The sequence below is a fragment of the Ambystoma mexicanum genome, chromosome 8 (genome assembly GCF_040938575.1).
Source record: "Ambystoma mexicanum isolate Mex_15411 chromosome 8, UKY_AmexF1_1, whole genome shotgun sequence".
Classification (NCBI taxonomy): domain Eukaryota; kingdom Metazoa; phylum Chordata; class Amphibia; order Caudata; family Ambystomatidae; genus Ambystoma; species Ambystoma mexicanum.
Genome location: NC_090929.1, coordinates 587344725 through 587416813, shown reverse-complemented (window position 1 = coordinate 587416813; position 72089 = coordinate 587344725).

Below are 72089 nucleotides of genomic sequence, written 5' to 3'. Positions count from 1 at the left end.
TGGTTTAAGGGCACCTGATTGGAAGGGACATTCCTTAGTGCAGACAGAAGCCTATGGCACTGGGATAGTTGGAAAACTTTCACAGCTTAATGACACAGGTGAGGAACACCCTATATGTCTAGTCAACTACCAGTTTAGGAGTGGAGAACTCAGTTGGCCCCAGGTGGAGAAGAGTTGTTTTTCCATTGTATGGTGCCTCAGGAAGTTGAGGTCCTACTTCTATGGGACTCACTTCACTGTGTATGCTCCCCCCTCAAACCATGAAGTGGTTGACAGATATTAAGGGAGAGAACCCAAAGTGGCTCAGGTGGTTCGTGAGTCTGCAGGCCTTGAAAATCAATATTGGGCGTAGGCCAGATCACAAATGTAGCAATGTTGATTGGCTGTCCAACAGGGGTAACAGACTGGAACAGAAGACCCATCCAGGGGTGGATTAGTTCCCCCTGTACCTTAGTCTGGGGGGTGTATGTTAGGAAAGATTATCTATGCTGCACCTTTCCTTCCATCTTTATGGAACCCCTTAACTTGTTGCTTTTATTTTTTTAATCTGACCTGTACTTTTTGCAGTACAGTGAATCATTAAGCTCCACTGCACTGGCCTTTGCTCATTTGTTATGGGGAAACTGATATGTCCTTCAGGGTATCAGTACTGGGAAACAGTGTTTCCCTTAGTTGTGTTACTATGTTGCTACTTGTGCTTACTTTTGTATCACTTGTGGTAACTTTTTATCATTGCACAAAGCAGCTTACACTGCAGTGCAATTGGGTGCATTTTTGTTTTGCCCTAGACTAACATTCAAAGGATGTGTGGTTACTCTAGATGTCCTTAAAAGAGGGGCTGGTGGCAGCAGTGACTTTTCCCCACTTTTTGGGAAATTTCATTTTAGCTTTACTGCGTTTACCGCATTTGGCTACTGACTGTGGCTACTGGTCAAACATGGCCGTGCCACGAGATTTTTTGCCTGTTCTTTTTCCATCTTGTTTTTTAGCCTTCTCAGAAGGACTTCCAGTGCCCGGGAAAGCAGCAGCTTTTGGCAGGCTACTGGAGGACTATGTGTGTTTGCAGGCAGGATGTGGGCTGGGTCAGTCTGACACTAATCCACATCCTGGTTTCTGTATGTCTGAGTGGTATGCATGAGTGTTCCCGCCAGTGGTCCTGATTGGACCACTGTGGGTTGTGTGTGTGTGGGCTAGTCCTGCTATTGGCTAGTGGAGTTTTAGCTCTTACTGGGCTTTTAGGATAAGAAGGGGACCCCTGCATGCATTCTTCAGAGATCCCGGAGAAACCTGAAGGAGCCAAGTATCCTGTCCAGAGTGAGACCCGTGAAGAAACCTGAAAACTGACTGAAGGAGGCCTGGCCAACCAACTTCTGCTGCAACCCAGGTGGAGCCCTTTCTTGCTTGTGATCTTCAGTAGGCTTGCGAAGGTGCTACGACCCTTGGAGTGGAGGGTTCATCCTTTCCCGATGTTTGCTCGGTGCCCAGCACAAAAAACGCCTTCGGAAGTGCCCTGGAGCCGTCCTGTGGCTGACCAGCTTTGTTTTTGGGCTACTGTGCTAACTTTGTCGCCGTTCCGCAAGTCTAACCGCGGCTACTGAGTCCTGTTGCATCGCTGTGCGCAGTGTACACCATACGAAACCTGATTACCTGACAAAAGTAAAGGTCTGACAGGGGTGCTGCATCGTTTGTTTTTGCATTCCTTGACCGAGAGTCTGTGCACCAGCAAAAGACACCAACGGAAGTGAAGCTCAAACCTGCAACCCCTGAAAATCGAGAACCGCGGATTTCAGTGGGAAAAGCAACCTAGGACACCCTTCCTTTGTTCTACCAAGACTGGGGAAGATTTGGAATAAGAGGGGTAGGTTATTGGAGCTCATTATAAATCAATGGGCTTATAATAATCCAATTTCCAACACTATGGGCTTTGCCAATGCTTGCCTTTGCAAGACTTCTGACTGTTGGGGATAATTTTGGGCATTAGTCTACATTGAACCCTAACTCTAAGAACCCCCACTGGACCCCAGAGACCCTACCTGCATTTTTCCCTGCATACTAGGGTCTGTGGAACCGTATCCTGAACAATAGGGCACAAGGCCCCTGGCAAATTAGGGCTGGACAATTTTAGCTAGGGATCATCTCTGTGGACCTTTTTGTGTATATTACTTCTCTATTCATTCCTCTGCAGGAGTATTTGATTTGTAGTGTGCATTTGAACCAAGTGAATGTATATATGTATTTAGTTTGATAGTATTGGGCCTCATTACGACCCTGGCGCTAAGTGAAAAACGATGGCGGTAAATGGTTACCGCCATCGTTTTCCGCCAGGTCCGATCATGACCCGTGACCGTTAACTACAATGCCATTAGCGGCATCGTAGTTAACGCTGCCGCTAACTGCGCTAAGGGTGCACGCACGCGACCGCCCACACCGTACTTAGCGCCATGGCGGAAAGGTACGCAAATGCCGACCCAAGCGGACATGCACCTAACGCCATCACCCAGCCCGTTAAGTACCTTACCGCCATGGTGCTAATAACGCCATTGCGAACCAACCGTAAAGGGCCATGTTAAGTGAATGCAGCTGCCACAGGTGCACAGAAACAGCACAGGTGAAGGCAATACAGACTCAGGAAGTACAAAAAGAGCACACCCCACCCCTTCCCACACCCAGTCGCACTCCACAATGATACCAATACGACTAGCAATGTTGGGGCTGGAGGACCTGATAGCAATGCATGTGCTACAACAGCAACAACAACAACAGACAGCACAGAGGAGACGCAGGAGGAGAAGGAGGGCAAGGCAGGCCCAGCAAGCCCCACCAGCACAGCCAGTGCCACCACGCAGGCAGCCCCCAATCCCACGCATCAGAGCCAATCCATTCAACCTCACTGCTGAGCAGATCCACACCCTGTACCGTTTGGACCGGGACACCATCACCGCCATCGTAGACATGACACACAACGACATCGTCAGCATGATAGAAACTCCAACTGCCACCCCCCCCCTACTGAAGGTAGTGTCTGTACTCCACTTCCTGGCCACAGGCACCTACCAGCACACAGTGGGGCACCTGCATGGCATTTCACAACCATTATTCTCACGAACACTCATCCAAGTGCTCGATGCCCTCCTCAAGCACACAGACGACCACATCTCATTACCACGGACTGGCCAGGAGATTGCAAACACCAAAGTGGGTTTCCATGCACTAGCCAGCATACCCGGTTGCATTGGTGCCATCGACTGCACCCATGTGGACGTGCCATGGAGGTACCGTACCGCAACCGGAAACAGTTCCACTCAATCAACGTGCAAATGGTCTGTGACTCCAACAAGATCATCACACATTGTTGTGCCTGATTCCCCGGATCAACCCATGATTCTATGGTCCTGAGGAACTCCACAATACCACGCTACATGGAGCGACATGCAGGGCCAAGATCCTGGCTACTCGGTGAGTCCAATGTCATGGAAGTGGGCAGGTGAATGACGTACCGATGCATACTCCACCTGGCTGAAAGGGGGGGGGATGATGCATACTCCACCTGGCTGAAAGGGGGGGGGGATGATGCATACTCCACCTGGCTGAAAGGCGGGGGATGATGCATACTCCACCTGGCTGAAAGGGGGGGGGGGATGATGCATACTCCATCTGGCTGAAAGGGGGGGGGGATGCATACGCCACCTGGCTGTGAGTAACACAGAGAACGGAGACAGAGGATGGGCACTCACAATGCACACAACCCCTCTGCATACATTGGGTGATGGCATGCAAAACAGGCCATGGGAGCCATGAGCATATACTGGTTGCATTGTGTGAATCAATTAGTGCATGTAGAAGTGAGCCAAAGTAACAGTTGGATGCAAGCCATGGTGGAACATCATGTTCTTGATCAGACAACATGACTGACACATACATTCTCGCCTACATACAGGTGATGCAGGCTATCCCCTGAAGAGGTGGCTCCTTACACCAGTCCGGAACCCACAGAACCAGCACGAGGAGGACTTCAACCGTGCACATACACGTACTCGTGTGGTCATAGAGCAGACATTCGGCCTATTGAAGGCACGGTTCCGAAGCCTCAGCAGGTCTGGTGGGGCACTCCTGTATGGCCATGAGAAGGTGGCAAAGATCGTCATGGCATGTGTCATGCTACACAATATGTGCGTCAGACGGAATGTGCCCCTGCCCCCTGACGCAGAACTGCAACCACCTGACGATGAGGATGAGGAGGGTGCAGATGGGGCGGCACCCCATTGAGGAGGCGATGCACAGGAGGGGCGTGCAATGCACCAAAGTATCATCGACCACTGCTTCTAGCACACACGGCTGGTGTGTATCACATGGTGACTGCACTTGGGGCACTGTGTGGCTCTGGGACATGCACACTGTGGACTGTACACCAATAAAGCACACATACGCAATGAAAATGTCCACACATTTCTTTTTCGGAAAGAAAAAAGTGTATTCAAACTATGAAACGTCGTGACACACCCCCTCCCACCTCCCCCCTGCACACCCCAACACACCCCCTCCTACCTCCCCCCTGCACACCCCAACACACCCCCTCCCACCTCCCCCCTGCACACCCCAACACACCCCCTCCCACCTCCCCCCTGCACACCCCAACACACCCCATGTAGGTGTCAACAGATGCCTGTGACAGTGGCCACAGGCTGTTACAAGCCCCCTCTCCCGGCCCCCGGGGCACCCCTGGCTGTGGAGCGAAGGTTACGTCCGGAACGTCGCACGGGGCTGCTCTGTGCAGAACTGGCAGTGGAGGATGTCCCTGCCTGCCCCCGTGCATGCACGTCCTGTAGGGTGTGGGTGAGCTCAGTGAGCGCACGACGCAAGCCGGCAAGTTCAGCACAGATGTCCCTGGACATGGCCTGCATGGCATCCCTCAGGGTGGCAGTGCTCTGCGCTACTTCGGCCCTTAGGGTCTCCGTGGCCTGTTCAATGGTTGCCCTAGCCCCCACACATTCCGCGGCATGCTCAGTCAGCATCGTGGACAGTTGTTGCTGCCGTTCTGTGATGTCCTCGAGGGACTGCTGCCCCTGCTGGCCCATGGCCAGTGCTGGTGGTGTGATGAAGGGGCTGCTCCCCTCCTGTGGAGTGAGGACTGGGCATGGGGTGGAAGGCCACTCCTCTACCTCTGTGTGTGATCCTCATGGGGGCTGGCGTCTGAGAAACAGGGGGAATGTAGTAGGTCAGTGGGGCTTCTGACCTCGTGCTCCATGTCTGAGTCTGAACATGCAGCTATTGCAGCTGTCTCACCGATGTTGCTGCTGGCCGCTGACCCGGTGCCTTCTGTGGCAGGCAATGTCGGTAGAGGTGGAGCAGCTGCTGCTGGCCTGCTGCCTACTGGGGTGCTTGCCGGTGGGACGTCCGGTATGCTCGCAGTGGGTCCTGCTTGTTGTCGGGTCTGCCTCACTGCAGCTGAGGTTGAGGGTGCGGGGACGGTATTGATGGCCTTCTTGGCTCTCTTCGTCGCAGGGGTGTCCTGGTCCTCGGGGTGTGAATCTGTGCCTGTGGTGGAGCAAAGGAGGGAGGGCGTTATTGATGGGTCTGCGGACTTTGGAATGACAATGATTGACATTATTCTGGTCAGTAGATGAGGCAGATTTCAGGCAGGGCCATGCAGGTTGTCTCCTTTTAGTGTGGAATGTGGATGCAGGTATGCGGGTGCCAGCAGTGTATACAGGATGGTGCTCGCATGTGGCTATGGGCAGTGTTAAAATGTGTTGCATTTACACTGTAGGGCAACCTTGTGCTACACATGAATGGACTGCAGTGACTATGGCATGTCTTGTTTGAGGCACCTACCTTCATCGCCTGATGTCGGAGCTCCCCTTTCCATCCCTCCGACGCCTTCAATGGATTCCATGCCAATCGTGGTTGCACAGATCTCCTCCCACGGTTGGAGTTTTAGTGGGGATTCCGACCCTCCACCGGTACCCAGGGCAAGGTTGCGGTTTGCAGAGATGACGGCTCTGACCCGTATGCGTAGGTCATCCCAGCGCTTCCTGCACTGCTGTGGGGTGCGGGGTACGGTCCCCACCGCGCTGACGCGCTCGGCCACCAGGGCCCAGATGGCCTTCTTCTTCGCTATCGCTGTCCTGGTCATTTCCGGGGAGAAAACGACACCTGCGTTGTCTTGCAGGGTCTCCGCAAGCATGCAGAGTTCCTCCCGGCTTAATCTCTCCTGGCGCTGGCGGTCACATGCCTTCTTTACAACTTTAGGCATTTTCGGGTACTTGGATGGGTGGGTGATTGGTTGGGACAGGTGTCAGGGTTGGATCTGGTGTTGTTCGGTAGGATGGCAATGGATTGTGTTTTTAAAGATGGCCGACGTGCTGTTTCCCGTTCCGGCGCGATGACGCTATTTCCGGTCCTGCTTTTTACGGCCACCGCAAATTACGGTGGCCGCTAATTACGGTGGGCGCTAATTACGGTGGCCGCTACTTACGGTGGCGGAAGTGCACCTTGCTCGCTTTACGATGCCGGTAGGGGCCTTTTCCGCCATGGCGTTAATTGCATTACCGCCATGGCGTAATGCTCGTGCGCGATGGGTCGTAATGTGGCGCTCTTTACGCCATCGGCCCACGGCGTAAACGCTCATTACACCATGGCGGTAATGACGGAAGATTACCGCCTGGGTCGTAATGAGGCCCATTGTGTTATACGTCTACCTGCTTGTATTAATTTTCTTATAGTGTGGTTGGCCATAATTAAATAACTGCATTTTTATACATCCTAAGTGCAATTTGTGACTCCCATTATGTGACCTCATTGTGGACCCTTTTCAAGTTCACCACCTCTGAAGAACTTAGCCCAGACCACCTGTCACTGCTACCTAAACTTCTATGGCTACAGCTTCCCACAGTTGTGCCTCTCACAATATAGGTTGGCCTTCTATACATCTGTCCACCGGGCCAGAGTATAGAAAATCAGTCCTAACAGACAGTGTTTCCTGTTTAGCTCAGTGAGCTAAAGAGCAATGTTTTTGCCATTTTCTGAATATTAGGTGGTCTTCTGTTGTTCGTATTTCCTTTGGGGGAATTCGAAAGTTTTGCTGAGATGCAGGAGAATGCTGATCCACCAAAGTTCTGCTTTGGGTATTGTTTTGGTTCAAGTCGAATGTCACTGCTGCACCTTAGTGTTCGGTTTGGTTTGTAGACATTTTTCCCTGTATGAATTCCGCTCATTGGCCGTGGATTGTTCTGTGGGTTATGCACAGTGTTTTGAAGAAGATCATTGTTTTGACTAGTGGCCAATGTAGGGTTCTCAGTGCTGGTGTCATGTGTTCTCTCTTAGTAAATCTGATGAGCAGTCGTGCTGCTGGCTTCTGTATTCATTGTGGTTATTTGGTAAGGTAGTCTGGCATTCCGAGATACATGCTGGTGGCGTAGTCTATTGTTGACAAATGATGTGTTGGTATTTGTGGGTTCTTTTGTTGATGTTTACCTGTGGCTACAAGACTCTCCTGTTCTTTCGGAAAGTAGAGGAGTATTTGTTTTGATGTACAATTATACAGATGGGGCTGGAAGAGAAGGAGTATGCCTGGTCTTCAGGTTATTCAATGATTGATGTTCTGATGGTAATTCCTACTGTATGGAGTCTTATGAATGTAATTTACAGTATCACTGTCACATTTTCGTGTACATTGGTTTTCTCTTTAATCTCTATGCTTTATTCTTATATGCCTCAGTAGATGACCGCATTTTTTAAAAAAAGATTTAAAAATATGAACATTTAAAAAAAAAGAATCCTGTGTGAGTGATCCTTTATTTATCGCTTGGATTTTTGGGTAATGTGATGAATTTGGCAATGTCATCCCTGCTTCCATTGGGGGAGCATCCCCTCATGTGGCCAGGGTGAGCCAGACGCTTCCTGATCCGAACCCTGGGGGTGGCTATTTGGGGGAGGATCACAGAATGGGAGATGACACTCATAGAAATAAGGGTGCCTTGCCAGGTGAGACATGGTATCCCCCTTTCTTTTTTAGGAAACCCCCACCTTAATGGCATATTGTCATACCTTCTCTCGCCCACCTAGTTAAGGTACTGGAAACACTTTCACAGGATATGTATACAAGTCCTTAAAATCTGACTTGTCTTTTAAGATCACTGAGAACCCTTTTTCAGACTTTGCATAAAAGTGATCAGAAACAGACTACCATTGCCCTAAAAACAAAACTACCGTGACTAAGAAGATGAACCGAGTAATAAAGATCACTGGAAGCCAGGAGCGCATGCTGCACTCTAGTTGCTGTATGAACAAGTCGGATGCTGGGAGATTTAAACCTGCAGACCAGCTGACAGATGCTGGCTGGAGAATGCTACTTCTTTCGGTGCTGACCAAGGAACCACAGGGCAGGTGCGGTGTCCATGGAACTAACCGACTCACCGACAAGGAAGAGAGTAGCGAACTGCAAGCAATATTCATTTGCATATCAGTCTTTGTCCTGCCCAGGGGCAGTCCAGCACCGAAATACAATGGCAATTCCAATCTGAACGAGAGTACCTCTCTAAGCATCAGCTTCACCTCACTGATGATCCCCAACAAGGGTGAAACACGTGTATGGGGTTGCTGGTGGTACTCTCGTTCAGATTGGAATTGCCATTGTATTTCGGTGCTGGGCTGCCCCTGGGCAGGACAAAGACTGATATGCAAATGGACATTTCCCATCTGTGAAAGGCACAGTGAGTAAAAGCAGTGGCTGCGAACTCTCAAGTGGTTAATAACCACTGAACAGGTTATCATGTCTGTTCTTGCGAGAGAGGGGCGCCCGCTACCTTTGTAAAACTATTTGTTAAGGAACCTGGGATTGGTAACCCTAGGTCTCCTGGGGGCAACCAGACGTGGTCTCCCTCTCACTGTGCTTAGAGAGGCATCAGCTTCACCTCACTGATGATCCCCAACAAGGGTGAAACACGTGTATGGGGTTGCTGGTGGTACTCTCGTTCAGATTGGAATTGCCATTGTATTTCGGTGCTGGACTGCCCCTGGGCAGGACAAAGACTGATATGCAAATGGACATTTCCCATCTGTGAAAGGCACAGTGAGTAAAAGCAGTGGCTGCGAACTCTCAAGTGGTTAATAACCACTGAACAGGTTATCATGTCTGTTCTTGCGAGAGAGGGGCGCCCGCTACCTTTGTAAAACTATTTGTTAAGGAACCTGGGATTGGTAACCCTAGGTCTCCTGGGGGCAACCAGACGTGGTCTCCCTCTCACTGTGCTTAGAGAGGCATCAGCTTCACCTCACTGATGATCCCCAACAAGGGTGAAACACGTGTATGGGGTTGCTGGTGGTACTCTCGTTCAGATTGGAATTGCCATTGTATTTCGGTGCTGGACTGCCCCTGGGCAGGACAAAGACTGATATGCAAATGGACATTTCCCATCTGTGAAAGGCACAGTGAGTAAAAGCAGTGGCTGCGAACTCTCAAGTGGTTAATAACCACTGAACAGGTTATCATGTCTGTTCTTGCGAGAGAGGGGCGCCCGCTACCTTTGTAAAACTATTTGTTAAGGAACCTGGGATTGGTAACCCTAGGTCTCCTGGGGGCAACCAGACGTGGTCTCCCTCTCACTGTGCTTAGAGAGGCATCAGCTTCACCTCACTGATGATCCCCAACAAGGGTGAAACACGTGTATGGGGTTGCTGGTGGTACTCTCGTTCAGATTGGAATTGCCATTGTATTTCGGTGCTGCACTGCCCCTGGGCAGGACAAAGACTGATATGCAAATGGACATTTCCCATCTGTGAAAGGCACAGTGAGTAAAAGCAGTGGCTGCGAACTCTCAAGTGGTTAATAACCACTGAACAGGTTATCATGTCTGTTCTTGCGAGAGAGGGGCGCCCGCTACCTTTGTAAAACTATTTGTTAAGGAACCTGGGATTGGTAACCCTAGGTCTCCTGGGGGCAACCAGACGTGGTCTCCCTCTCACTGTGCTTAGAGAGGCATCAGCTTCACCTCACTGATGATCCCCAACAAGGGTGAAACACGTGTATGGGGTTGCTGGTGGTACTCTCGTTCAGATTGGAATTGCCATTGTATTTCGGTGCTGGACTGCCCCTGGGCAGGACAAAGACTGATATGCAAATGGACATTTCCCATCTGTGAAAGGCACAGTGAGTAAAAGCAGTGGCTGCGAACTCTCAAGTGGTTAATAACCACTGAACAGGTTATCATGTCTGTTCTTGCGAGAGAGGGGCGCCCGCTACCTTTGTAAAACTATTTGTTAAGGAACCTGGGATTGGTAACCCTAGGTCTCCTGGGGGCAACCAGACGTGGTCTCCCTCTCACTGTGCTTAGAGAGGCATCAGCTTCACCTCACTGATGATCCCCAACAAGGGTGAAACACGTGTATGGGGTTGCTGGTGGTACTCTCGTTCAGATTGGAATTGCCATTGTATTTCGGTGCTGGACTGCCCCTGGGCAGGACAAAGACTGATATGCAAATGGACATTTCCCATCTGTGAAAGGCACAGTGAGTAAAAGCAGTGGCTGCGAACTCTCAAGTGGTTAATAACCACTGAACAGGTTATCATGTCTGTTCTTGCGAGAGAGGGGCGCCCGCTACCTTTGTAAAACTTTTTCTTATATGAACACACTTGCAACTTACATCTGCCTGGTAAACGCGCTTGCCTGGGCTTTTCTCTTGTGACCTGAGCCTGCCTGGTATACTCTCCTACCAGGGTCTTCCTTATATAAATATACATTTGCAGATTTAGCCTGCCTGGTACATTCTCCTGCAGGGCTTTTCTCATAGATATATTCTTGTGACAGAAGTTTGCCCGGTATACTTTCCTGCCAGGCCTTCCTTATATGTACACTGCGCACACTTACAAACTTGATAGTCTCTTAGATTTGTTCTGTCTTGTCTTGGTATACTATCATGCCAGGGCGTCTCTTATAGGTGTATTGAATACACTTACACACTTGACAGTCTCTTATACTCGTTCTGTTCTGCCTCTTTAATACATTTTCACTTGTTCGTTCACTCTTATATATTTCATTCACATTTATTCGGTTTTTGGCAGGGTTACCAATACGCATGGTGTCTTCTCTTCCCTTGGGTGGACTCACCGGTTCTTGCTAGCTCTTGCTGGTTTATGCTGGGTCTCCTGCTGTAAGGCTGTGACGGTCCTTCTGCGTTTCACTCCCTCTCGCTGCTTCTCAGCGGCTCTCCCTCTTGTGCCTCCCTCCTGTCTGTTCCATGTCTTTCTGGGCTTCGGTGGTGTGGAGGGTTCCTTTTTGTACCTGCGAACACCCAGAAGTCTTTTGTTTGCTTCTGGTGTTCTTGCAGTGTACTCCTGCTTGCAGTTCGCTACTCTCTTCCTTGTCGGTGAGTCGGTTAGTTCCATGGACACCGCACCTGCCCTGTGGTTCCTTGGTCAGCACCGAAAGAAGTAGCATTCTCCAGCCAGCATCTGTCAGCTGGTCTGCAGGTTTAAATCTCCCAGCATCCGACTTGTTCATACAGCAACTAGAGTGCAGCATGCGCTCCTGGCTTCCAGTGATCTTCATTACTCGGTTCATCTTCTTAGTCACGGTAGTTTTGTAAAACTATTCATATAAGAAAAGCCCTGCCAGGAGAGTATACCAGGTATCCGAACAAGATACAGACTTGTAGCCAAGGTGCTGTAGCCCGTGGCTCCATGGGGTCCCACAAGTAGGGGCTATGTATTGAATTGTATTGTATTGCAATTTGTAAAGCGCACGGTCGCCCGGAGGCATCATGGCGCTAGAAAAGGGGACTACTCAGCCGAGGGGAAAACCGATGGAAGACCAGGGATTAAAACAGGTAGGTTTTCAAAGCTCTTCTAAAACCGAGATGGTCAGCGGCCCCCTAAGGGGACACCTAGAAATAAAGACGCAGACATCAGGGTAATAAAAGTACTTTATTAAAGGTGTTGGGTATGTTTTATTTATGTGTCTGTGTGTTCAATGTGTTTTGCTTTGGATCAAACCATCCAGCCCACCATGGGGCTGGATGGAATGTTAATAACGAAAAGAAAGGAGAACAAAGGAATAGAACTCCCCTACTCAAGAATGGCCTGTACAGGGGAGAAAAGAATCCTGAGAGGACTGAGTAAAGTGAGAGTTAGAAAAATACAGTTAGAAAAGGACAGGAAGGAAGAGAGAAGCAAAATATAGCAGAGAAGGAGAAAAAAGACCTACCAGGGAGCCACTGCCTTGAGCACCCCGCCCCTGAGGAATCTGGGCATGTGTTGAGCCCCCTGAAGCATGAGCCAAGGGACCTAACTGCTTATGCCAGGAACCCCCTGAAAAGTGAGCCAAGGGTCCGAACTGCGTATGCCAGGGACAGGTCAACTACAAGGGGGGGGTCTGGTGAATGTCAGCCAAGGGGGCCTGCCCAGAAGATTCTAAATGGGTTGCAGGCATGCAGTGATCATTGGTGGCCCCCATTCCAACTGGGCCACCCAGATGAATGAAAGAGGTCATGGAGAGTCGTGGTGATGGAGGGCAGACCACCACTTGGGCACCGGATTGCCCAGAAGACAAGCAGAGCACAGGTGGCCTCATGTGGTGAACTGGGCCACCCTTGAAGAAGGAAGCAGGGCCAAACCCCCATCTATCATCAGTGGACAGGCCCCCAGCCAGCCATTTTTTCCAGCTTGGCAGCCAGCTCTCAAGGTGCCAGGGTCACAAGAGACAGCCCTTCAAGGTACTGTTAAGGGGCTGACTCACTGCAGCAGTCACCCCCACAGAGACATACTGTTCATACAGTGTTATATGTTATATATATGGTGTATGTCAATGTATATATGTATGTGTACTTATTACACGGCCTGCAGTAGCGGCCATGTAGTTATGGTTAAATTGCTCAACTCATAGGAAGAGCACTTTTTGGGCGCCTTATAACTTTGCTCCCCCTGGACGAATCCTTACCAAACTTTGCAAAACAAAAAGTATATGGCCCGCCCTGAATTCTTTTGGCAAGTTTGGTGAGGTTTAGTCAAAGGCAGTCAAAGTTATAGGGAGGTCCCAAAGTTTTCTTTTTTTTCCATAGACACAATGCAAAGAAATGTTGCTCACGCCTACAGCCCAAACCGCTGGATGGATTTTCACCAGATTTGCGGCATCAGCCACAGCTTGGTCCCAAAAGCATGCTTATGTACATTTGGTGTAAATATGTCCAGTATTTTTTTTTTAAATGACCAAAAAGTAGGTACAAAAAAGCTATGATATTTGGGTCCAGTCCATGGCCCCAATTACCTACTCGGTCCGCGGACAGGCATTTGATTGGCCTAAAGGGTGACGTGAATTCAGCGGACATCGGGCATGACCCAAGATTGGATGGTGAAAAGCGTGAAGTGTATCAGATTTTTTGAAATGCCCACCATGTTGGATTCGCTGACAGCGGCCAGTGTTCGTGGACACTGCGGTAAACACATATACAAAAACACAACATTGCACTTGTCAAACTTATCAAACAATCTCTGGGGAGATGAGGGGTGATGAGGATGGGATGGGATATGGCCATAAGAAGCCAAATAATTGGTGTTTTTCACCCCCAAATTCTGCGAAACGTTCCAGATGTTCGGGGATAGTCCTGTGATGTTCGCAGAACTTTCAGATGTTCGGGGCATCTGTGCCTATTTCTGCATTACAGGGTTGGTGGAAAGCAGTTCTTGGATGTCTTATAACTTTGGCGCCACTCAATGAAACTGCATGACATTTTTTAAATTGTATTCCCTTCCAGACTTGATTCTGAATGATTTTGGAGCTGTTTTGTCAAGAGGGAGCAAATGTAGAGGTGGGTCCCAAAATATTGTAAAGGCTCATACATGTGGTGCCATTTGACGAATCTGCAAATTTGCAAATGCAAATCTGAAAATTGCATTTTCTCAAGAGGGGGCTAAATTAGAGGGAGCTCTCAACATTTTAGATAGCTTATAACTTTGTTGCCATTTGACGAATGTGGACATACATTTTCAGAAAGATTATAGACCAAACCTTCAATGTTTGTTTAAAGACTGAATGGATTTTGTCAAGTAGGGGCTAAGTTCTATGACTATTGTATGTACATATATTTTGACACTATTGAAAAAATAAAACATGGGCGGATTTCAAGCAAACTCGTGTAAGGAGCATTGGCAAGGACCTTAAAGCATGGTTTTGCAAATGTGACTGTGTTTAATTTTTTGACAAGTGTCATAATGTAGGTACAAAAAATAGTGATATACCTTTGGTGATTATAGCCTGTGGCCATGTGCAGTGGCCAGATTGTCTGGGTCATGCTGTAAGGTCATGACCTGGACAATCTGGCTACTGTCTGTGACCGTGAGGGAAAATAAATAGTGTTAAAATGGCCATGTCCACCTGGGACAGGCTATGTGGTAAAGTTATTCGAAAGTGGGTTTTGTTTGAAAGGGAAAATAAATGTGCTTGTGGTAATATGGTCATTGGGTTCTGTCTCCGCCTTCTGCAGGCTGCCATGGAAAGGGAAGAGTGGCTCTGTATGGAACCCTGCCTTCCCTTTTCATGGTGGCAATCTTGGAAAAGGATTTTCCTTCCTACAGCGGGACACTGCAGGGGTCCCACTGTAGGATGAAAAATCTATTTTTTAGCCACCCGGGATCCTGCTTTAGGAACCAGGGGTGCTAATAGCCTTTATCTCCCATTGGACAATAACAATAACATCGTTTTTTCATTGAATTTCATAGGTTTTTATTAGTGCAACTTAACCATAACATCCCTTAAACAAGGTTTTTCATTGAATATGTACCTATTTAAATATTGTAAGTAGGATGTTAAGTAGGGAAAAGTAGAATGGGGTTATATAGAAAGGGAATGTTATGTAGATTGTAAAAGTTGATCAGGGGTAGGATGTTAACTATATATATAGAGAGAGAGACATTAAGAAGTAAAAGTGGTATAGGGGATGTACCCTGGTGGAGGTAGAAGGATAGTATGACGGACTGCCTGAGGCCACCTAGCAAGATGGGACCGCCCACGGGGCCCTCCTCTGGCCTCACACTCCATGTGGGTGGTCCCTGAGTGTAGTTAGGAGGGCTGTTGCATCAGACTCACTCTAAGGGTCCCAGAGACCCCTCCTAGGAAAGGTGAGCTGAAGTAGCAGGTCCCCATTTAGTTGGGGCTCATGCTAATGGAACCCTAGGGAATTGGAAAGGGAAGAGTATTTAAAAGCATACGTGTTTATCATAAATAAAGAGGGATCCCCGTGGGGCTCCCTGTAAAAGTTCACACTAGTGTCTGTGTCTGTTAGTCATCAAAGAACTCAGGGTGTAGCCCATCTCCTGTTTTCAGCAATTTTATTTTAGCAGGTGCATCACCCCTCCCTACCTAGTGGGGTGGGGGCTGGGAGGGGTATCCATGGGAACTGTCCCTTCTCCAGGGAAGGGAAGAATACACCTGTGCACGGACCAGGGCCGGAAAACCAGAGGCTACAGTGTTTTGCATACCAGTTGTGTTGTTTTTCAAGGGAAACTTAAGGAACTGATATTCTAGAATATAAAAAAGAGTGAAGAGAAATCCAGGAGAAGGAAACCACCCTGTGTAACAAGGAACTCTATCCTTCTGGTACTTTTTGTGTTGGAGTTACGCATTTCCTTTTTAAACATTTGAACACTAGTAAAGTCCAAAGACATTTTCACTTTTCACCTTAGGATTAAAATTTATAATGTGAGGGCCAGACAGTACTTTGGAAACAGGACATTTTGCTTTGGGCATTCTGACATTGACAGACCCAAAGTTTTGGTTTTAGGTTGGGAGACAGAGAGGCCTTTTCCAACCTCCTATTTATTTATACCAGAGGACTGGGGTTCACACTACACATTCACCGTTCAGAGCACCCAGGGCCCAATGAACCCTCCCCTGGTATACAGACGGAGGACTCATCCAAGGACATGTTAGAACTGTACTTTATTTTCCATAACAGAAATGGATAATACAGAAAATAGGAAAATCTCCATCAATCACAGCTCCTGAGCACTTGTCAGGACCTTTTGTTCTTGAGTGTCATCACAAACTGGGGTTCTTCCCCAAAAACCTACGAGCTTATACAACACTACTGGGGTAGATGGGGTGGTAGTGCTTATAGCTGGAACCTATAGAAGTTAGTTGACTCGCCCTCTCATGTCATGCGGCCTTGCCTGAGCCGTCCCCAGGAACTATTACATTGTTGCAGGGTTGCAGGATTACCATTGGCCATTGCCCTTTGCCATCCACCCCTGGATTTGTGTTTCCTGATTGGCTGGAGCTGGTCTCCTCAGGCCCCAGACCCAGCTCTGTTCTCAGTGCTTTGTGTACCTTCTCAAGGTCATGAGAAAGACTATGTATCCCCATTGTTGCTACTGGTAGAACCATTTTGCCTTAAAGAGTGCCTGCAGGATTGCAACATTGTAAAACAACACATGTATCACTTCGTGTCTGCTTCACTGGAAACTGCTCCTCTGCCCACCGTGGGTGAATGGCCATTGTTCGGCTCAGCCACACCCTGTGGGTGCAGACCACAAAATTGAGCTTTCTCGTCTGAAATTAGTGAGGAATCATTCTGCTATTTTGCAGGTGGATCCCTGTCCCTGGAGTTTATGAATGTTCTGCTCATCTCTGACCTTGGCTGCAAGCAACAGCCCTGGACAGTGTGCTGCAAGATCTGTTTTCCTTCGTCCCATATTGTGAGGCATGTGGCTTCATGCAATTCTACTAAGAGTTATGCTATGATTTTTATATGTCTATATTGTATTATTTTCCTTATGGATTAGTGGTACTTGGTCCTTCCAGGTTCCTAATGCGACCCTGTTAGTTCCATATGGTTAGTTGCAGTAAGCAGCTGGAAGCTTGCTCTGCATCTTTTGCTTTTCTAGCATTTCTGCATTTGGGTAATGAGAGAAAATAATAAAGGCTTTCAATGGTATGTATATGTATCTGTCTTCTATCTACAGAACTGTGTAAGCATGTTCTTCATGTGTGCACGTGTGTGTGTGTGTGTGTGTGTGTGTCTTTGTGCATGGATGCAAGTTTGCTTCATGGCTAACGTCACTATATCGTGGTTTCTTTAATGACATCAGCACAGCTGGATACTTGTCATTAGTCAATCAGGTCCGGTGAGGCACCTGCGTCCATAATTAGTTTTGGGGCACCTGTATCCAGGAAGACGTCAGCTTGATAGAGTTTTTATGGTTGTCTGAGAGAATTACTGTTTGCATATGTAGATGTCACTAGCCTTCCTGGGGGCTGTCCAAACATTAACTGGCATGTTGCATTTCAGGTTCTCCGGGCTGTCATGGTGATGAGGATCAAGAGTAGCATCCCAGGGAAGCTCTCTTCAGTCCCCCTTCTGGGTGACTTGTCAACCAGTCCACCAAACCACGTCACTGTTGCTTTTGGTAGCCATATCTTTGTTATTCCTCCAAGATGTCCATAGTAATTTGCATGGTCATTGCACCTACATGTCATGTAACTGCAGTCTCCTTTGGGGTTACCCATACCTACTTCGACCAGTACCTCTTGTCCACAGGATCATCAAATGTTATAATCTTGGTCAGGAACAATGGGAAATCCTTTATCTGTGTCCTTGTTTTATTTATTTCTTCTACTATCTTATCTTCTTCACCATTTGTATTTACATCTCTTATTATTTTCATTCCTATTGTTATCTCTGTCATCTTGCGTCATTGCGTGATGCAGATCTTAATCACACATAGTGCTACTGGTACCAATATTACTGCTCCTAGTAATACGTTTAGTCCTTCTTCCATCCATCTTGGCATCCATAAAAATATATACGACAGCCAGCTATGATCTTTTCCTGTTCCTTTGACTTCCTCCCCCATCTTGGCATTTTTTTTAACAATCTGGTAACTGCTTCTGTGAGTGGACCATTTGCTTCATCGTTTGTGGGCATGAATACACAGCAAGAAGATCCGATCTTGGTGCAAGCTCCTCCTTCCATTGCTGTGAGAAGGTCTAGAACATATCTGTTCTGTAGGGCCATCAACCTTACTGCTCGGAGCTCTTCTTTTATCGCATTGAAGCCATTGACAGTTGAGTTTATGGTCTGCATCAGCTCCCATTTCATAATCTGGAGCCATTTTGCATTTGTGTATGTCTGTACAGCTGATACTACTGACGCGAAGAACATCTCAGTCCTACTGAACAATCAGCGTTCAGTTGGTACGTTGTCCAGTGATGGTTCCGATGCTGACAAGAAGTAGTTCTCTCTTTTCACTCTACTCACTTCTACTGACCTCTTCTTTCTTCTTGCTTTGCTCAGTCTTCTGTCTTTATGTCTTTTGTGGCATATTGATATGCACTAGTGAGCATACTCTTCACCAGTTGGGTGGCAGCTTTTCATATGCCCTTGATCTGCACGCCCAATAATGATCCATTCATACTGCCGTCCCAACCTTCATGCTTGGATGCTTTTTTGTGAAAAACATGAAGGTGTCTTCCTAGCTAGTCCCCGGGGATCTGTCATCTTGATGGCCAGAAGACGGCCATCACTATTGGATCCAGGGGGTAAACCAGTGAGGGAGGATCACCTGAATGGGGGACCTCGGGAGTGGGAGTGGGACAGTGAAGGGTGGGACATGGTTTTCCCCTTCCTTTGACACCTTCTCCCCATCCTCTCACATAGGACATTCCAAACCATTGCCCCCCCTTTTCCAACATGAACACTTTTTCACAACACAGAGGGCAATGGGCTAACACCAGAGCCATTTACCTGACTTGTCCCAATATAAGGGTCAGGCAAAGTCAGGCAACTGATAGGAATCACACACACCTGACGGCCCTTTCCCTTCCCCACGGGGATACAAGGTGGAGCCAGAGAACACAGTACGAGCACGGCAGACAGCACAATGAGGCAGCTAATCAGGCATGGCAGTTCAATAGAAGGAGAAAGGTAGCAAGAATCGAGAGGGTGTAGAGGAGAGAAGTGACCTTGCACTTTTCGTCCCAGACCCGCTGAACCTTTGTGGAAGAGAGCTTAAGACCGTGAATAATAGCACAAGTGTCTAGGAGCAGATGTCAATGGTACATGGGGCAAGCCTACGCAGATAAGCAGGAGCGAGGGAAGTTCCCGCGACTGTGGTACCGGCCTTGACTTCAATGAAGGAGAAAAGCCATGTTGTTCATCACAGCCGGTGAGTTGAAACGTAAAACGATAAGAACCAGGCTGTGTTGAGTGAGACTCGCAAAGTGGCAAGTTTTAATCAAGGTCTATGAACCGTGAAAGAACTGTAATTAGTGTTAAAAGGGAAATCAGTTGAAGAGGGAAACCAGCACCACGTGGGTGCTAACTCAAAAGACTCTGGTCGAGCCCCATATGAGAGAAACTGCAGATACCAGCAGGCTAAAGGAGAGCCAGCGGAATAGATCAAAGTGGTCATACTGACAGTCAAGCAAAATCCCAGTACAATCGAAAGACTTTGATCTACAAGCTAAGTGAAAGAAAGGGTAGTGAATCCTGCAGTGAGAGGAAACAAGGGAAGTGAATTCCTCCATATGAGAAAGCAAGGGAAGTGAATCCCACAAATACAAGCAAATGTGAAGTTGGTAAGGGTTCGAACCCGATCGAGGGAGATCCAGCGGTGAAGCCGTCACCCAAGTGCTGGCAGTCAAGAGGGGTCCAAGCCCCACCAAGGGAGATCCAGGGGTGAAGCTATCCCCGAAATGTCAATCGAGAAAGGAACTGTCATATCATTTGTGGAATGAGATATGTAAGAAGGGTGTGCACCCAGAAGAGGGGATCCCAGGGGTTAAGTCATCATCCTATGTGAACTGTGGCTGGAAATTAAGAAGGGTCAGCGCCCAGAAGAGGGGGATCGAGGGGTGAACTATTATCACCCTAACAAACTTTCATTTGGTTAAAGAAACTTTTGTTTTGTTATTTGAGCATGTCAGGTCCTCAAAGGTACGAGACTTTCAAGTGAAACGAGACTTGGCCATCGACGGCCCTGATACATAAAAGCCAGAGAGTTGAAAGCTGAACTCTCATCTCATGCTAGGAAAACTCAAGAGTGTGTCCTGAGAGCTGCCATTGGAACTGCTGTCTCATGCTGGAGAAGCCAGAGACTATGCTGTGCTACAAGATCCCAATTTACCGCATGCTCAAAATGTGGGGAAGGGAGACCGAGACTACCGCATCCTGACCTATTATTTGAGAACACATCATTCTTTTCTTGAGGACTGTCCCACACCTTTTTTGTATTAGTTGTAAGGTTTGGCAATAGGTTTTTTAGTATAGGCCCTTTTATTTGACCCAACGGCAGTAAGACATATTTTTCATTTTATGGTCGATGTTTGCTCACATCTTAGATTTAGGTTTAGAATGGGCATTTTTCCAACCTGCATCGGTTCCATTGTTCAATAAACACCCTTGAACTGTGATCACTTGTGTCTATCTTACTTGTTGCCACCATGTGTTCCTCACATTGCACTCTTCGTTTACTCCAACCTTTACTGCACTCAGGTTAGTAACTTTGCACTTGCAGTCCTTTCTTTTGGGCATTTATAATTTTCCCCTTGTACTGTGTTTACTAGAACTTGGAATGTGTGTGCTTTGCTGCCTATTACCCCCTCTGTCCATCCTTCAGCTGTGTAAACTTGGCCATACACAAGCATCTGTGGCCATTCCAAGCATCCTGGTTCTCCTCCTATTAACTTGAGTTCCTTCTTAGGACATGGCACTTCTTTCAGTGTGTTTGTTTTGTCTCTCCTTTCTGTGAGCCGTCATTTATGTATTGTATAGCCTGGTCTTGTTTCCAATAATTGTCCATGTCAAGTGTTTTTATATAACTATCTTCATAGGAGAATGTTGCCTAAAACATCCATCACAACGTTGCTGTTCTCCCTCGGAATCTTCCTCGGGTTGTAAACATGTGCAGGTACATAAGGCATTGTGCTCTTGCTACTGGTATGTCAGTTGCTACAAACGTTCTGGAGGCACTCATGGTATAGGGGATTAGTGAGCAGACATATCAGCTCTCTCCTTTGGTTTGTTTGCCTACTTTAGTCATGTGCTTGTACCACATGTTATTAGATACTCGAGCAGTATCGGTGAGATAGAGATCCACCCCCCATGTCTGCATCAGCACTTCATCTACCTCTCCTTATTGTACTTACAGTGCTTACCTTTCCACCTGACATGGTCGTTCCACATGCTGGAGTTGGGTTTGTGTTAGTAGAGGTCAGAGCAGTATTACTTGCAACATATGACATTTGCTAAAAGATTAGGGCAAAAATACCACATGAAAATAAGACACAGGACATAATAAGCAGTCTTTTAATAATGCCCCCATCACTTACACCTCCTTCAGTTCTTGTGTAGTGTTGAAGATGTTTGTTGCCCGCCTGCAATGAACTAAAAAAGCATTATTGTATTAGTATTTTATTAATTTAAGCACAGCAAACTTGGTGTTGGGTCATTGCACTTTCACGATGAATGCTGTCAGTGTGCAGAAAAAAAATTAATAAACAGTGTGCCCTCACTCTGGATGTGTAGGAAGTACTTTCCCTATCCCTCTTGCTCTGGAGCGAGAATTCATAGGTTGTCCTCTGTTGGGTTATTATGCTTCGAGGTAATTGCTTTCTTCTTCTGCTTGTGGATTGTGGGCCCTTTCATTGTTGGTGCTAGGAGAGGCCACCGCATTGCAATGCTTGATGTCCCCCAGGTAGTTCCAAGTCTTCTTCCCTTCTCGCTTTACTGCTCGCTCAGTGACCTGCTCCACTGTATATGGTCCTGTAAACCGTTGCTTGTACCACCTTCTCGTGAAGTCCCTTAGCAAAACCTTAGCACCAGGATACAACTGTGGTTGCTTTAAAAGTTCCTCATTTGCATTTGGGTTGTTGTTCTCTTCTCTTGCTTCAGGCCTCTCCCGTTGTCTCTGCAGCTGATGAGAAATAAAAGAGGAACTAACCATAAAGGAAGCAGTGTTCTCACACATTTCCTGACCCAATACATCAGAAATGTTTTCAGAATCTCTTAAAGCACAAGTGTGAGGAGCCAGGGGAAGTCTCATGCGCTGTCCTGTCACCACGTCATGTGGGGTTTAATGGTGGCTGGACCCTGGTTTATTTCACAAGGCGAATAATGTTAATGGAAGACAGTGTAGCCAACTTTTATAGAGGGTCTTTTTAATTTTGCCGATGCTTTCTTTGAGCAAGCCATTGAGGCGCTCACACTCTCTATTTGCTAGCGGGTGATATGCACTAGAGAATTAGTGCTGTATTGCCAACAAGGTTGTGATGTGGTGGAACATCTCATTGGCTAAGTGAGGACCATTTTCAGATCACAGGACCTCACACCCCCACACCGTGGGAAGATTTCTCAAACCAGGAATTTTGCTGCTATAAGGGCATCAGGATGGGAACACGGACCTGCTTCGATCCATCGGCAAAATGGGCATACAACCACTTTCATGTGCCGCTACCCCTGGCATACCTGGAGCATGTCAACATAGTCAACATGCAGTTGTTGGAATCGACCCATTGGGAAAGGTATTGCTCCTTTCACTACCCTTAATGTATGACCTGCTGTAAATTGTTTACAAACTAGACAATAAGTCATTGATTCAGCCACTTGTTTTGCCAAATTAGGATGGAACCAATCTTCTACAATGTGAGCAGCATGCACCTCGTTCTCCATATGGGTAGCATAGTTTAACCGTATCAGTGCTGTGTGCAATAATGCAAATGGCATTACCACTTTACTGTGTTATTTTGCCATTATAAGGCATCTGTCAAAGACACTGTATTTCCCCTCTTCATCCATAATTCTTTTTCTTCCCTGGGTGCAGCTCCCTGCAATTCCATAATCTGTGTCACTGGTAATGTATCATATCCTTCTTTTTATATCATTGTTCGCACATAATGGCGCACTGGGCCTGAAGCATCCATTTCTAACATGTCCCCAAAATAGGTGGCACACTTTGCCTCTGCATCTGCTGCCTCTTTGGCCCTTGAGACAGGATCCTCCCTCTGCATGTGTGCTTGGCACGTTGCCACTGCCATGTGCAGTGGAAACTGGAGTGCCTCTATCAGTCTGCCCAACAGCAGTGTGTGCTGTACCAGTGACCCATCAGTACGTCTGAAGCCCCTCCTCAGCCAACATGACAGCTCAGAATGCACTGTGGATGTCACGTAGGCTGAATCCAAATACACTGTCACATACTTTCCTTTGCTGTGCTCCAATATATTAAAGCTACTAATTCTGCTGCTTGTGCTGAAAAATGTGCCGGTAAACGTGTGCTTGTCACCACCTCGCTCGCCCCGTCCTCTCTTAATCTCACTACTGCTGTCCCAGTATATCTGTCTGTAGTCGTTTGGTCAATCGCTGATGACCCGTCAATATAAAGCACATCTCCCCCTCAAGTGCGTTCTTCTGTACTTTTCGAGTGTCGCTGAAGTGTTCTATGTTGGCTGTACAGTTGTGCACATAGTCTCCCTCCTCTATGGGTTTAGCGATGAAAGTCACCTGGTTGACAAGTCGGCATCTCACTATCTTGAGAGCTGAGTTTGACAGTAACACCTTATACGCTGAAGCTCTCTGTGTTGTCAATGTACTTTTCAGTTTTAACAGTATTGCGAAGTTAGTATGTTCCACATAAAGAGGGGTGCTGCATCACATGGTGATAATCATTGATTTGTTTACTGCGAATGCGGCAGCAGCCAATGCCTATTTGCACGCATAGTGTCCTCTCATCACTGGGCCTAATTTCCCACTGTAATATGCTAGCGGCGTGTGCCCCATGCTTGTATTCTGTGTCGGTACTGAGGTCATAACCACTCCATTGGAGTGTAAGAACAAGAAGAATTTGTCTTGATCGTCTGGGATCCCTAACACTGGAGCTGTGCATATTCAAATACCCATGCTCTGCAGTAATTACATAGTCCTAGGAACTTCTGTATTTGTCTTATGGTTGTGGGCTTGGTTGTCTTGCATATTGCTTCTGCTCTTTCTGGAGTCACTTTTCACCTCTCCTGTTATATCAGTTGTCCAATATACAACACCTCTTTCTGGCAATGTTGTAATTTAGCCTTGTCTATCTTGTACCCTTGCTCTGCTAGCACTGTCAACATGTGCAAAGAGTCATCGCTAGACTGTGTCTCTGTCTTGCTGCAAATCACTATGTCGTCTACGTACTGTATAACCGTGCTTTCCAATTGTACATTGCCTAAGTCCTTTTTAAGTACTCTGTTAAATAGAGAAGGTGATTCATAGTACCCTTAAGGAAGTCTTTTATGTTTCCGCGTCTTATTTCTTTATAGAAATGAAGTTAAGTATTGTGAGTCTGGGTGTAATGGTATAGAGAAGAAAGCATTCTTCAAATCTATGACCGTGAAGTAGGTCGCTTCCATGGGAATGCTACACAATATTGTCGCTGGATTGGAACTAAAGGAAACTCTGCTTCTACAATATGGTTCAGAGGGCGCAAGTCCTTTATAAAACACCATGACACCCATGTTTCTTTTTGACAGGGTACACCCTGTTGCATGGTGATTCTAATGGTACTAGGATATCTTGCTTCACTAGTGCTGCAAATGTCTCATAAATAACCTCGCCTGCCTCCCTCAAAAGGGGATATTGCCTAGCTCATGGTAAAATCGCTCCTGGCTTCAATTTTATTTTCACTGCTTCTATCCCTTTCAGAAGCCCAATGTCATAGGGTCTTGTGGTCCATATGATGCTGGGGACCTTTGCCAAATCTTCCTCGAGAAATGTTGGCAGTGCTTGTAGCATCATCAACATTCTCTGTGGTACCTCTCTGAAATGTATCTTCACCCAGTATGTAATGCTAAATTCAAACATGACCTTGTGATCTGAGCTGCTGTCTCTGAATAATTCTTCATCTGTAACAGTAGTTAATCTGTAGCCTTTTTCCACAGCAATCACTGACCGCCATGATCGTCCCCCACTATTACTTCCTCTAGTTCTAGTGGTACCAGTGTTCCTTCCTTCTCATCTAGGTAGTCCTGGCCTGAACATGCACTCATTTGGATGTGCCACATTTTTCCCTGAATTCCTGGGAGCCATGCTATTATTATTTTAGTCCCATATTGGAATAGCTCCTCATCTTCTGGCACCCCCTCTATACCGTGCATCCACAATAAGCTTGAATAATCTCCTTTACATTTAGAAGGTGTATCCATGGTGTGGAACACACTATCCCCTTGTCAGTGAATGAGATGGTCATGTTAGTTTTGCTCATGATGTCCCTCCCTATTATGTTTACTGGTGTCTGTCGTGAATATAGTAAGGGTAGAGCTAGGTTGTGCTCTCCTATGGAAAGTGCAATATCATATGTAAATGGAACCAATTCCATTGCCCCAGAGAATCCCTGAGCATTCATGGCATTGCCTGACATTCTATACTTCGCTTCCTGGATGCAGGATCTAGTCGCCCCTTTGTCTACAAGAAAGGAGAACGTTTTGTCACCTATTGTCACCTTATACATGGTTCCTCTGCCAGGTTGGGTGTAATTGATAAGCTTGAACATATCAGATCTGTCTGTGGGCTGTCCTATTGAGAGTATAAAGACATTCCATTTCCTACAAATCAGTTGCTTCCCACCATAGTGAGCCCCCTAACTTTCTAATGGAAGTATGTGCCATGGAGTCTGTGCGTGCCAAGTATCCCGTCATTTGGCTGTGCCGTGTATGATTGCTGTGTGTTATTCTGTGTCTGTGGTGCCTGGAACGTCTGTCGGAAATGCTGCACTGGTGCCTGGATTTGTGGTGTCTGTGTCATGGGCTGGTGTGTCTGCAGGTATGCGTTTGGTGTCTGTCCTTGTTGTTGTTTCTGGTCCTGGGCATAATACTTGTTCTGTTTCCCTGGATATTCTAGCTGGTATTGCATTCCCCCATTCTGTGGAATCCCTCCTCTGCTTCTACATACCCTTGAGATATGTTCTATCTGCCACACACCCAGAACTGTGGTGGTTCTCTTATTTGCCTCTGATAACCTCCAGAGAACCCTTTTGGAACCTGCTGCATCGGTTGCCCGTTACCTCGATGCTTCCCAAAAATTCCCCTTGTCTTTGTTGCATTTGATGTCCATACCCGCTTCACGTTGGTGGCCCTCCTCTTCCTCAAAACCCATGCTGTGCATCCCCTCACCCCATGAACCCTCCTCCTGCGGGCAGTGGTGCGTACTGTGTCTGCGGAGCACCTTGTCCTCCCGTGCTTATTAATACTTCTCCTTCCATGCCGTATTTGGAGTTTCTTCTGCACTAACTTTGCCTCTTCTTGTTTTTATTCCTCACAATTTTCCTTGCGCTTTCCTGCATCAATCTGCAGCAATGTACTATTGTAAATTGTATTTCTGACCATGGTTTTCCTTTCATCCCCACCAACTTCTTCAGTTGCCTTCGCACTGGCTCCTCTGGTAACCCTTGGCATGATATATTATAGAATAATGCCACTATTTTGTCCCACGGTTCTCATGTTTCAAGGCACCATAACTCTTGAATAGCCTGAATATATTGTAGGGGGTCTTCATCTTACCCCATTCTGCATGCCATTATTGCACTTATATCTGACATTTCTGGGTACTGCATCCGTTGAGCTTGCCATATTGGCTGCTCAGCAGTTGGCAAAGGGTGAACCATCGTGCGCTGTGTTCTGGGTCCTTACTCATGGGTACCCCGCCCTTTTCCATACATCATCGGCAGCCTCTCCAAGGGTTGCCACTAATAAACATTTTATGTCCCCTACTGCTCATTTTTGTCCTGCTGTCATGCTCTCCACTTCGTATATCCATTTCCCTGCACCCGCAGTCAATGAGGGTAGACTACACCTCAAATTTTCCATGTCGATATGTTTTCATTGAATGTGGTGAGGTCGCCTCCATCCCTTTTCCAGTAAGGGGAACTGTGTCAGCACAGTCTCCCGGTGTCTTTGGTTGAGATGAATTCCCTTGCCACTCTTTCATGCTGGAATGTCTCTAAACCTCTGCACATACAGGGTTACATCATCCATGCTGGACCAATGTGGTCTCTCATCCTTGTCAACCCGCAATCCCCCTGTATCTTTGTCTGCTCTCCATGTGGAGCCCTGATCAGTGTGTTTCCCTGTTGATCGATGGACAGATTTCCCTACTCCCTCATCCCCACTCCCTACCAAGTCATCTTCGGACTCTGTGTTTCCCAAGTCACTGTCAAAATCGTCATGGAAGCTCAGTCTCCTCAGTGTCGCACCTCCCTGTGGTTCCCCTTCTAGGTCAAGCAAGTTCTCGCAGTCCCCCCCTCACATAGGACCCTGTGTTCGCTTTGTCTGGCAGCATAACTGCACTGTCATATTTCTTGCTGTGGTCTTGCTTGGCTTGCCTATCCCTTCCCACGTTATCTTCAAATGTGGTTGATCACAATCTTAGTCTTATGTCTCTCACTGCGCGCTCCTCCTCCTTGCGTTTGCGCTCTCTTACGAGACACTCTATTTCCCACTTCCTCCTTTCCATCTTTACCAAAACTTGCTTTTCCTTCTCGTCTTCCCCCTTTTCCTCTCTATCACCTCAAGCTCTCTCTTTCTCATCTATTGCTGCTCCTGCTTTCTCTTCTGCCCTTTGCTTTTCTCTTCACACACTCTCACATTCCTCCTTTTCCTTTTATTCTTGTCTCACCACCTCTTCCATTATCTCTGCCCACTCTTGTGCTTCGCTGTTCTCCTTGCAGCCCACTACTTCCTTACTCACCCCTCCTGTTTCTCCTGCTGTCTTCCCATCTAATTTCAGGAGTATTTGTCCTCCCACCATTTGTTCGATGCTATATTCTCCAGCCCCTCCCTTGTGCTTGCATGGGTCTCAGTGTGCACCCCTTTTCCACCTCCTGTGCTTGCTGCTCTCCCTCCTGATGGCACGACCCCTTTCTGACCCTCCTCCTTGGTATATGGTGGAGGTGCGAATGTTGGATTTGTGTACCCCTCAGCTGCTCTCAGTTCTCATATAGGGTATAGTCCCTGTGCTCCTGCTGCAGCCCCTTAATTCCCATGTTCAGGAGGAGGTGGGAAGGCGGGGGCCGAGGGCTTTTCCCTCGGGGTCTCCTGTTGGCTCGGCATCCATTCAAGCCTCACCACACCACCACTGTCATCTTGAAACATTTTCCAGAGATCAAATATTGCCATACCATTGCTCGAGTTTTTCCCCCAAAAACCTCTTGTATGTGTGTGTGTAATGGTTGCTGCACCTGTTTGGAGAAACTCCTGCCCTTTGGCCATGGCCTAGTCAATGTACTTTCTGTGCTTTTCATCCATTCTGTGCTATATTTACAAATCTTGTCCTTATCTCTCAGAGGTGCCTTACGTGGGTGTTATAGGGGCATGTCCCCTGCACCTTTACCACAATACATTGCTCTTAATACTAACTTGAACTCAAGTCGAGGTTTTTCAACACTTCCGTTGTTATTCAGACATAAAAATGCATTTCATCTTGTTTTTCTTCAACTTTACAGATACCAATTCTTTCCAAAAGATCACGTGCCTCTATGGCTCCCAACCAACTTCTCAGGCGTGCTCGGCACACTGCCCTTCTGCAACTCTCTGCCTCCTCAGGCACGCCCACCAATATTGCGCATTCGCCTTCCAAGCACCTCCACAAAACAGCCTACTCTGTCAATTTTTGATTGTCAAAACCAAATTCTGCACCTCCTCGTGCCCTCCTACTCCTATACACAGACCTCAGTGATGATGTCACCTCTTCAATAAGTAAGGGAATGATAAAAATCATTAACAGAGCTCACAGCGATATTGTCCCATTACACAGACATTTTCACAAAACCCAACCAACATATACCCATAGCCATCGTCCTGCCTCCTAACAGGGGATTGTGATGCTGGATATGCATTGGAGGGACAGTGTCTCCATGTCCTTGTCCTGTATTCCTTTATCATGTGTGTTCTGTGTTGTTTTCTGCAAAGGAGTCCATGCGAGACTCCTGGCAGTGCAGCTCTTCCTCTTTTTGGTTGTGGTGAACAGACCCTTGTGATACACCTATGGCAACCGTGCACCCTAGTGTATGTTTTTGGGCACCTGTGTGTGGCCCAAAGAGCAGGGTATGGGCTGGTGGCAGCTCCATGCTGAATTACACAGGTGTTCTGAGTATCCTCCATTTTGGGATACCCAGGCCTTGCCATTGGAATCAGTTGATTCCAGATAGGAGGCAAGATGGCCCTTGTGGTCTCTTGTTTTCTATCGCCTGCTACCTTGTTTGCCAAAGTCCAGGGAAGCCCTGACTTTGTCCCTTCCCCTGACTGGCTGTTGGGTGGAGGTTCTCTGTATGGTATTGTGGGGAAGTCCAGGCCGGACTGGCTGGAGCCTTCCCAATGACGGTATGTTGTGAATACTCCCTTGGTGGGACATGGGTGAATGGAGTGTGACCAATATACATTTCATGTTATGGGTGGCTGGTTTCTGGTATGTAACACAATGAATGAGACATCCCTGCTCGATACTGGTATGAACGCAGTGTGGTGTGCTGAATGGCTGAGTACTTGTCCCAATCCACATTCCTTGTTGTGAGTGTCTGGATGGAGAAGAATGGCCTAAATGCACTGTGAGCCTGATTAGCTGCCTGGCTCAGCAGTGTGAATGTGAGACAGAGCAGTATACCTGGGGACCTCTCACTTACTGGAATTTTTCAGAAGCTGAAGTCGAAACTTGATGCTTAACCTTGAAGCCCAGCTCGGAGAAGAAGGCTTTTCTGCTGCTTTCCTTCGATGCAATCCTAAAGCTGGTGTGTCTCCAAGAAATGGTCCAAGAGAGGTCTTGGCTAGGAGACCTCTACCCGAGCTACGAGGGAACATCGTTTACCAGCTAACCTTCACCAAGGCTCCCTGGAAGTCAATCCTCAAAAGGCTGCCAACCGGAGACGAGGACCGCTGAGGAATCTGAAGTAAAGCATCAGGATGTCGAGACCGTCGACGACCGCCACCATCGACCGAGGTTCGGCGGACCGCTGTAACCTCATCGACCGGAACCCCAACGCGCCATTGCTTAAGGCACTTTGAAAGGACTCCCTTGCTCATCACTGTCGACCGCTTTGTCCCGCCGGAGAAAGTCGAGGTCGCTGATGAATTGAGGAGAATCCACTGGTGGGTTTCCCACCACCTGAAGTCCACGAAATGCCATCGAAGATCAGAAAAACAGCCATGGTCGAGTCCTGATCGCCGATGCCAAACGCTGATGACCTGACGCCCTTGCCGGGCCTACGTTCTTCATTGATCTGCTTTGCGGCAACAAACTCTCCGTCGAGGTGCACCACACACCTCATCTGCGCAGCATGTCCACGTCTGATCGTCGACGAGCACTGCAAGGACCAAAGCTGCAGCCTCAATGACATTATCCACCTTTTCCTCGAGGAATCTCAACGATCCCTGGCTCCTGCCTTAAAGGGAGTTCCCTCAAGAAGGATCCGTTGATGAGCCATCAAAGAATTCTGCTAAACAAGGTACATTGGGGTAGTAGAACATTTTTAGAAGGTAACAAGACTCTGCTAAACAATATATGGACTGGGCGTGTCAGTATACTTTATTTACAGGTTCCCCAGGTGGGGGGATCCTCACACAGAACTGTGTCTTGGGTAGGGACAAAGTATTCTGCCAATTGTTTAATCCAACTTGTTTTCCTCCCATGTCTAGTGTTTGTTCACATTGTTACTAGACTTGTATGTCATTTACAACTGTCAGCAGTTGGTGCATCTTAAAGGAGTCAAGAGTCAACTGTGGAACCACATAGATATTGTACATTTTTATCATTATAGTATTGCCTGAGCGCAAAGTGTGTTATTGTGTGTGTGTATATATTCTGAACCTTATTTATATAAAGAACTGTGGTGTGTGTGTAGTGTGTGGACATTCCTTTGTGGGAGCTTGAAGACTACACTGTACTTAAGAACCAGCCTGCATCACCTCCTGAGAGCTAAGACTTGATTGCTCATCGATTGCTACCAACAATAGAGAATATTGGCTATGGTGCTCTGTGCTTCTACTCTGCCATATAGAGGGCAGGACTACAGATAACACCCCTCCAGTCTTTACAGGGATACAAAAATTTCACATGCTCGATCTGTACCTACAGCATCGCATTGTAGATAAAATGCCTCAGCGAGACTTAACCAGGAGAACACCTTCCGCAATTCAAGTTAGCTCCCTTTTCTAAGCCCTATACACAGGGATACCATCATCCATTACCTGAGCTAAAACACCTAATCCACATGAAATCCAATATTTCCATAACTTCTGTCATCCGTGCCCTTAAGTCAATAGTCTAGGGAGGCTAATCGAATGTTCCCTAACCACAAACAAATCACATCTACCTCCACTCATTTCTCAACTATACTTCACAATATTCGACAATACTCAACAATACTCAATGATATTTCAACGATACTTAACAATACTCATCACCATCCTGCAACTAATATTTATTTACCACCCCCTCAATTGCCATGTGGCTGAGTCAATACTTACACTCTGTGATCCACTGACGCTGCTCGGCCACCGGATCTCCCCAAAACTGCCATACCACCCTTCTGGTCTGCTGGGCTCCTCACAGACCGCGGGCAGGATATTTCCCATGAAGGCTCCTGATTGCCTCTGCACGGGGTGCACTCCTGTGTGGTCTCACACTCTGCGGGGTGCCTCACAGCCCTCCAGGCACTGCGACAGAAGAGGTGGCTCTATGCCAAACAGGAAAAGTGAACCATCCCTCTGCTACCACTTGTTTGGGTATACCAGAGGACCAGGGTTCACACTACAAATTCACTGTTCAGACCACCCAGGCCCCAACGAAGACACTCCCCCGGTATACAGATGGAGGACTCAGCCAAGGGAAAATTAGAACTGTCCTATATTTTCCATAACCAACAGGGATCATACAGGAAATAGGAAAATCTCCAGCAATCACAGCTTCTGAGCCTGTGTCAGGACCTTGTGTTCTTGTGTGCCATCACAAACTGGGTGTCTTCCCCAAAAACCTACGAGCTTACGCAATTGGGTAGATATAAATAACCTATCATATCATATCATATCATGGGTGGTAGTGCTTATAACCGGCACCTATACAAGTTAGTTGACTGACCCTCTTATGTCAGGTAGCTTTACCTGAGCCTTCCCTAGAAACTATCTATTACATTGTTGCAGGGTTGCAGGATTACCATTGGCCCTTTCCCTTTGCCACCCACCCCTAGATGTGTGTTCCCTTATTGACTGTAGCTGGTCTCCTTAAGCCTGGGACCCAGCACCGTTCTCAGTGCTGTGTACCTTGTCAAGGTGATGAGAAAAACTATGTGTCCCTATTGTTGCTACTGGTATAACCAGTTTGCCTTAGAGAGTGTCTGCAGTGTTACAATGTTGTAAAACATCACATGTATCACTTTGTGTCTGCTTTGCTGGGAACTGATCCTCTTCCCACCGCAAGTGAATGGCCATTGTTCGACTCAGCCACAACACATGGGTGAAGACTGCAAAATTGGGAATTCTGGTCTGCAATTAGTGAGGATTTATTCTGCTATTTTGCAGGTGGATCCCTGTCCCTGGAGCTTAGGAATGTTCTGCTTGTCTCTGACCTTGGTTGCGAACACCAGCCCTTGACAGTGTGCTGCAAGATCTGTTTCCTTCTTCCCATATTCTGAGGCCTGTGGATTCATGCAATTCTACTATAGTTATGCTATGATTTCTATATGTCTATTGTATTATTTTCCTTATGGGTTAGTGGTACTTGGTCCTTCCAGGATTCCTTATGCAACTCTGTTATTTCCATATGGTTAGTTGCAGTAAGCGGCTGGAAGCTTGATATGCATCTTTTGTTTTTCTTGCATTTCTGCGTTTGGCTAATGAGCTAAAAAAAATAAAGGCTTTTGACAGTATGTATATGTATCTGATGGATTGGAGATCTGGGAAGGCAACTCACGCTCAGACTACTAATAATTGTAGAACTAAGTAATGCTGTGAGTACGTATAACTATGACGGATCCATCCATAATAAAATAGAGATTTGATTTCCTGTAGTATGCAGCAGACACGTGTTTCGACCATCTGGTCGTTCTCAAGGCTGAAAATGGTTAGGAACAATGTATTTAACATAAAAATTATAAAATAACTTTTAGCCAAAATATCGCCATCAAACTGTGCACAAAACAAAGCAAAACAAAGTTGTAGATTATCAAAATATGAAAGAATAATTGAATATTACACATACCAAACGTGACACATTTCATGTCAGAGACGGGGGATGGAACCAATCGGTTGAAATTGCAGGAAAAAATAAAAAATTCAAAATGACAGAAATGTACAATTCAAGTATTGATTATGCATAAACATCTGATTCAATTCTAATTTTGTAAGTTCCTACTTTGACCATGGTTGAAAAATAATAGATGAAAGGTGTGATATGTGAAGCCACCTGGCTTGCCCTCTATTAATAGCCATGATGACTACCAAAAATAAAGTAGTGAGCACAATGTATGTAGACTCAATTTGCTAATGGTGGGTCAACCATGCAAGTGGACAGAATTGTGTAGTATTAGTAGAATATTAAAGATTATGGATGAAATTATGGATTCAATTTGGAGATATGTTATATATTGGAAATAGAATCCTGTTGATCAAACGTGCACGAATATTCAAAAATGGTGCTTACCCAACTATAGAGGCAAGAATAACATTCACCTGTAAACGTGACAAGAATATTGAGGAAGAGAATTATTCCATAGAAATAAGATGTCATGTCCTATTCAGGTCGGTGAAGATGGTGTGAGTGGAGAACATACCTTGCAAGACTGAGCATTCGTGAATAAGAGGAAATGGTCTCGAGCAATAGACTGCAATATGTTTTAGCCATCCCAAAATTCAGAAACTGCCTCATCTGTAATACAACCATTGTGGATCATCAGCATTGAATATGGTTGGGTGTAGAACCTGGCCTGATGCCATTGACAATGTGAATAACCGTTACCTGAGGTCTGGTTCCACTTGTGTAGTCATATTTGACCTAAATGTCCAAAACTGGTGTGTACACTTTATTGAAGTATCCCGGTACTTCAATCAACAGAAATAGTGTCTGAATTGTTCTATATAACCTGGAAAGTAATTCAGATGGAGCTGTCCAGAAATATACGTGGGTAAAATTGTTGTCATGACCCGGTCAGACCAAAATTGTCAGTTCCCTTAGAGTACTAAGTATAAGTAGGCATTGTGTGAAAACCGTCATCCCATATTAATAAATCACAAATGGATGGTCCATATCATTCCTTTCAAATACTATCCCGCTAGAATGCACATGCAAGTATCGTGAAGAGATAAAGAGAAAAGAAAACATTTGCAGGGCGTGAGAGTGAAACGCTTTCAGAGTGTACAAAATATCCTGCCTGTTATAGATGAGAAATTTGCATGGGGTCACTCCCTGAAAGGTAATAGCGCGAACAAAGCCTGGATGGGAAGTCTCATATGAAAAGACCTCATATACTTTGCACGAACACCCGCGCGGTGACGTACACACGTGATGACATCATGCGCAAAGCAACGCATGATGTCATATGTAAACAATCACGCACATCATGGCTGTTGTCAGTATGATGTGACAGAAGAAAAGAATTGAGAGTAATAGCTGGTATTGCCCATGATGGGTAAAAGGAAAGGTGTCAGAAAACAATTAGCATGAAGCAATATGATGAAGTAAGATGGATTTAACTCAAATAAATCCTCCTGGATATTAATTATGACTCATAATTAATACAATTGAATATATTTGACTAAATTTGGCCGTGCTGAAAATTAGACCCCACAACAAAGTGTCTGCAAGTGATAGTGGGGTGGCTTATGAAAGCCCATAATTGCAGAGATGTATTAGATAATGTGGGGTGTCAACAGTCCTGATCTTATCCATGGCCATCCTGTCCGGATGTTTACACGTGTCATATGAAATGTCAAGTATTGGGCATGACAGCAAAGTGGTCTGTATGGAATTTGGTTACTTGGTGGAATAAAAATGGTAATGATGGACTCCACCAACCTCTTAGAACAGAATGTTGTAATGTGTCAGAAGGTCCTGGTTAGCATGGTATGAAGAATCAGTTGGTACTAATAAACTAATGTTCTTGAGTGAGTTACTTGCTTAATGAATTGTGGTAAATGTGTAATCGTTGCTGGCAAGTCAGTATGGCTTCACATCTTCAGAAAATATAGAGGTGTGCTGCCACGTCCAACAATCATATTTTGTATATATAGCATAAACCCTAACATTTGGATACAATGGATAATTATAAAAAAAAAACATTCATCTCATGGTCACTATTAAGCCCGTTGGTGGTACACCTGAGAAAGAAAATTAATTTACATTCCAATTGTCTCAATTGAAGCCTAATGTTCCGACCTCTTTTGCCCCCGCTTAGCTTTCATCAACCCAATAAATCGTAAGTCTTCTTTGCTGCCCCACTGATGTTGTTCTTGCCAATGAATGGCTAGTGGTGATTTAGGGTCAGCACTTCTCAGACTCGCCAGGTGCTCCCTAATCCACACTCTCCACTGTCTGATAGTACTGCCAACATGCAATTTTCTGCAAACACATATAATGGCATACATCATAGGACGTTTTACAATTAATGAAATAATAAATCCTGATTTTTGTGCCAAATCCATCCATACAAACTTGACAATTGCCATGTGAATACATACAAAAATTACAATTACCACATTTGAAAAAAAACATTAGTTAGACTCAGACAGTTCTTGTTGGTGCTCTGTTCCGTGTTGCAAAGAAATGAAGGGCTCTGTTTTTGTTTGATCGTATGTGCTTTGGTAAATGTGAATTTAGGTTTGTCCGACAAGAAGGGTAACAGATCCTTATCTAGTCTGAGTGTCAAGGCGAAGTCCGTCCCAACGCGGAAGTAGCAAGAACTCCTACCTCCCCTTGACGGTCTTGGCGCCTGGATTAGTTGAAACACAGGTCACCGCGACCCCCACGGGGAAAGAGGGTTAGGGTCCACGGATTGGATAGGTTTCGGGGTGATAGGATGACCGGATTGAGGATTAGGGAGATGTAATGGATAGGGAAAGGGGTGTTAGGGTCAAGTTGTTCCCAAACTCCGACCTTCTGAGTCTGGACTACTGCCTCTTGGTAGTTGTCTTTGTACTTCCAAGGCCATTCAGTCATGCATTCTTACCACATGCATGCTTTACCCTCAGACTGGAACACAGCACTTGTTCACCACATTCACAAGTTTGCCCAATCTTGGCTTTCTTCCATAGAAACACAATATTCTATCGGGCTTCTAAATGCCTATCATGTTCCCCTCTTGTTGGGTATTTCACAAGCAGAACATATATTCAGATACAATGCTTTTGGTCACATAATGTACTTAGCTCTAGTGTTCTGAGGTTTCCTGTGCGCTTCTTCCGCCCGCCGGCTCCGCCGACTGTGCGTTGCACAACGATCGGGTCGTTGTCGATAGCAGCTCACTCCTGACAAAAAGGGAGAAAATTAGCCTTTCCCTTCAGTGCCTTATGCCTTTCACAAATGTGCGCTACTACGAGTATGGCATAAACGGCCCGCAACTGGCGAGCTTATTACTACGTTTGCACCCGCAACAGGCGAATGCATGTCACATGCAAAGTTTAGTAGGCTGGTTAGTTCGCGAGCTTCCGCGTATCTCCCCTGTAAGTTTCTCCAAAGTCACTGGTAAGCGGACTCCCTTTCCAATGCACACTTCACTCTGGGTAAGTTTAAATGGCAGGCAATGTACTTATCTTTGACATCGCGGGGCCTGAAGATGAGTCCAGTGGCGAGGGCGGCCCCGCAAGAGGTTTCACCGGAGGTCCGTAAGATGCGTCCTCTCGGCAGCAGAGTCGAGCACGGACGAGCTTTTGGGGATCGCGCATGCGCGGCAGCATCTTCGCGCATGCGCGTTGTGTCGGGCGTGGTCCTAGGCGTTTCCTGGAGTGCCGGAGCTGTAGTTTTAGGCCCGGGGCTGCTGGGAAACGTAGTGTTTCTGGTTTTCTATGTCCTGCACACCTTGTACCCCTGCACCAAGCACATCTGCAATGGGGACAAAGGTGGCAGCGACTCAGAAATGTTCCACCCACCATCCCAGTAACCACCCTACCTCCATTCCTACCATGTGGGCGTAATGCAGCCCGTGAGTTCCTGACAGTACATCCCCTCCCCGCAGAAGGGCCAGGTTTCGTGGGATGATTGTGATGAAACAAACGTACCAATCTTGGGGCATGCACATTAATGGCGGGTTCCCAGGACCTATCTTCAGGGCCAAATCCCACCCAATCAATCAAGTAATGCAATCTACCTCGTCTCACTCGTGAGTTCAGTATGGCCTTAACTTCGTACTCTGGGTACCCTTCTATGAAGACTGGTGGTGGTCTTTCCATGCGCATATGGGGCTTCGCTGGTTTTAGGAGCGATACATGAAATACAGGGTGAACCCTCATGTGATCTGGAAGGCAAAGTCGCATCGCTACTGGGTTAACTACTTGTGTAATGCGAAATGGGCCTATGAAGCGGGGCTTCAATTTTCGGGAACCTGAGAGGTGCAAATGTCGTGTTGAGAGCCAAACTTTATCGCCCACTTTATATTCGGGATTAGCACGGCGCTTTCTGTCAGCATACTTCTTGGTTGTGTTCTTGGCTGTGATCAGGTTTAGTCGGGCCTTTTTCCAGACCTGCTTTAACTGGGCCGCTTTAGTTTGTACGGAAGGCAATACATCTGGAATTCGTTCTCCGCTTGGCTGTATCAATGGGTTGTATCCGTACGTCATGAAAAAAGGAGAATATCCTGTAGAAGCATGTTGAGAATTGTTATAGGCTAGTTCTGCTAACCACAAGAGCTCAACCCAGCCCCCTTCAGTGCCTTGTGTGAAACAGCGAAGATATTGTTCTAGCGTCTGATTTAGTCGCTCGGTCTGTCCGTCGGTCTCGGGGTGGTAACTACTAGACATCTGCAACTGTATTCCTATTTTCTTACTGAAATGCCTCCAAAACCGTGATGTAAACTGCGTTCCCCGGTCCGAGACTATGTGTTGTGGTATTCCATGTAGGCGAACAATATGCTGTAGGAAAAGATTTGCAAATTCCTCCGCCGTCGGCTGGCCGCTACTGGGTATGAAGTGAGCAAGTTTAGTAAATGAATCTATCACTACTAATATCGTGGTTTGACCTTGATCCGGGGGCAATTCCACTATGAAGTCCAATGATATGGTATGCCACGGCTGTGAGGGAGTGGGCAGAGGTCTCAATAGTCCTGCTGGTTTCTTATGATCTGTCTTGTTCCGAGCACATATTTCACAATTTTCCACATGTTCTCGCACGTCTTTGCGCAAGTTGGGCCACCAATAGTGTCGCTGAAGTAGTTCTTGTGTTTTGTGCACCCCCGGATGGCCAGCCAGTGGAGAATCATGGCACCATTTGAGGGCTTGAGCCTGTAGGTTCTTAGTCGGTAAATACACTTCTTTGTCTTGGAATGGTATGCCTTCTTGTAACGAGCGTCTTAACTGTGGGTTTTCCCATTGCAGTAATTCTTTGGCTGTCATGGCATTCCCCACTTGTTCCAGTAAGGTATTGATTACGCTTCCTACGATCTTGGTTAAGGGCACAATGGGTTTTGCCGCTTCCTCAGGTCCAGGAGAAACTGATGATTCCGGATATCTGGAAAGTATGTCTGCCTTTTTGTTCTCCTGTCCGGGTCGGTATGTTACCAGGAAATCAAAGTCTGCAAAATACATTGCCCATCGTAATTGCCGTGGAGTGAGAGCTCTTGCTGATTTTAAGAACTGGAGATTACGGTGATCCGTCAACACCGTTATGGTGTGCCTTGCTCCCAGTAAGTAGTGCCTCCATTCTGCAAAAGCCGCCTTAATGGCTAGTAACTCGCGATCTGCTATGGTGTAATTTTGTTCTGCAGGGTTAAGTTTTCTTGAGTAATAAGCGACCGGGTGTAAATGCCCAGATTGGTCTCGTTGGGATAATATCGCTCCCAACGCATAACTCGAAGCATCCGTTTCCACCAGAAACGGTAACGTTGGATCCGGATGTAACAGGACGGGGGCTGTAGTGAACGCCTCCTTTAGTGACTTGAAACTGTGTTCTGCCTCCGTATCCCACACAAATTTTTTCCCTTTCTTGAGCAGACGGGTAATGGCTAAGCTTTTCTCTGCAAACCCCTGGATAAACCGTCGGTAGAAGTTTGCAAATCCTAGTACTGACTGTAGCTCCTTGACATTCTGCGGGGCTGGCCAATCCAAAATTGCTTGTACCTTATGCGTATCCATCTTAACGCCTTCGGGAGAGAGTATAAAGCCCAAGAATTCCACTGTGGTGCAATGAAACGTACATTTTTCTAATTTCGCGAACAGATGGTGCTCTCGCAAACGTTGCAGAACGGATCCGACATGTTGTACATGTTCTTCCTTATTCCTCGAGTAGATCAGTATGTCGTCGATATAAACAACGACAAAAATGTCTAGAAAACCACGTAGGACTTCATCCAAGAAGTGTTGAAAGGCGGCGGGTGCGTTACAGAGACCGAACGGCATGACCTGGTACTCATACAGTCCAAATTTCGTTCTGAAAGCGGTCTTCCATTCGTCCCCTTCACGCACCCGCACCAGGTGGTAAGCACCTCGTAAGTCCAACTTAGTGTAAATTGTGGCTCCCCGTACTTGATCCAACAGGACCGGTATCAATGGTAGGGGGTATCGATTCTTGATAGTTATGCGGTTTATCGCACGATAGTCGATACACGTCCTGAGATCTCCAGTTTTCTTCGGAACGAAGAACAACGGTGAAGAAACAGGAGAAGTGGAATGACGAATAAACCCATTCTGGAGATTGGTGTCTATATACTCTTTGAGGTGTTGGTTCTCAGATTCCGTCAAGGCGTAAATCCGGCTGCATGGCAGGGCAGCTCCTGGTTCCAGATCTATTCTACAGTCAAACGACCTGTGCGGTGGTAAAGTTTCTGCCGCCTTTTTACTGAAAACATCCTGAAAATCTTGGTATTCTTGTGGTAATCCTGCTAGCGGCTCTCCACTGTTTTCCTGTGTGGCCCCAAGTACCTGCACCATATGTCCTGGTTCTTTCGTGCACTGTGTGCGGCAGAGACTAGAAGAGAAGCACACTGTTCCACGTGCCCAGTCAATCGCCGGGTTATGTAACGCCAGCCAAGGTAGCCCCAGAATGAAACCGAACTGGGGGGCGGCGATGACATCAAATTGAATGCATTCTTTATGCCCTTGGATGTTCAAAATCATCTCCCCCGTTTGCTGAGTCACCGGTCCGGATATCAACAAAGATCCATCGACTGATCGAACCTCTTCATGTATGTTCTTAGTGGCAACTGGTAAACCCAATTTAACAGCACAATCCAAGTCCACAAAGTTACCGGTTGCTCCTGAATCCACCATTAACGTGATGGTTTGATCCCTTTGGCGTGTCTGAAGAATTCCAGTAACGGTAACATGAGCTTTGTGTACTTGTGTCACGTTACCCAACAGATGCTTGGGGGTACTGTGATGATTTTGGCTCGGCAGATCCCCCCTTCTTACTGGCGAGCATTGGCGTTTCCCGACGAAATGGTGTTCTTTGGTTTAGCCCCACATTCCTTCACGAAGTGTCCTGACTTGCCACAGTACATACACAGTTTTTCTCTTCTGCGTTTTTCTTTTTCTTCTTTGGAGAGCGGTCCTCGGATCGTTCCGATTTGCATGGGTTCAACTTCCGAAGTTCTCTCTGTTGCTTTTGAACCAGGTGCAGCCCTTGGGTAATCCGCTCTTGACGAATACTGTTTGGTCTCCCATTTACGTCTGTCTTGCTTCCTTTCTCCTTGCCTGTGATCTAATCGTAGAGCCAACTCAATCATTCCCGTGCAGGTGGTTGGTTGCGGGTCCACCTGCACTATCAGATCTTTCAATTCCTCTCTAAGGCCTTGATAAAAAAGAGCCAGTCTTTTTTCGTGGGGCCAATCTGCTTCAACCACTAATCTATTGAATGTTGTTACATACCAAATGAGTTCCCTACTTCCCTGCCGTAAGGTGAGTAACTCTCGGTCCCGGATCAAGGAGGCCGCCTTCCTATCAAACATTTTCCCGAATTCCTCCTGAAATACCCCCCAATCATACAGTAAAGCATCGTCTTTTTGTACTAGAGGGGTAGCCCATGCCGCAGCATCCCCCGTGAGATAGGAAATCACGAAGGCTGTGCGGGACTGGGCCGAACGAAAGATTGTTGGTTTTGTCAAGAAATGTAACTGGCATTGGGTCATAAATATGGAGAATTTTTGTGGGTCTCCCCCGTACCTTTCTGGGGTGGCTAAGGGCATGGGCGGCTCCGTGGTCACTTGAACCTGTACTGGAGTGGGAGGAGGCCCATCTGGCAGGGGTCTACCTTGTGCCGTGATTTCCTGTACACGGTGAGCCAACGTAGCATAATCCTGCCTAGTCGCTTCTAAAGCATCTTTCAGTTCATGTAGGACGCGAGCTATGTCCTCCATGGTGCCGGAGTTCGTGCTACTTGGGCGCGTGAAAATACGTGGGTCCGTGCTTCTGTCAAGGCGAAGTCCGTCCCAACGCGGAAGTAGCAAGAACTCCTACCTCCCCTTGACGGTCTTGGCGCCTGGATTAGTTGAAACACAGGTCACCGCGACCCCCACGGGGAAAGAGGGTTAGGGTCCACGGATTGGATAGGTTTCGGGGTGATAGGATGACCGGATTGAGGATTAGGGAGATGTAATGGATAGGGAAAGGGGTGTTAGGGTCAAGTTGTTCCCAAACTCCGACCTTCTGAGTCTGGACTACTGCCTCTTGGTAGTTGTCTTTGTACTTCCAAGGCCATTCAGTCATGCATTCTTACCACATGCAAGCTTTACCCTCAGACTGGAACCCAGCACTTGTTCACCACATTCACAAGTTTGCCCAATCTTGGCTTTCTTCCATAGAAACACAATATTCTATCGGGCTTCTAAATGCCTATCATGTTCCCCTCTTGTTGGGTATTTCACAAGCAGAACATATATTCAGATACAATGCTTTTGGTCACATAATGTACTTAGCTCTAGTGTTCTGAGGTTTCCTGTGCGCTTCTTCCGCCCGCCGGCTCCGCCGACTGTGCGTTGCACAACGATCGGGTCGTTGTCGATAGCAGCTCACTCCTGACAAAAAGGGAGAAAATTAGCCTTTCCCTTCAGTGCCTTATGCCTTTCACAAATGTGCGCTACTACGAGTATGGCATAAACGGCCCGCAACTGGCGAGCTTATTACTACGTTTGCACCCGCAACAGGCGAATGCATGTCACATGCAAAGTTTAGTAGGCTGGTTAGTTCGCGAGCTTCCGCGTATCTCCCCTGTAAGTTTCTCCAAAGTCACTGGTAAGCGGACTCCCTTTCCAATGCACACTTCACTCTGGGTAAGTTTAAATGGCAGGCAATGTACTTATCTTTGACATCGCGGGGCCTGAAGATGAGTCCAGTGGCGAGGGCGGCCCCGCAAGAGGTTTCACCGGAGGTCCGTAAGATGCGTCCTCTCGGCAGCAGAGTCGAGCACGGACGAGCTTTTGGGGATCGCGCATGCGCGGCAGCATCTTCGCGCATGTGCGTTGTGTCGGGCGTGGTCCTAGGCGTTTCCTGGAGTGCCGGAGCTGTAGTTTTAGGCCCGGGGCTGCTGGGAAACGTAGTGTTTCTGGTTTTCTATGTCCTGCACACCTTGTACCCCTGCACCAAGCACATCTGCAATGGGGACAAAGGTGGCAGCGACTCAGAAATGTTCCACCCACCATCCCAGTAACCACCCTACCTCCATTCCTACCATGTGGGCGTAATGCAGCCCGTGAGTTCCTGACACTGAGAATGTGCCAATGTTTCAAAGCCAGTTGGTATAGAGTAGAGGATTCCTCTGAAAACTGTGCGATGATAGCAATGTGTTGTTGCTGAGCACTTAGCTTGCTTTTATCGACTTAAAGTTCTGATTGTTTCGCCTTGGTATATTTGTTCAAGGCATTCTTAATGATGTTAGGATGATACCCTCTATTAAAAAACCATTGTGTAAGTATATTCATTCTTTAGCGTAGTCAGTATCACGATTGCTGTTCCTCCTTGCCCTGTAAAATTCTCCCCCAGGAATATTGTTGATTGTAGTCCGTCTGTGACTGCTTTGAGCAAAGAGAACAGAATTCACTTCTGTAGGCTTTCGATAAGTTCTGGTCTACACTGAGCCTTCTTCAATGAAAATGTGTAAATCCAAAAAGTCAATAAATAGTGTACTAGCATGTCCTGTAAAATTGATACTTAAATTGTTGTTGGTATATGATGCAAAATTATGAAATTAGTCTTGTGATCCCTTCCAAACAATTAAAATATCATCAATGAATCATCTCCAAGCAATCAAATTATGACTAAATGCTTCCTGGCTGTAAATGTGTGTCTCTTCGAATTGTGACATGAACACATTTGCCAGATTTGGGGCAAATTTAGCACCCATGGCTACTCCTTTTGCTTGTACGTAGTATTGGTCATTAAACAAACATTGTTACACAGAGTGAATCTCAAAAAACTTTTAAGCATGTCAATGTGTTGAAGATACGATGTAGATGAATTGCGAAATGTATAGTCAATGATTTTCACTGCCAATTCATGATCAATGCTTGTATACAAATATGACAAATCTAAAGTTGCTAGCATGAAATCAGATTTCAATTCCAAAGTCTGAAGGAACTGTAGTACATGAGTACTATCTCTTATATAGGATTTCATCTTAAAGACATGTGGTTTTAGGGCCTCATCTAGATACTGCGACAGCCCTTCCATAACCCACCCAATCCCACTCATGTGGGTCTTACTTTCAGTAAGTTTTCAAATGGTTATTGAATTTTAGGTAAGAAATATAGTGTGGGCATGGCTGGTTCAATATTAGTCAAGAAATGTTTCTCATCTTCTGTCAGATAGCCCTTATTGTACCATATTTGTATTAGATCTTGAAGGTCTGTTATGACCCTCTTGGTTGGATTGGATTTAAGAGGTAAATAGCAGTTTGGATTAGCTAAATGTGACATGCCCATTTCAATATAATCTGATGTATTAAGAACCACTATATTACCACCCTTGTCTGCTTCTTTAATTATTATGTTCCTGTCCTGGGCAAGATCTTCCAAGGCCTTGGATTCCTCTCTACCTAGATTGGATCTGCACCTCTTCTTGTTATGACGCAATTGGTACCGATAGGCATGCATGTCCTTTGTAATTGCCTTATGGAAGGTTTCAATTATAATTTCTGATGTCAATTGTGGGCTACATTTTGATTTGGGTTTGAGTTCTCTGATTTCCAAGTGTCTAGTCTTGACATCTAGCTCATTGCATATAGTATCTAAGCTTGCAGGAGTATCTTGATCCAAAGACATTAAGGTTTCAATGTTAATGATGTCAGATATAATGTATGTACTGAGGGGGGCCAGTGTGGGTTTAAACAAAAATGATCGAACTTCAGTTGCAAAAACAAAATTCAATTTTAATTTCCTTAAAAATGTGTAAAAATCAATTTGAAAATTAACAAAGTCCACACCCATACTGGGTGCAAATGATAGACCTTTGTTCAAAACTGAAATCTTGTTGTGAGTTAGCTGTATGTTGGAGAGATTGATAACCAAATGAGCGTGAATTATTTCCTCAGGCGTTTCTTTGTGTTCGACTGAGTCAGGATCCCTGGGTGACCTGCGTCCTCGTCTGAGCTTCCACTTCCGCTTCCCCCCTCCCAGCCCTGGTGTGGTGTTTGATGGTGGAGTAGGTACAGTAGGTGGAATTTGATATCTCACTTGTTTGGTATTGATAAATCTCTGGTTTCCTTTTTTGTATGTGCAAATCTGACCTAAAAAAACTCAAGCCGCCACTATTTGCTGATTCTGTTGCATCAGTGTTGGCAGTACCTGCTTCACTGTTATCCTCTTCTGAACCAGTCAGATCAAGCTGGTGTGGTATTAGACGAGCTGTGTCTTGATCTTGAGCCTATATTATCATGAAAAGTATAGACTCTATCAAGTCTATAATCTTTGTCGTCTCTAAACATTTTTCTAAACTTCCTCAATTGAATTTCATCCTGATATTCTCGCAGGATTTCATGCATTTTTTCAAAATTCTTTTGTTTTGTCGCTTCCTCATTCGACATGTTTTTAATCTCTTCTTTCAGAGTATTTATCTGTTTAATCAACCTCTTATGTTCACGGGTAGCATGTAAAATCAATAATTCTAGCATGTTTTTTTAACTCTGATTAAGATTATTCTCCCATGTCTCTGCCAGAATGACATCTTCTTCATTGTCAAAATTCTGGAAATAAGGACACGTAGGCCTCTCGGAATAATGTCATTCTCCTAATAATTGGTTAAAGAAGCTTGTTCCCAGTATTTATTGACTTCTTTCTTTGATAACTTTTCTAATGTAATGAATTTCTGTTTAAAGTTTCCACTGTGTTGTAATTACTACTCCTAAAAGGATTAGAAGTGCTTCCCCTTGGAACAAAAAGGGCGGCTCTATCCTCATCCCAATGACACATATAACCCTTTCCATGGAGGCCATCGGGAGCGGACAAGCTGGGAACAGAAGCTTTCCCAGCGTGTCCGCTCCCTAAAAAAAAGAAGGTAAGTGGGGTTAGGAGGGTGGAATGGAGGGGAAAGGGAAAAAAACCAACAAGAAAAACGTACTTGGGTCCCTGGCAGGGGATGATGGAAGCCTCAAGCCGTGTGGATTTTCAGAGCAGGGATGGCCCACCGGGGTGACGAAGGAGCAAGAAGGTAAGTGGGGTGGGCAGGGTGGGGAGGGCAGGGAGGGAAGGGGAATTTTGTTTTTAAAAAAGCTTACCCGAGTCCCCGGCAGGGTGCGAAGGCAGCCTCTCAGCTGTGGGTAGGCTTGGAGCAGGGCTGGCCCTGCTTCGAGCCTCCTCATTGGCTGAGGGGCTGCCACACCCCCGTCAAGGACAAGGCAGCTGGAATCCCCACAGAGAATCGAAGGATTCTCGGCCGGGTAATGACCCCGGTGAGAGCCAATCAGAATGCGTGTTGCATTTTGTTTGACTCTCGCCGGGTATTAATGTGCACTATTGACCACTCTGTATTAAAAATGAGAAAACAAGAGAAATTGTTGGTCGATCAACAATTTCTCTTGTGTTCTCATTTTTAATACAGAGTTGTCAATAGAGCACAGTAATTGGATCGAACCCACTGTGTTTATTCATTTGTATCTGTGTAAGCATGTTCTTCGTGTGTGCACGTGTTTGTCCGTGTAACTGTGTGTATGGATGCGAGTTTGCTTTGTGGCTAACGTTACTAAGTCATGGTGTCTCTAATGACATCAGCACAGCTGGATATTTTTCATTAGTCGATCAGGTCCAGTGAGGCACCTGCATCCATGATCAGTGTTGAGGCACTTGTATCCAGGAAGAGGTCAGCTGGATAGGGTTTGAATGGTTGTCTGAGAGAATATATGTTCTCATACGTAGATGTTACTGGCCCTCGTGGGGGCTATCCAAACAGTGACTGGCATCTTGCATTTCTGGATCTTCAGGCTGTCATACGTATGGGGGTCAAGAGGGGCATTCCAGGGACCCTCTCTTTATCTCTTTTACTTTAATACGTCTTTGACCAACACTATCAATCCCATGTGTCCGCATCCCCTTACGGGCTCCTCCCAGTAACCATTTTAGTAGATCATTTATCCGAATGCGACTGGCACGATAAATGAAAAATGAGTTTTTCCGGGGAGAGGCTGTGAGCAGCTATGTTCAAGATGAGGCAAACTTTGTTGTCAAGGCACCTTTACCGTTGTGAATGAATCCGCAAAGATCACTGCTGAATGTTTTTGACCAGTGATTTTTTTTTAAATGTTCTATAAATGCATTGAAACATTATAGTATGAGTCATGCATACTACGATTAGCAACCAAAACTGTCAAACTAACCTAGTTCTACAATGAAAGGGTGCTGACAGCAACACTTGTAATACAAAACCCCTTCCTTGGAGACAATCGTCCATTGAAGTTGCTGGATTGGTGTACTCGAGGGCTATTTAAACATTTGCTTTAAACTGTTTAATTGTAGGCAGTGGCATTTGTGTAAGGCCTTCCGGGTGAAGGCTGGTTTAAAACTCCAGGCCCAGTATCGGGAATACTGGCAGCACTTTGTGCTAAGTTTAATCATAAAAAAATAAGGTTTAAAGTTGAAATAGCCCGTTATGGCATGTTTTGGCGCTCTAAATGTTTAAAGCTCTTCAGAAATCTCTATCCTGTCTTTCTCATGTTAAACAGTCTCAAGTGCCCGGCCGTGGAGGCAGATGTCGGGTCATTGAGGCCTGACAAAGAGAGTGGCCCCATGTTTAAGAATGAAGGCAGCGCCCATTGTCTGCCCTGTGCCTTCTTCCCCTCAGAACAGTGGCACAATGGAGCCTTTTATCGCGGGGATACTATAAATCTACTCGCGCCCTCTCGAGGGCTCCTTTCAGGCCCTCCTCTAACACAATCCGATGTTAATAAGTGCCCCTCTCTCTGTTCAGCAATTCGGATCAAATGCACAGGCCGAGAAGTGCCTTTGTCTCACAAACCAAACTAAAGAGCTTTAAACAACTGGCCGGGGAGTCTATAGAAATTCTCCGGCGCTGCTGTCTCAAGCAGGCCCAAACTCAAAGCGGCTGTCGCGTGGCCTGGTCATATCTAATGCAGGCCGCTGTGTTTCCGTACACGTACCTGGTGAGATATGGCCCGCAGACCCAAGAGCCACCGGGAGCATCACTTTTGCATTTTACCCGCAGCCCTCGTGGCAGGAAATTGCCGCGGCACTCGTGCACCGCTGAGAGGGGACAGTGGCAGCGTTTGTGTTGAATGGGCGGGGGCGGTTCTGCGATTCTCCTCGCTGCAGGTGACTCTGCCCGTCCGGCCTCTTGAATGGGCCGGCTGCGCCGCCGCTTCCCATACACTGCTCCCACCCCGAAACAACCCCCACCAGGGCTCGCTTTCATTAAAAGTATAGCCATGCAGAGCGCAGACTGAACATACAATGCGGGCCCTGAAATAAAATCTAAAGTTGTAGCTCGTTATTATGTTGATATTTATATGTATGTGTTTTTACACGTATGTATGCACGTGCGGAAGCACGTATATATTGCTTTTTGGCCATAGAATGTAGTCCAACACCCCTCTTTTACGTGTTTTAGAGGTAGATTTCAATACACATTGTCCTTCTACTTGAAAAAACATTTTAATCAGTTAATCTGAAATGGCTTAATCATTTTTATTCATATGACAAAGAAGTATGAAATTACAAAGTGTTTGCGTCAGTTAGTCCAGAATCCATGCGTTCTGTGATTGGACACACGCCCCGAGGGTACTGATTCAGCCATATTTTCTAAACACAAGGCCCGGCTGCGAAGTGACGTGTTTATATATGCGCGCGCTTTCAACCCTGACTACCCTGTAATTGCAGCGGTAACCCCGGGGAATCGCTAATTTGCCACGACACGTCCTTGGTGATGTGTGTGGCAAGGCGCGCTGTCCTCGCGCTTGAGCGTGAAACCGATTCTGTGCCTTGGTCGCCCCCCTCCCTTCCCGCCAGATGAAGGGCTCGCTCACCCCACGCTGGGACCTAACACTTGAGTTTTCAAGGCACTTGTCAGCAAATGTTCCACTAGTTAGAGGTGAGAAAGGCTCGTGCGGACCGACTGTGGCTACCAACAATGCAGGCTCGTGGAACATTGGTAACAATTATTCGCTACGTATTACCTAAAATTATACCCCCGCGGTGTGACATGAATTTGCAAATGATTGGCGTGAGGCCTGCACGTTTTATGACTGCAAGTGTTACGACCTCTTTTAGCCTCACACACCCTTCCTGGGCGGGGGCTACAGGATACATTTATTTCCTTAGTGGGCAGACTAGACAAGATCATAGATAAACCAAATCTGACATTCAAAGGTTATTCGTCGTACTGATGTATTTAGAGCATGTTTTCCATGATTTCTTGTTAATAATTTGGCATTTATATAGCGCTACGAACCCTCAAGTATCTGAGCACTGCTTATTATTACCCAGGGTGTGTGGTGCTCATTTATCTGACCTTGGAAGGATGAAAGGCTGAGTTTGGCCCTGCCGGGATTCGAACCTGTGTTAGCAGGCTCTCCACAGATGTCAAAGGGAGCGTCCTACTCGCTGTGCCACTTCAGCGGCATGTTGTTGCACATGCGTATTTTGGGACTTAAAAAGGAGTTTACCAAACACTTTCGAAATAGGCATTTCCATAGAAAATCGCCCAGTGTTATGCAATGGATGTAAGGCGTCTTTTTAATGCACATCTTTATTCTAACATGTTTTTCAAGTCTTCTTTTTTAAATGTTTGGAGAAAAGGGTTAATGCGAAATTAAGAACATATATTTCTGCTGCAATTATCACCCTGTCTATTATTAGGGTATTTATTGAGCACAAACCTAGCCTCAGGAAGCACAGGAGCGCTTCACAAGTCACAGGGGGAAGTACACAGTGAGGGTAGCAGCAAAGGAGGTGGTGAGTTAACAACCAGAAGGAGGCAATTTGGTAGCAAAGGATCTACACACAACTGGGGGGCAAGCAGATTGGCCATTCCCAGATTTTGTGGAGGAGGGTTGGTGGACAGGGCTCATACCCCCACTGGGGGGCCCCCCACTTTTTTTCAGAGGGAGATGTTGATCTTGTAAGTGAGGTAGCTTGGGGACTTCAGGGCGATGACCTTGCATACGATGCAGCTCTCCTTCAGGCTCCCAATAGCCTCTTCTGCTCCTTCTCTCATACAAGACTGTCTGCAATTCAGGAATGGTGTGCCTCCAACAATCTCTGCCTTAATGCCAGTAAAACTGAGATCCTCCTCATTGGGATACCTGCTCCCGCCTTCCCTCTCCCAGTATGGTCGTCCACCCTGGGCCCTCTACCTTCCGGTGAGGCTAAGAACCATGGGGTCATCTTCGATTCCACACTCTCCTTCTCTCCTCACATCTCCAACGTCTCTTAGAAGTCAAACTGTCAGCTGCGCCTACTCAGAGGAATTCTTCCTTTTCTCACTTTCCCCCAGAAGTTCACTGTCTCCAGAGGCCTGGTCCTCTCTAGGCTGGACTACTGCTACACCCTCTTTCTAAATCTGCCTGCCTCTACTCTTCGCCGTTTACAACTCACACAGAACAGTACTGCAAGATTTGCACTTGGCCTCAAGTCCAGGGATCGTATCTCTCCAGCCCTGAAATCTCTCCACAATGTTTCTAAGCAAGATCTACCAACAAACCAATTAACACATAATCACAAACAGGTTCCGGTCATCCCCAGTGTACAAAAACTAAATGCAGGGTTTAACAGAAATGAATCGATCTTATTCAGTAAAGCCTATCCAGATGTAAATGCAATCTCGACATTGCGAATTACTTATGTAAATGATAGTTTCAATGACTCAAGAATAGTTAAACTATTTGGTTATCCAGTGGATCTAGGGCCCAGCATGAAAAAGCAACAGCAATTCTCTAACACCAATAGAAATAGGTAACAATCCATTGAACACTTACAGAAGAGCTACAAATTGGTAAGTTGGAATACAAGGGTTTTGAAACATCTTTTGTTTGCAAAAACAGACACTTTTAAATATTTTGACATTATTGTATTACAGGAGACATGGCTAGTCGAATCACCTGTATGGGAAGATCATATTCTGACCCTGGTTCCAGCTACGTGAGAAATTATGGGCCGACCAGCCTCTGGTCTTATGATAGTAGTGAAAGCCAGTAGTGGTTTAACCTTGGAACCTTGGGCTTCTGTAAACTCGTATATCCAACTTGCCAAGATTAGCTCTGAGAAAGAGTCTATTGCAGTATTGGACTTATATTGGAATCACATAGGGATTTCAGACAATGCTTTTATCGGAGGTGTGATTGAAATGCTTGACCTGATTAATAATTAGCCTAACATCTCGCAAGCGAGGTAGCTTGGGGACCTCAGGGTGTGACCTTGCATACGATAGCCAGAAATCTAAATATTAAGTGTTTACCATTAAAAGATCAGAAGAAAACAGAAATAACAAAACGCTGGTTGACTCTGATGAAAGAGATGCAGTTTATAATGGTTAATGACTCTCTACTAAATGGCATTCCACCTTAGAGCACATAGAGGCGCGGTAACTCTAATTCATGCATTGATTATATATTTGTAAAAAGAAACATGTTTAATAGAGTAACCCTCTTTAAAGTAATAACACAATCACAGAGTGACCACAACCTGTTAGCGCTAACCTGGACGTGTAATGCTCAGAAGACTTTGAGGAAACATTATTTACATCAAGTGTCTTTCACATGGGGGAGGAATAGATTTAAATGGACAAAATAGTCTTTAGAAGGCCTTCAAGTGTATATGACAAGTAATGAAATCCAACTTAACTCAAATTTATTAAAAAATGATAGAAAATACATCACAATTATGAGTTTATTTAAATTGCAACTGCCTCAATCCACTAAACTTTGTTATAACAACAAATATAGGTTCGATAAAGCAGTTCGTGATAAGAAAACACAACTCTGAAAGGATATTAGGGCTACTTTGAACCTAGAGGCTAATGGGTGCATGGCTGTGTTACGTAAGATCAAAATGACATATAGGAATTGGTGCAAGGCATACAGAGCTCAAGACTTGCAAAAACATGGAGAATATATGTTAAAATCAATCGAATCCGAAAATTCGGGTCAAAACTGGGCAACACTTAATAGTGTAGTTCAAGTTCACCAATCACCTTTCCAAATCAACACTGTACAGGAAGTTGTATGGAAACAGTACTATGAGCAGATATATGGCCTTCAACCGCAAGAGCAAAAACTTGAACCTATTTCTTGGGTTTCTGATGACTCTATAATTTTTGGTAAAAGCAATATTCTCCTATCGATTGCGAAATTGAGTGGCTCCAGAGTTCCGGGCAAAGATGAATTGACAAACATAATGTTAAAAAGTCACCCTGACGCCTGAGCACAAATATTAGTGGAGATATTTAAGGACATAGTGGCTAAGCAAATACATCCCTCGTGGATAAAATCTATAATAATCCCCATTTATAAAAAGGGGGCCCGGGTCATCCTCATTACTACTGACCAATTGCGCTACTGGATGTCCCTGTAAAAAATGTGGCCCGGCTTATATTACGTGATTTTAAATCCTGGATAGGTAAGACCAATCTGAGTGATAATTTTCAAACAGGATTCACTGCAGGTCTAAATACCTCAGTAAACCTGCTTGCTCAGTCTATCACTAATGAAGTGCCGAAGTCTGCTCACAAGTTAAGTTTTACACATGGCTTTTATCGATTTTAAAATTGCGTTTGATTCTATTTCAAGGAACTTGTTATTCAGAAAACTTGAGAAGGCAATTTGTCCAAATGATATATTAGCCCTAATCTCACAATATTATACCAATACTTCAGTACAAGTACGCTTAAACCAAGATGCCCTACTCTCGCACCCTTTTTATACACACAGAGGTTTAAAAAAAGGCTGTATTTTAGCAGCAACTCTTTTTAATTTTTTATATCTGATATTGGCAAAAGTTTTAATGAGATAAAATCTGACTCGCCAAAAATCAGTGAGGTTAAGGTACCATGGCTTTTATCTGCCGACGATTTAGTTTTAATTTCTAAATCTCTGATAGGGCTACAAAACCTATTAAATGCGCTTGAGGCGTATGTCAATAAAAATGCCTTATCCATAAACTTAGAAAAGACTAAAGTTATGACTTTTAACCTGTCTAAATTGAAGCAAAGAAGAGCTGCTTTTAATTGGAAAATAAACAACAGCCCAGTGTGTAAGGTGAATGAGTTTCCCTATCTTTGGCTGATGGTAAATAATAACACAGCAGAACTTGCGTACCATACAGATCTAAAAAAATAAAACACAGACAACCATATCTCAAGCGACACCAATTCATCGGAAATATGGAAAATTCTCGTACAAACCTCTCATTATCTATTGTAAGCAAAAAACAGTCCCTATCCTTGCATAAGGTGCAAAAACTAGAGAATACCAAGGATTATTGTGCTGGACCAAACTTGAAGGTTTATATAGGAAAAATGTACGAAAGTTTCCAGCAAGTCAACCAGCCCCATGGTTAGACACAAATTAGGACTTTTATCTTTGAATATAATTGTAGTGTGGAGCATTTTTATCAATATATAGAAAATGTGTAATGGAATCTGAATCGAAGTCTTTGCGATGCGTTATTGCCTCATTGACATCCTCTACTTTTGACAAATCATGGAAACCATGGATATAGGTCGCTACCCAATGCATGGAAGTCGCTGACATATCAATTGAGTTACTGATTGACAACCCAGAGAAAGCAAAATCCAAACTGTGGTGGCATGATTGGCTGCTGACTAGAGCTCAGTGTTTAAAGTATAAAAACTTTCAAAATGGTGTCCCTTGGATCAATCCATTAAATACAACAGAACTATATATGCTAAAATTTACAGATCAGAGGTACAGATATCTGTTCCTAAGATTGATGCTAAATTAATGGCCTACGAAAGATGTAATAGTGGCAAGATCTAATGCGTCTGTGAATGATCGAGTTTGTAAACATTGTAAAAACTTGGCAAGACCGGAAACATTGAAACATATACTGACTCAGTGTCCAGCTCTTATGAAACAAAGAAAATTATATTTGCACAAATCATTTTAAGATTATAGACTTTTAACTCATGATTTTATGTGGGCAACATTTTTTCATGGTAAACATATTGTACTGACTCTTGCAGTAATAAGATTCTTACAAGATCCTATCCTCGGATTGTTAAATCAATGAATTCTCTTTGTTGAGTATGATTTTTAACAGAAAACAGGTGAGGAAATTAATTTAATATGGGAATACATATTGAAATTGGTAGTATAGAAAGCAATGTATTAATTGGCCGTTTTAATTATGTATTGGAAGTTGTTGGTTTTAGTTGATAGTATTTAAAATATGAGTGAAAAATGTTCTGAATTATGACAATTTTAAATGCTTGTATTGTGTAATTTTGTACATTTGATAAAGTATGTATTGAAAGGTTTAATTTTGTAACCAAATCAATAAAAAAAAAAATAACTTAGGGTGATCAACCCCAAGTTCCTTTTACATACAAAAAGAGGCCAGGGCGGCGCTCTGCAAGAAAGAACACAGCATGATAAGCTGTTCTGTACTCACAGTCCAGAGCCACATGTTTTAGCTTACTGTACCTTTCACAAAAGAAGAAGGTCCATTTGCATATCAGTTTTTGTCCCGCTCATTTGAGCAGTCCAGCACCAAAATGCTAAGGAAATCCTCCTTTGAACAAGAGTACCAACAGCAACCCCAGACACAAGTTTTGGCCTTGTCGAGCCTCATCAGTGAGGTGAAGCTGTGCCTCTCTGAACACAGTGAGCAAGGGGTCCACATTTGGATAACCCTAGGTAACTTAGGGTGACCAACCCCAAGTTCCTTTTACATACCGAAAGAGGTCAGGGTGTCTCTCTGCAAGAAAGAACACTGCATGATAACCTATTCTGTGGGAATGTACTCACTCAGAGTCTGCAGCCACATGTTTTAGCTCACTGTACCTTTCACAAAGGAGGAATATCCATTTGCATTTCAGTCTTTGTCCCGCCCATTTGAGCAGTCCAGCACCAAAATGCTATGGCAATCCTCATTTGAACAAGAGTACCAACAGCAACCCCAGACACAAGTTTTGGCCTTGTCGAGCCTCATCAGTGAGGTGAAGCTGTGCCTCTCTGAGCACAGTGAGCAAGGGGTCCACATTTGGATAATGCTAGGTAACTTAGGGTGACCAACCCCAAGTTCCTTTTACATACAAAAAGAGGTCAGGGAGCCCCTCTGCAAGAAAGAACATGGCATGATAACCTGTTCTGTGGGAATGTACCCACTCAGAGTCCGCAGCCACATGTTTTAGCTCACTATACCTTTCACAAAGGAGGAATAGCCATTTGCATATCAGTCTTTGTCCTGCCCCTTTGAGCAGTCCAGCTCGGAAATGCTATGTCAATCCTCCTTTGAACAAGAGTACCAACAGCAACCCCAGACAGGTGTTTCTGTCACACCGCTTCCTACTAAGTCAAGGACACGCCCCTCCGCGTCTACCTCTATCCGCGCTCCCCGGCACACACGCTCAGATTCATGTACTTCGTTTCCCACTCACGTTTCACACAACAGGGCACGGCATGGCATGTTTGGCGGAGCTGGCGTTTATCGCCCTTCACGGCTGTGGCAAACCAAGTGGAGACTCCTTCACTCCAGGAACTCACATCCTTCGCGGAGACCGGCGCTGCCCGGCGCGTCACGGATCACGTGACTCTTAGTTGCCTAAGCAACGCTACAACGCTTTCAGTTCACTTCTCACGTGATACTGTCACGTGCGTCCCTTCCAGGGATAAAAGGAGTTCGAAAACCGAAGGCGTTGCTTCACAGCTGTTTCAACTAGGATCACGTGACGCTCTCTCTTCGTTCAAGGACCTGTTCTATTCTGACCTACGCTTGCTCCACGGATCGTCTTTGCTTAACCCTTCACTGACTCTGGAACTTTGGATTGCCTATTGCCGACTTACGCTTGCTCCACGGATCGTTTTTGCTTCACCCTTCACTGACTCTGGAACTTGGATTGCCTATTGCCGACTTACGCTTGTTACACGGATTGTCCTTGCTTAACCCTTCATTGGCTCTGGAACATTGAATCATCTGTTTTCTGACCTCGGACTGCCTGGAGTTCTCTACGGATCACGTGTTTCATTAGGACCTCGGTCCTACAATAGGTGGTTACCTGCTCTACCTTACAGCCTTGTCCAGCCACAGTCTGGAGGTTCACGCCTCTTTCAGCCTTGGGAAAGACACAAGTCCTCACAGGTATTCCAGTGTTTTGGTATTTGCATTTGGGAAGTTTGTGTCCTGCTTTCCTACTTACATATCCATTGTACCTTGCCTTACAGCGCTCAAGGGGTTCTTCCGGCTCTCCCGCGTCCTGGCTTGGGGACTTCCACCTGTGGCCTTAATAATCACGCTGACAGTATTTCTGGTGTTGTCAGGGTGTTTCTTGGGGACAGAGGGGTTGTTCATACTCTACACGACCAACGAACTTCGTAACAGACTGTGAAGCCTTTTTGGTCGTCCAGAGTATGAATCCCTCCGCCGGGGATCCAGTGACCGCTTTGTTGCAGGCAGTGGCGGCCCTCAGGACCGACATGGCTACCGCCACGACAGCCATACATCACCGTCTGGACGCCCTACAAAGCACACGTTTCCCATTACCCACGGATGCCGATTTCGGGGACACAGTTCCCCCAGCCCAACCAGCACCTGTCACGGCCCCTGCACCCACTCCAGTATTGCTTCCTACACCTGTCCCTCTTGCTGCGCCAGAACGCTACCAGGGGGACCCTCGGAAGTATCGTACTTTCGTTAATCAATGCAAATTACATTTCTTGTGCAGGCCCTTAGCGTTTCCCGATTCTGTTACAAAGGCCGCGTTTCTTCTGTCCCATTTGTCTGGGGTGGCGGCCACCTGGGCGAACCCAATGCTGGAGAACGATCATCCCGCTCTATATGATTTTGATCTTCTTGTATCAGAAATGGCGAAAGTCTTCGATACACGCTATAAGGCCCAATCAAGGGATCTCGAACTCCTGGATCTAACACAAGGTAAACAATCATTGATAGAATACATTACTAGGTATAACCAACTCGCTGCTGAAACATCCTGGCCAGAGGAGAAAAAGGCAATCGTATTCTATCGTGGCCTATGCAACGCCATGAAGGATGCACTCTCAGTGGTTCCTGCCCTTCCCTCGGTATTTTCGGATCTGGTGGATCTTGCTTTACAAGTTGACGCAAGGAGATCCGAGAGAAGGGCCGAAACAACGTTCACTAGTCAATCTGGACATTCCGTTTCTACCACCCCTGCTGAACCCATGCAAGTAGGCGGTATCCGTAGTCCGATAACACCATCCGAACGAGAACGTCGGAGAAACGATAATGCCTGGTTTTATTGCGGGTTAAACGGACACTTTGTAAGGGAATGCCCCAGACGCCCCAAGAACAAAACCTCGGGTTTTCAGAAGGCTCGCCCATGATACAGGGGGCACCGGCGAGCCTGTCTATGACCCCCTCTGAACCCACCTTTGGGCCTGTCAGACCAGTGGTAGTTCATGCCCTACTGAAGCCCACTAGGGAGATCGCACACATAGTTCATATTGTAGTTGATTCTGGGGCCACTGGTTGTTTCATCGATATTCCCTTGGCCCATCGTCTCAATCTGCCCCTGGTCAGGAAAGAACACCCGGAACCTGTACAGGCCATTGACGGCACTTCCCTGTCTTCCGGCCCAATCAGGTTCCAGACTGCTCCGATGGAAGTGGTGATACAAAACATCCATAGGGAAACCATGTCGTTTGACCTTATCAATACACCACAGTTCGGCATCATATTGGGAATACCCTGGTTACGGCAACATAACCCGTTGATCAATTGGGGAAACGGACAAGTCACGTTCGAATCCGAGGTGTGTCAACAGTTTTGTCTCATCGAAGCTGACCCGCTGACCACTCCTGCCACGATCCTTGGTGCCATGGCTGCCACCCATATCGATGACATTGTTCCAGACCCTGTGCTTTCGCACGCCGTGGGGGCCGTTACAGCTAACATACCCGTTGCCTACCACGATTTCCATATGGTTTTTGATAAAGCCACTGCTGAGGGTCTACCCCCACATAGACCATACGATTATCCGATTGGCCTGGTCCCGGAGGCTCCCATTCCCAGGGGTAGGGTCTATTCGTTGTCACAGTCAGAGGAGCAAGCCCTTAAGGAATACATACATCGGGCTTTGAAGTTGGGTCACATACGGCCTTCTTGTTCTCCAGCTGCCAGTCCGATCTTCTTTGTGCCAAAGAAGGAGGGCGATCTTCGTCCATGTGTGGACTACAGACGGTTAAATTCCATCACCGTAAAAAACAGGTACCCGCTTCCGCTCATATCCACGCTGCTGGACAGGTTGACTAAGGCTTCTGTCTTCACCAAGCTGGACCTAAGAGGAGCGTACAACCTGATTCGTATGCGGCTTGGGGATGAGTGGAAGACGGCGTTCTGCTCCCAACAGGGTTTATTCGAATATACAGTAATGCCCTTTGGGCTTTGTAATGCTCCCGCGACGTTCCAACGATTCATCGACGACGTATTCTCGGACATCCTGGATACGTTCGTGGTGGTATATCTGGATGATATTTTGATCTACTCATCCTCCCTGGAGGAACACGTCGGTCATGTTAGAGAGGTACTCTCTCGCCTCAAGGCAAACGCCTTGTTCGCCAAACCTGAAAAATGTTTATTCCATTCAAAGGAAGTGGAGTTTCTGGGTTTTTAGATCTCCCCTGGGGGCTTGTCCATGAACCTGTCTAAGGTTCGTGCTGTCACTGAATGGCCAACTCCCGTTAACATCAAACAACTCCAGTCCTTTCTCGGCTTCGCTAATTTTTACCGGCGATTCATCGCCGGCTTCTCTTCTATCGTTTCTCCTCTGACCGCTTTGACCAGCCCTCTTGTCCCGTTCTCTTGGACCCCTACACATCAGAAGGCTTTCGAGGCACTCAAGGCCAGGTTCGTTTCTGCCCCTGTTTTGCAACACCCCAATCCCGACCTCCCCTACATTCTGGAGGCAGATGCCTCCTCGTTTGCTCTAGGTGCGGTACTGTCTCAGCCTTGCCCAACCACGGGTTGTTTGCATCCGGTAGCCTATCACTCACGAAAATTCTCGGCAGCCGAATCACACTATACTGTAACCGAGAAAGAGTTATTGGCCATCAAGGACGCTCTACAAGCGTGGCGACATCATCTCATGGGGGCAAAGTATCAGACGGTGGTATATACAGACCACAAAAACTTACAAGACTTGGCCTCCCTGAAATGTGCAAACAGCAGGCAGGTGCGTTGGCATTTGTTCTTTGCCGCCTTTGATTTTGTAGTCAAACACAGACCAGGTCGCATCCATGGCAAGGCTGACGCTTTATCCCGTTCTCCTGGCGGGGAGTCATTGTCTCTGTTCCCCGACACACTACTAGGAAAAGGCCATATTATCTGTATGTGTACGCCATCTCCCACCATGCTTACCGACATTAGACAATGGGTTTCCCAAAATCCTCATGCACTCACCGAATGGGACGTTGCCCTTCACGAGGGGTTACCATTCATCCAAGGCAAACTGTTCCTCCCTACATGCGATGTACGCAACCAGGCACTAGCCTGGTCACATGATGCTGCTATAAACGGCCATCCAGGGCAACAACGCACTTTAGACTTTGTAAGAGGATTCAATTCAACACTACAGCTAAGTCAATGCCTAGTCTGGGATACTGAATGGAAACCCTTATTGATATATCTTTATGTCCAGTTCATGCGTTCTGGATGACTACCCCTATATAACACCCCTCCCTTGGAATCCCCCTGACCCCACTGAGCCAAGAAGTAGTTCTGTTTTGCAAGTTAAAAGGTTTATTTGATAATTTAAACAATATATATATATATCACACTTTATAATAAATTAATAATTGGATATCACACTTAATCTGATCAGTAATCAATAATGGATAGTCTGGCACTAGCACACTTCTTTATAATCAATGATGAGTGGTTATAGGATGGATAAGATAGCAACAATACTTTTATGGTTTCAAATGGATGCAATGTGGAATGAAATGCAGTACAGAAAATAACTTGATAGGATTTCAGCAAAAGACAATGTAATCACTTTCTTGGACAATTCACCCCCCCCTTTTATGCAATGCAAGGAAATGGAAGGAAGGCACACAGTTCTCAGAAATGCAATCAAATGTGATTCAGTTCACCCCAGCAAGCTTAGACTACAGAAGTTTGAAACACAGGCCCAAAATGCTTTTATATGTGCTGGCAATGAAGTGAAAAATATGCTAAAATGCTTTTAATTCCCTCTAGAGGTTCAGGGTGAGTGGTATCTAGTTAATATTAGTCCAGGCTCACTCTTGCCATGATTCAGGAATGATTGGCAGGTTAAACAAATTTTTTCTTTAACGGAAGGCAAGCAGCAGCAGATTTTTACACGTGGAGAAACTTGCAAATCGCGGCAAAATGTCAAATCGCGGCAGATTTTTCCGAGTGCGCCGGGCGCGATTACAGAGGAACTACAAGGACTAGCAATATCGTTTTGGGGTCCTAGGACAGCCTAGGATCTCAGCTTCCAGATGAAAGTTACTGCAAGTCTCTAGGACAAACAGTCACGGAGATATGAGCGATTAAATAAAGGTCGTTTTTCAGATTTGAAATTTTAAAGTTCAAAAAGACAAGTGACAGCTAGCAACTAGAAAAAGACAAGTGACAGTTAGGAGGCAGTTCTACTTAGATTAAAATAGATTGAATTATATTATTTTAGCTAAGAGATTGGTTCTGCACAGTCTTGCTAGGTACTCACACTATATTCTTGAATTAGATGGGCCTCGCCACGAATCTGGTCAGGTTTTAGACTGGACTCTGGTCTGGTCTCTGCACTTCACAGTGATCTGGGTCAGCTCTCTCTGGTTCTGCTAACAGCGGTCTGGTCTGGGTCTCTCTGCTCTCTCTCTAGCCTCTCTGGATTCTGGAGATTGATGGATTTAAAGTCTGGATCTTTCTGCACAGCTTTCTCTAGAGATTGATGGAGGTAAAGTATGGATTTTCCAGCAGAGCGTCCCGCAGCAGATGGAAATGAATGTCCCTATCTGTCCTGTCTGTCTGCTTTTATCTGTTTTTAAAATGGGTTTGTGTGCAGCATCACTAGACCCTACCCCTCTTCAATTGCCATTGGCCCAATTCTCCCCTCTCCCATGATTGGGGAAGGAACTGTGAGTCAGAGTGATGCTGTAGGTTTTATGGGTCAGAGGATCCTCCCCTGTCAAATTGCACACAATCTATATTTGATAAAAAAAAAACATATTTGCACAGGTACACATTCGTTTAAAATTACACGCACCCATCACATATCACAGGAGGTATACCCTGTCCAAATCTGCTCTTCCTGAGGGCTTGCATTCAGAAATGGCAACATTTGCCCTTTTTAACTGATTTTGCAATTTCGGACATTAACCCAAATTTACACACATGTGCGCAAGGAGTATGGACATTAGTTGATGAAGTGTCAGATTTTTCACATGCACACATTTTGAGTAATATCCTCTTTTCCGCTAAAACCCCCCTGAACATACCACCGGGTCCTAACACGTCTTAAAATGTGGGCAGAAAAATCACAAGAATTATGGTATCATTTAAATAATTTTCACAAGTCCGTACTATGAGTTATTCATCTTTTTCTAAAACCATATTCTGGCTACAGAGGTGTGTCTTTTCAGGTCACATGGTACAGAAACCAGTCTTTACAGTTTCTGCCAAGCTCAGAGACCCTGCCCCTCCCAGCTTCTGCCAAGAGGAAGCTGTTTTACGACATCTGCAATAAACCATCTGCCTGGGTGAAGAGGGTTGCATTGTTCAGAGCTCCTGTATTCTGTAGGGGCTCCCCTTAATTCAATTATCAGAGAGATGGCATATCCTTAGTGTGGCCAGCAGGAAACAGCCAGGCCTGGGAAGTTACTTGTGAATCAAGTTTCATCCTGATGGGGGTAGTTGCCAGGCAAAATTGGAATCTCTTTAAGCCAGTTTTTAGCCACATGTCATTTCTGTTCCCCAGTTTTCTGCATTCAAATAACTAACAATTTTTTACATATGCAGCTAGAATGCTGATTCTAAGTTTAAAACTATGACATTTAAACAATTGCAGCCTATGTGACACTCAAAAGTAGGTCACTCATTTCTTTTAAACATTTAGATTTTTAGTGTCTTTCAGTCCAAATTTACTTAAACTGCTGAAATCCACAGCTCAGCCAGTCTTGTGATGAACATTGTTTTAGGCTCATCCTCTTTCCAGATTTTGTATGCCCACAAGACTTTATTCTGCCAGATGTCCGCTGGTGTTCAGTGAGATTTTTGGATGTGTTGCAAATAGGCATTTTGAGCTGGCATTCAGAGAAACAAAAGGTGATTTTAAAGTGCGGTTTTTCCTTTGGCACACATTTCACTCATGGCACCCCGGCCCATCCTGCTCGCACTGGTGGGTGGCAAGTTAGGCAACCATTTTAGTGTGCACAACTGCGCGGTTTTCATAGATTCTGGCGCACATGCGGGCTTTTTCGGCCATCTTGGATTTCCTAAGCCCACAGCACCAAATGTTGTAGCCTAATAGTCCAAACGTGGGTCAGAACACCCAACAACTTGTTACAACGTTGGTGCTGGTGGCCCTCCATGAGGAAAGACATTGAACATTATGTTAACACGTGCTCCATATGTGCTCAATGCAAACCACGCAGGGGACGGCCTTTAGGGCTACTCTTACCGTTACCGGTACCTCCCAGGCCTTGGCACACCATCTCTAGGGATCTCATCACCGACCTGCCCCGCAGACAAGGCTACGATACCATATGGGTTATCGTCGATTCGTACACCAAAATGGCCCGCTTTATCTCCTGCACAGGCATACCGTCTGCCCCAACCCTGGCTCGCTTGTTCTTTAGAACTATCTTCTGTCTCTTTGGTTTACCGCAGGTCATCATCTCAGACCGTGGATCGCAGTTCACGTCCTGTTTCTGGCGCGCTCTCACCAAACTCCTGGGTATAGATGCTCGCTTCTCTTCGGCTTATCACCCTGAAAGCGACGGGCAGACCGAGAGGGTGAATCAGGCTCTAGAGCAGTACTTGCGGTGCCTGTCCCTTCAGTACCAAGACTCCTGGTCCAAACTGTTATACCTCGCTGAATTTGCGTATAACAACTCCCGTCATTCGACCACTGGTTTCTCCCCCTTTTATGCTCTGTATGGACAACATCCGCGCACCCTGCCGCTCCCTGATTTCCCCTCTGCCACTCCTGCTGCTAATGCCTGTGTGCGCGATCTGGCCGGTGTGCATGCCCAGACACTGGTCCATCTCCGTGAAGCCCAAGCGGTGATGAAGACTAAGGCTGACCGCAAGCGGGCGAAGGCTCCGGAGTATCAGGTGGGCGACCGGGTGTGGCTGTCGACCAGACATTTGCGGATCCCTGGTTGTCGCAAACTGTTGCCCTGTTTTGTGGGCCCTTACCGGATTACCAAGGTCTTGAATCCCGTGGCTCTCAAACTCTCTGTTCCCCTTTCCTGGCGGATCCACCCGGTGTTCCATACCTCTCTCCTCAAACCGTACCTTGCTCCCACTCGTGTCCTTGTCCCGCCTGCCCCTGTCTCTGTGTCTTCCCAGGACGTTTTTGAGGTTAGTGCTATCCTTGGTTCCCGTTACCATCGGGGTCGCCTTCAATATCTGGTGGACTGGCTGGGCTATGGTCCCGAGGATCGTTCCTGGGTTCCCTCCCGGGATGTCCGGGCTCCGCTTCTGGTGTCGCGGTTTCATAGGGACACCCCTGCTAGCCCACGTGGTCATGGGCCTTTGAGGGAGGATTCTCTCACACCGCTTCCTACTAAGTCAAGGACATGCCCCTCCGCGTCTACCTCTATCCGCGCTCCCCGGCACACACGCTCAGATTCATGTACTTCGTTTCCCACTCACGTTTCACACAACAGGGCACGGCATGACATGTTTGGCGGAGCTGGCATTTATCGCCCTTCACGGCTGTGGCAAACCAAGTGGAGACTCCTTCACTCCAGGAACTCACATCCTTCGCGGAGACCGGCGCTGCCCGGCGCGTCACGGATCACGTGACTCTTAGTTGCCTAAGAAACGCTACAACGCTTTTGGTTCACTTCTCACGTGATACTGTCACGTGCGTCCCTTCCAGGGATAAAAGGAGTTCGAAAACCGAAGGCGTTGCTTCACAGCTGTTTCAACTAGGATCACGTGACGCTCTCTCTTCGTTCAAGGACCTGTTCTATTCTGACCTACGCTTGCTCCACGGATCGTCTTTGCTTAACCCTTCACTGACTCTGGAACTTGGATTGCCTATTGCCGACTTACGATTGTTACACGGATTGTCCTTGCTTAACCCTTCATTGGCTCTGGAACATTGAATCATCTGTTTTCTGACCTCGGACTGCCTGGAGTTCTCTACGGATCACGTGTTTCATTAGGACCTCGGTCCTACAATAGGTGGTTACCTGCTTTACCTTACAGCCTTGTCCAGCCACAGTCTGGAGGTTCACGCCTCTTTCAGCCTTGGGAAAGACACAAGTCCTCACAGGTATTCCAGTGTTTTGGTATTTGCATTTGGGAAGTTTGTGTCCTGCTTTCCTACTTACATATCCATTGTACCTTGCCTTACAGCGCTCAAGGGGTTCTTCCGGCTGTCCCGCGTCCTGGCTTGGGGACTTCCACCTGTGGCCTTAATAATCACGCTGACAGTATTTCTGGTGTTGTCAGGGTGTTTCTTGGGGACAGAGGGGTTGTTCATACTCTACACGACCAACGAACTTCGTAACAGTTTCGGCCTAGTCGGTCCTCATCAGTGAGGTGGAGCTGTGCCTCTCTGAGAACAGTGAGCAAGGGGTCCACATCTGGATAACCCTAGATAACTTAGGGTGACCAACCCCAAGTTCCTTTTACATACTGAAAGAGGTCAGGGTGCCTCTCTGCAAGAAAGAACACGGCATGATAACCTATTCTGTGGGAATGTACCCACTCAGAGTCTGCAGCCACATGTTTTAGCTCATTGTACCTTTCACAAAGGAGGAATAACCATTTGAATATCAGTCTTTGTCCCGCCCATTTCAGCAGTCTACCACCTAAATGCTATGGCGATCATCCTTTGAGCAAGAGTACCAACAGCAACCTCAGACACATATTTCGGCCTCATCGGGCCTCATCAGTGAGGTGGAGCTGTGCCTCTATGAGCAAAGTGAGCAAGGGGTCCACGCCTGGATAGCCCTACATAACCTAGGGTGACCAACCCCAAGTTCCTTTTACATACAAAAAGAGGTCAGGGTGCCCGCCTGCAAGAAAGCACATATCATGATATCCTGTTCTGTGGGAATGTACCCACTCAGAGTCTGCAGCCACATGAGTGCCCCTGAGTATGTAAAGATAAGGCTGCCAAAGAGGGACTTCGAAAAGCTGGGATGCAAAGGGGTCGTACCCTACGCAGGAATTTCTGAGAGTAGACATACGATTGTTGACCGGTTTAAACTACAATGGCTGTTTTCAGACAACACACTTTCAAACAATATCACATGAGGATGCCCCACTATGGGGGCTCCTAAACCCAGTGCTTTCCCCTGAGGTTTATTACCAAAATGAAAGCCCATTGAGAAAGGCCATGGACCTGTTGCAATAGCGCTACCCTCTCCCCCTTTAGTTTGCCTCTGCCAGTATGTTAAATTGACTAACCAGTTTATCTGCAATTAGTTGCTCCAAGAAAGGAGCCCGGGGAGTATTTACAACTCTTTGTTCTTGGTCCATTATCCAGATTTTATGCAGATCTTTGTCAGCTAACGAGACCACCCCTACTTTGAAATTGGTCATAAAGCAGCCCATACTACAGGACCTCATCTCGACCCCCTTAGTTATAGTCATTGCTGACCGGTGTTGGGATACTAGAAGAGGCAAACACTCCAGTGCCACACCCTTCTTAATATTGGTCTGATCTATTTGCTGAGCAGTAGATTGCTCCTCTTACCTCCCAGTTAGTTCTGCCGACTGGGCTTCTACTGTAGTGTTAGTTAGCAGGGCTTTAACTGATGGTTGATTCAGCAACCTCTGGAAAAAAAATGGCGCAATGGCAAGTCATTTTTTTTTATGCCTTGCAATTTTTCTGTTTTTTGGACATACCATCCCTTATGGCTCTGCCGGCCTTTGCAGTTAGTATGTGAGAGCTGTGCTTTCAAGGTTCAGATGACTCTTGAGCAACATCTGCCTCCACCAATATGACCTCTGGGGGTTGCACATGTGTATGCATTAATGCATTATCAGTCTGGGCCACTTCCAACATAGAAGACTCAAAATCCCCCAGGGGACATGTAAAGTCAGTAATCAAGCAGTCTTCCTTACTTAAGGAAGTTTTTAGAAGACCTTGACTTGCACTTCTAATTTTAGGTTGCTCTCCCACCCCCTCATGCTCCCCCTCCCGGAGACACACACAGGAATCTCTTACCACCCTTGCAGAACATCCCTTTGCATTTATCAATATATTAGAACTAATTTCCTTCACTTTCTGCAAGTTATGATTAATAAGGAGCTCTTTAGCTGCCACATTCAGCTTAATGTTATCGAATTTGAATAATAGTTATTCCAAGATGACCAGGTTACTTTTAACATCCATTTTAAGTCCATCATACAGAGACACCAATATACGTAAAACTTTATTGATTTCCACTAGAGTTTGATTAGTAGCAGTTCCCTGGATACCCTCCTCTTGGCATCTGTGGGGTGAAATATAGCCCCTGAATACCAGAAACAAAGAGGTCCCCTTGAAGTATAAGGCCAGCACAGAAATGGTGATGTCAGACATGAGGCCTATTGAACCAAAAACAGGCCAAAATCTCAAAGGAAAGAAAGTGGGCTTAAATCTCAAAAGTGCAAAGATATGAGAAATCTATTTCAGCAGGGAAAAGAAAGACCTATGGCTGACAATGCTGTTTTACTAAATCCACGGAGAGCTGCACTTTTACTTAAAGAGACAGATAGCAGCGTGTACAATATCTTTATGCAACATGAGACTTATCTTTATGCAACATGAGACTGTGATCCCGAAATCTTAATTGAAACCAAGCTCATTGCAATTACAAGAAATAAAAGAACTTCCTTTTTTCCTCATCCAATGACAATGACTAAGAGACGTGCTCACTTGGTTTCAGAGTTTGAACATGCTTTTCTAATACACCTGCCCTATACATATGGGCAATCCAGAAGTGATACTGCTATATTTTGCAACTGTGAGATTAAAGAAGTACATTATACATAGATATAGGGCCCAGGTGCCTTATAAATGCCATGTCAAATGCATTGTCTGTGAGTTTAAAAGCCATTGCTTGCAGAATTTTACATGCAGCCAGTCATTTCTCCTGAAGATGAAACTTAACCTCCAAGACCTTTCCTCTGCTGGTCCTGGAGAGGGAGGTCTGGTTGTCAACCATCAATCAGGGACATTGCTTAAAAATATAGAAATAACTACACTGCCTAGTTTTAAACCACAGAGGAAACAGATAAGGCAATGCCTGTTCTTTCAGCAGAAGTGATCCTGAGGTCACAATTCCCATAGAATGTCCATTAGAGTTGCAGCCAGGGCCATTGTAGGCCCTGAAGGGAGAGGCGAAGATAAACTGGCTGATCACATGCTTAAGGGGAAATTAAACTTAAAGCGAATAAAGAGAAGACTGGAATTTAGTTATGGAAAAATACATATTATTGCATAAAAAGGGCAGTGTATATGCCACAATGATAATTCCAGACTTTTAGTAAAGGTGACAGTAACCCCCTTTGAGCCATGCAAAAATGATTTTTGTGTGATAACCATAACTAAAGTTATTAATGAAAATGTGATGAGGGCTTTCCCTTGATTCTGAGAGATTTGAAAGTTAGGGTGAGGGTGAAGGATAAAATTAACATTGGAATTATGAAGTGGCATATTTTTCACTGATACGGCTCCTAAGTAAACAAAGAAAGACTGTATCTCTGCATAGGAAGGGCTTGCAGACTTCAGATTAGCATCATCTGATTTGCCTTCAAATGTAGTTCTAAAAAATATATCCATACATGTAAAGATTTGAAAAATTAGGATACTTGCCATGTTGATGGATCTTCAGAGTTTTGAACATGCCAAGCACACACGTCAGTTTGGGATGACAAAGCTTTCTCCTCCCACAGCTTTCCTAACTCACACCCCTCATCTCCTTGTCCTATTAGCACACAGGAGGGAGGTGGATAAAGAAAGCCAATCAATCATTTTCACAGTAATCATGACAGATTTGGAATGTCATTTGCCCTATAAGTAGACCAGTTTGCATTAGAACTGGGCTTTTTCCACTTATTCCAGGAGTTAACCTGATGCTGAAGTCTTGCGAGAAACACCCAAGCAGAGAGACCCAAAATCTTGCATTTGATACAGGGACCAGGAGATATAGAAGCTGACTCAGACCCCCTGGAGGAGCCAGAGCGGACTATCCTGGACTGACATCCTTGCTGTCCCGGAGATGCTCTGCTGTTCCCTGATGCCCATGATAAGGCCTCTCCTGTAAGTAAAACTATCCCAAAGCCATAGATTGTGTTGGCCCTGCATTTTTCAAGTATTGTTCTAGTTATTTCCCCATCGCAAAATATCCTGTTTGTCTTGATAGATCCTTAGCATATTTAATTAATTGAAATTTATTGAATATACATATAGCACAAAGCTTTGTATAAAATATTTAAAGTAAATCAATTCATTCTTGTATAGAAATCAAGGGGTGTGTTTTGTTCGCATTCAAAACTAACAAGCTCTTACCAGTGTGTTTTGAGCCAGTATAGACAAAGATTTGCCAAAATAATTAATCTCAAAACCCTGTTCCCACGTAAGTGTGCAGGATGCACACTTACGTTCTTTTTCTGTATTGTTCTTGTTCTTTTTCTGTATTGGTGAGGAGTTTGAAAAGAAAGCTGCAGGATATTGTGACTGCATATCTCGGTACTATCTCTGTGTTGGTTGCATTACAGAAGTCATTTTGTTCTTGTGTTGCCACAGCATTGGTAGCTGATGTTAGTCTATTTGTCAAATTTGGTTTAAATAAATTAATACATCTATATTCTTATTACGCACCGACCTGGTTCCTAGTCTATTGTGGCACCAGGTATTTGTTGGGCTTGGGTGCGAGATGGGTTGGAGGCCTTACCAAAGTTAACCTTAACAAACTAATAGTGCTTTGTTGTGCGCCACATTCATTGGGTGGGAAAGGAACTCCCTGAGTTCAGTGTGACCGCGTGATAAACTACAACAAAACTGGGGGCTCCTGCAGGGATTGGTAGAGAGGTTCCACTTGTGACAGTGCAGTAGCAACAGAGCAGACTATTAATTTAGGTGTAATTGCATTTCAGTTGATGGAAACTTGTGTTGTATTGTTAGGTGCCATTCAGACCTGTACCCTGGGTGTCAGGGCCGAGTGTAGACAAAACAATGTTGATTTAATTTGTCATTGTGAGTACAAACTAAGCAGGAACAGGGTTCAGATTGTGCCCTTGCATAGAGAGCTTAATAGGTGCAGAACACATTTCGGAATGAGCATCGTAGAAATCAATATGACCAGGCAGGTCCTTCTATCCACATTTTTTATTAAAGGTGAATGGGTAGAACAGGAGCATGAACTGTGGCAAGCTAGAATAATTCAGGAAGTTACCTCTGCACATTTTGATATGTGGCAGGATAATGGGCTGTTACATCAGGCCCTGACAGACTGTCATGACCCGGCGAAATTGCCCCTTCTGGACCTCATGGTCACTGTCACAAAGGGCTGGTACTCCTTGTTCCTCCCAACATGGCCGTACCAAGCTCCGTGCTACGCACTAGCTTTCACGTCGTGGCACGTACTATAAATTGGTCACGCCCCTGCGGGTCCGCGCGTCTCAACGCTATCTTCGGTAGTGACCCGACGTGTGATTACTCTCTACATTGGTCTCCTTGATCCTCTTACTTCCTTCCTTGACTTTTATCCTGTTTCTGGATTCCCCCCCTACTTACTCGTTCATCGCTATCCTGGATACCCTGGAACCATGAACTTCCCTAACTCTGAACGCGTCCTGCAATGTGACGAGGCTCGGGCGAGCCTATTCAAGACCCGAACCATCCACAGGAAGAGTCCTGCAGCCGAACAAGGAAGATCCCGATCACAGGTGAGACGGGGGAGATTTACGACAGTTTGAGACGCCAAACGATCAATACGGATTCTACCATGGAGAATGCTATTCAGGACCTGATGCGCGGAATGCAAGAACTTTCCACAGAGATGCAGAATTTAAAAGCCGAGAATGCGGCGCTAAGACAGCTTGTCTTGTCACGTGACTCCGCGAACAAGGACAGCGTATTATTGGGAGGAGTGGTTGATAAATACGACGGTTCAACAAAGACCTTACGTGGATTCCTGGCTTCTTGTTTGGTACATTTTACCTTCAAGCCCTACTATTTCTCAACTCCTAGGGCTAAGGTGGGCTTCATAATATCGCATCTTTCCGGCAATGCCCTTACATGGGCCACTCCTTTACTCAATTCAGGGGATGCTCTCCTGGATGATTATGAAGGGTGCATCGCGGAACTCAAGACCATGTTCGAACGACCAGAGCTGGTCCACGGTGCTCAAGAGAAGTTACTTGACTTCCAACAAGGATCCCAAGACATGTTGACCTATGTTACCAGATTCAAACAGCTAGCCAAAGAGGCGGACTGGCCCCTGGAAGCCAGTTTTACCTTGTTTCGCAGAGGTCTAAATGAAGAGATTAAGGATGAGTTAGCCAGGGTGGCACGTCCTAGTTCATTCCAGGCCCTCCTGGACTTGTCTATGCAAATAGACTTCAGAATCCAAGACAGAAAGGCCGAAAAGAAAAAGAATAAAGTCTCAATTCAAAGAAACTCCCCAGAGAATACTACAAGGACAGAATCTGCCAAGAATCCGAGCACTGATTCTGAACCCATGCAACTTGGAGCCTTTCGTGGACCAATTTCCCCGCAGGAAAGGTTAAGAAGGATACACACAGGCTTATGCATGTATTGTGCCTCAGATAAACATCTAGTTAAAGAGTGTCCTCTGGCTCCTCCCCGACTCTCGGGAAACGCCAACTCCCGATCCTAAATGGAGCAAGGTTTCGGGAGAGCGATGTTTGCTCCACATCAATTCCATCCTTGAACTCTCCTGGACAAAACAAATTGGTGATATTACAGGCCTTTTTATCGCCATCCAAGGACAAGGTCAACCCCATACTGGCCTTGGTGGATTGCGGAGCAATGGGAGTCTTCATTGATCAAGATTGGGTCAGAAGTCATAACATTCCATATGAAGCAAGAAGTTTTTCACAGCCAGTGGAAGCAATTGACGGAAAACCTCTTTCCTCAGGACCCATAAGTCTGCAAACAAGGGAGATCCATCTTTCCATAAATCATCATCAAGAAAGAATTGTGTTTGACATTATAAAATCAGCCCATTACCCCTTGGTTCTGGGCATGCCCTGGTTACAAAGGCACAATCCATATATTAACTGGACGGCCGGATCCTCATTCCTGGGCTCCGAGTTCTGTATGAACCATTGTTTAAACATGGATACCTCAGTCACAGCTCCTATAAGTCTACCAAGGTGTCCAGAGACACCACTCATGGTTTCCAATATTGTACAAGTTCCAGAGATCTATCAAGGGTATGCTGATGTATTCTCTACTGCCATTGTTCAAGCCTTACCTCCACATAGACCCGAAGACTGTGCCATAGATACTGAACCCTCAGCAGTGATTCCCTTTGGCAGGATGTTTATCCTTTCAGAACCCGAAAAGAGAGCCCTCCGGGAATACCTAGACACTAATCTTGAGAACGGCACCATAAGACCTTCAAAATCACCAGCTGGTGCTTCATTGTTCTTCGTTCCAAAAAAGGATACCAAAGAGCTTAGACCTTGCCTGGACTATCGGGGCCTAAATCAATACATCCTGAAAGACAGATATCCACTACCCCTGATCTCGGATATCCTTGAAGCTGTGAGAGGTGCAGTGATATTCACGAAACTGGATCTCCGAGGTGCTTACCATTTGATCCGTATCCGGGAAGGAGACAAATGGAAAACAGCCTTTAGAACACCCTTTGGTCACTTTGAATACCTAGTCATGCCCTTTGGTCTGACTAATGCTCCCGCAGTCTTCCAGCGTTTTATGGATAGGGTGTTCTCTGACATGTTATTTCTCAATGTTATCGTCTACTTGGACGACATATTGATCTTCTCCAAGGACTCCTTGAAACATGAAGAACATGTAAAAGCAGTATTTCAACGTCTCGGTGAAAATCAACTCTTAGCCAAACCAGAAAAATGTTTGTTTCATGTTACATCAGTTCACTATCTGGGATTTGTCGTTAGT